At 38.3% G+C, this 72,089-nt stretch overlaps 2 protein-coding genes across 2 annotated transcripts; both read right to left on the reverse strand.

The window, feature by feature from the left end:
- Positions 1 to 10,249: 10,249 nt before the first annotated feature.
- LOC142181721 (uncharacterized) lies at positions 10,250 to 10,621 on the reverse strand. Its single transcript, XM_075255185.1, has one exon. The coding sequence runs from the start codon at positions 10,619 to 10,621 to the stop codon at positions 10,250 to 10,252; it is 372 nt and encodes a 123-aa protein (XP_075111286.1).
- A 19,516-nt stretch (positions 10,622 to 30,137) lies between these two features.
- LOC107779970 (chaperone protein dnaJ 6-like) lies at positions 30,138 to 34,531 on the reverse strand. Its single transcript, XM_016600473.2, has 8 exons — positions 34,239 to 34,531; positions 32,495 to 32,593; positions 32,296 to 32,397; positions 31,343 to 31,402; positions 31,151 to 31,257; positions 30,984 to 31,066; positions 30,552 to 30,642; positions 30,138 to 30,478 (listed from the first exon to the last, which is right to left on the reverse strand). Exons 1-8 carry the CDS (start codon positions 34,344 to 34,346, stop codon positions 30,277 to 30,279), a joined length of 852 nt encoding a protein of 283 aa, XP_016455959.1. The 5' UTR covers positions 34,347 to 34,531; the 3' UTR covers positions 30,138 to 30,276.
- Positions 34,532 to 72,089: the final 37,558 nt, after the last annotated feature.

Consider the following 72,089-nt stretch of genomic DNA (forward strand, 5'->3'; position numbering starts at 1 on the left):
CAACTTTGAACCAACCAATTGGTGATCTACACCTTCCCCTACACATAGCTTCGTACGGTGCCATCTTGATACTAGAATGGTAGGTTATTATTAGCAAGGCCAATAAGAGGTATGTGATCATCCCAATTACTTTTAACATCAAGGAAATATCCTCAATTGTTTGAACAATGCGCTCTGCCTGGCCATTTTTTTGAGGATGAAAAACGTGTGCCTAATCATTTCTGAAAGAACTTCTAAAAGTTCATTTTAAACTGAGCACCACAGTACCAAATGACAGACCACGGAGTCCCATGTAATTAGATGATTTCCTGAATGTATAACTTGGTATAATCTTCTATTGAATCTGTAGTCTTTACTGGCAAGAAATGTGCTGACTTGGTAAGTCGATTTACAATCATCCAATCAAATCATGCTTTTAAAATGAGAAAGATAATCCCGTTTATAAATTTCATATTTACCATCTCCACACAAAATATGTATATTCTATGATAAAACACTAGGCTTTCTGCTGCTCGACTTTCACTTGCTGACAATTAAGATAATTGGCCGCAAGTCTGCGACGTTCTTTTTCATGTAGTTCATCCAATCAATCTCCTTGGTCATGATGCATATTTGGGGGACCTGGATGGAAATAATACCAGGAATTATAGGCTTCTAACATGATCTTCCCTTTTTAAGTCCATCTATGTATGGAACACACAATCTTGTTACCTCAAAGTACCATCATCTCCCCTTTATTCGAAAGCCATCATCTTATACTTGTGAATCTCCTCTTTCAGCTACAACAAGTAGGGATCATCAAACTATTTCTCCTTCACTTCGCCTACTAAGGGGGAACAAGTCATATTTTAGACAACAACTCTGTCATCTTTTAGAGTCCGAAGTCGAACTCCTATCTTGGCTGGTGAACTTCTTTTACCAGAGTTCTCTTATCTATCTCAATCATGAGTTATACTTCCCACACTTTATCTTCTTAAGAACTTCCTGAAAACACTTATAGAATTGTTGTGAGCTAAGTCTTTAACCAGTACTCCGAAGACTAGAGTCTCGTGCAATGACACTACCCTCGTGATACATAGCTGGGCATGATTCTATAGCTTTCTGTGATCATTTTATCATCAATAACTAAACTCGGTGATCATTCTACCCACTTTGTTTTTCTTACACTTGCTAGATATAATCCGTGTGATAATTATACAATTTTCCCTCATTCCCGAACTGATTTTCTTTTTCATATCCTATGCTACTATTCGAGTTTCATATCTCCAACTGGACTTACTGAAAATTTTCACATCACCCCTTTGACCACAGGTCTTATACTTGTGGATACTTCTCTTTTTGCTGGGATCCAAATAACTTTCCTTATTCTTTGCACTCTAGTCAATGACGACTCATCTTCCAACTTACTTCTGAGAAATCTTTCTTACTAGGAAAAACTAAATTATTCACTTAACGGAAAGCTAATGTATTCACAGTTATCATATACAATCTTAATAATTTAACTCTGCTCACACTGTCAATCCTGGAGAAACCACATTACGATAATTCCTAAAGGCTATTCTTCTATAGTTTGTGCTCTCACTGCTAGCTAATATTTTTTTCCCACTGCTACTGTACTTCGAGTTTAGCTTAAACTCTTTGGATTCTAATACACGTTCGGTGTTTCAAACTGTCATCCACTCACTAGAGTTAACCTGGCTAAATGGATCAAATCTTACCTCTACTATCTCTGCTAAAATTGCTAATTCATTGTATCAACTCAAAACTTACTTACTATCCTTTCACTAACCACCCACTAGCATCATAGTTTCTTCTATTGCTTTGAATAACTAAAGTGAAGCATAAGATTACTCCTAACTTCCCCCATCATCTGATCATATTCTTTTGCCGCACACTATCATTCTTTTTTTTTGAACTATGTACATATACCACACTTAGGGAAAGTTTATATATCTTAAACGAAATTGGAATATCTAACCCCCAAACTTTCTATATACTTCAAAATCACTTCAGGCTATAAACATTCGGCCTAAACACATATTCACATCATTTGAAGGGGAACTGTCATACCTTTTATCTCATAATAATAGCCACTTCTTATAGTAACTTACTAATGTGGTACTTCTAGTTCTGATTTGTATAAATCTAAACAACTTAAAATCGTTCCCTAAAATTCACTATTGGCTGCTCTTGGTCCTCATTGCATACATCATATCTTCTAGTCATTTGCATGAGTTGTACGAAATCACATCTTTGGTAATAACAAATGTTTCTGACTCCTAGGTATTTTAACCTTAGGCTCTTTTCTTTCCAAAACTATAGTGACCAATGTTAGGGTCTGACATCTGAACTATCATCATCCAACTTGTGGCTCCATTTCCAAGAATTAGAAATGAGATTGTTTAATAAGGTAAAACACATATGAATACACTACCATACATAAACTTGTCCTTCAGAGTATACCATCATCAGATAAATCACTTCATGTACCATCCGATGAGTCTTGGGTCTTAATCCATACCTAAAATATGTGAAGGTTTCTCTATAATTACTGTTACTTACATTTTCTTTGAGAACCCATATGCATCACTGCATACTCACAAGTCACCTAGAATTTTGATACACTGAAAATTAGATATTTGGTAAACATACAACTGAATACTGGCATACTGAATAACCATAAACTTGCTAACTGAAAGACTGTATAACTGGTAACCGAGGTAAACTGATAACCATAAGATATGAGAACTGCTTTTGTACTTTCTGATAACGTTATGCTCTAATCTGTAATACTATCCATTGCATCCCATTTTTAACATCCTCTAAAGTCTTATATTTACCAACCTGTACTCCATAATTATACCCCAATGGTCAATTATCCTCTCTAGGACCTTACGTTTCTCCTGCGCGTTGCTTGGGAATCCAATACGTTTGGAATTCACTAGGAAGAGAAAGTTACCTATTGCTCTAAGATTCATGGCACGATCTAGAGTAGAAAGAAATGAGACAATCTTGGATGTCTTAGTAGTTAACCGTTTATATGAGTGACCGACACACATATATAAAGGAAACTCCACTGGACACGGCTTCATAGACTCCCTAGGACTCTTGAACCTAGTGCTCTGATACCAAGCTTTGTCACGCCCCGAACCTGGGCCTGGACGTAACACGGCACTCGATGCCTGACTACATGTGACCGAGCAAACAACTGGCTGGCTGAATCAACATGTGGTATCATAACATACTGAATGCGTAAAATAAACTAACACATGCTGATATATTGAAAGTCTGGATGATATAAATCAGAGTGCGGAAATACTAATACAATTCTGAAACATATTTGTAGCCAACATAGCTTAATAGGAAAAGCCCGTGACTTTGTCTAACTGTTACTCTAGTCTTTGAAGCCTCTATTTGAGTACTGAAAACACTGACTGTATGTGAATACTGAAGACTGTAGTAATGATAATGCCCCGAAAGAACTGGGGATCACCAAATAGCTGGTACGAGAATTCTAGCGCTCTGAATCATCAACCTGTAAATCATTACCTGCATCGTGAGATGCAGGCCCCGGGCAAAAGGGACGTTAGTACATTTGAATTGTACTGGTATGTAAAGCAACTGAAAGAAAGAATTATATATGCTGAAACCGAAACTAAGCTGATAACTGAGAATTTATAATTGATAACTGAAATGATAACTATTCAAACTAAAACTGAAATGATAACTGATAACTGAACTAATAACTGGTAACTGATATGATAGCTGATAACTTAACGGTAACTAATAATTGAACTGAAAGGAAGTAAGGATATGAATACTCCCTCTTCTGAATAATGAACAACCTATTTATCTGAATATTATATTGTGGCCTCAGTCCCCATATATATATATATATGTGTGTGTGTGTGTGTGTGTGTGTGTGTGTGTGCACAAACTGCGGCCTCGGGCCCAAGTATACGTATACATAACTGCGACCTCAGGTCCAAAATGCATAAAGCATAAACTGTGGCCTCAGGCCCAAAGATGCATAAAGCATAAACTGCGGCCTTAGGCCCAAAGATGCATAAAGCATTAGTTGCGGCCTCAGGCCCAAATACAGGTGTTCGACATTCAGGGATTTAAAATTAGGGATTGAGAATCATACTGCAATACATAATAGTGAAATACTGAATCACGCTGGGTTACATGATACTGGAATATTGGATCACACTAAGTTACATTATACTGGAATACTGAATCATACTGAGTTACATAATATTGGAATACTGAATAGGACTAGAATGAGACATGTATTCTTGAACTGGTTGTGAACACTGAAACTTCAACTGTTTATGACATGCTGAGTAAGCCATACTGAGACTTAGGGACATCAAGCCCAAGTCTATATTGAATACGAACTGAGCTCACAACGTTTAGAATGAAATTCATGAACGAGTTATGAAGCTAGAGAATAGAAGTCCTACAACTATTCAAGGAACTAGGCTTAACTATTTTTCTGAGGCAATTGATACGTCGTAAAAGAAACGTAGTGTAGGAAAAATCATTAAAATTTCCAAACATAGAGAGTTAGCCTCACATACCTTAATTTCCTGCTCTTGAGAATAATACAATATTCGCCAACCCTTTCAACTTTAATCTATATCAATACAAGTCAAAAGGATTCCAAATTAGCAACAATAGTCATGTTTTGGTCACTTAGGTATTTTATCAAACACTCGATGGCATAAAGCTTCATAGCCCTTATTAATGGTGTTTCTACACCCAATAACCATTCTCTTGCTCTTAGATAAATTATAAAGTCTCAAATGGTTATAAAAAGCATTATTCTTTATCACCTATAAGGTAATCAACACTCATAACCAATAATAACCTATCAACAACCCAAACCTATCACCGTTCATGCTTTTCTATCAAACCCATCAACTCATATCTCATGAAATAGAGTTTATAATCATTAATTCAATGATAGAATCAACTAGAGGGTGAAGATATTACCTTTTTGACGTTCAATCTTCTTGAATTCGAGTTCTAGGGTTTCTTCTCTCAACAATGGTGTCCCAAATCGAATATCTAATGATATGGAGGGTTTACCCATGTTAATAAGATGTGGGAAATTAAAATTAACTTATAACCACCATAAAAACTTACCTTAGATGGTGGAGGGACCCTTGAGGAGTTAGGTTTTTGAGAGTTTTTCTTTGTAGAGAAAGTTTTTATGTTTTGGGGCTGTGAGGGACGAAATAGGGCAAAAAAATGACTTCCCAAGTCGTCCACCGCGTCCGGTTGGCGCGGCTGCAGTCCCGACCGCGGTAAATCGCTGGAACACTGCCTCGCCACCGCGGTCGCTGTAAAACGCAGCAGGACCGTGGTGGTTGCATACTATTCTGTAAAACAGGCATAACGTTTTGCACAGATCTCCGTTTGGGCTCCATAATATATCGTTGGAAAGATATTTCAATGTCCTACAACTTTCATGCTTTAAGTGTTTCCATATTCCTTACAAAGTTTTACTAAAACCTACTAGAAGACAGACCTTCTGCAAACTTAGTCGATTTTGCCAAATCTTATGCACCTCACTTTCCATCTTGATTTTGAAACAACTATTTTCACCCATAATCATCCCGATGGGACTTCACATGTTCAAAATATATCCTTACTACTCCTTTAACTCATTCATACCTAAGTCAAATTTTTACGGGGTGTTACAAAAATCATCCATGAAATTTTTAAGAAATTTGTCAGTCATGTTAGCAAAAGTTGCCGACATGCAACGCTGAAATGTAGCAGGGGCGTTGCACAGACCAAATGGCATTCTCCTATAGGCATATGTTCCATGAGGGCATGTGAAGGTTGTCTTATCTTAATCTTCTGGTGCAATTGGTATCTGATTATATCCTGAATAGACATCAAGAAAACAGTAAAAACCATATCCTGCAATTTTTTCCAACATTTGATCAATAAATGGCAAAGGTAAATGATCTTTTCTAGTGACATCATTGAGACGTCTGTAATAAATACAGACTCTCCATCCTGTAACAGTCCTGGTAGGTATGAGCTCATTAGTTTCATTTTTTATAACTGTCATACCTCATTTCTTTGGTACTACCTGAACGGGACTTACCCACGGGCTGTTAGAAATGGGGTATATAATACCTGCTACCAACAGCCTTACGATCTCTTTTTAATTACTTCCTGCATTGCTGGATTCAATCTTCTTTGCGGCTAGACTATTGGCTTGTAGCTATCCTCCATGAGGATTCTGCATGTACAAATAGCCGGACTAATCTCTTTAATATCTTCTACACCCCAAGGCTCCTTTGTGTGCTTTCAATACTTTAATCAAACTATTTTCTTGTTCTGCAGTAAGAGAAGATCAAATAATTACTGGAAATAATTCTTGCTCAAGATAAACATATTTCAAATGAGAAGGGAGAGTTTTGAGTTCAATTTTTTATTGAACTTTTTCGGATTTCATCTCTTCTTCTGAATCTTTGTCCAATATTTCAGCTTCCTTTCTGATGGTGAGATCATCGTCCTGTGTGGTGCCTGATTTGATAAAGCATCTTTTCATTGAATCTGGAATTAATTGATCATCTTTGAATTCATCTGTAAGATAACTAATCATATCAATTGAAAAATATGAAGATGATGTTTCATCTCCTGAATATCTTAGTATCTTTTGCATATCAAATATGACTCTTTCTTCATCAACTCTTAAAATTAATTGTCCTTGATGAACATCTATAATTGTTCTTCCTGTAACAAGAAATGGTCTACCTAAAATTATTGGTTCATTAGGACATTCTTTCATTTCAAGTACTATAAAATCTACAGGGAAAAAAACTTATCTACTCTTACGAGTACATTTTCAATTATTCCCTTAGGTTTCTTAGTACTTTGATCTGCAAACTGAAGAGAAACACTTGTGTCTTTCATTTCATCAAGATCTAACTTTTTAAAGATAGAAAATGGCATTAAATTTATAGAAGCTCCAGAATCACAAAGTTCTTTTTCAAAATATACTCCTCCCAAAGTGCATGGAATTGTAAAACTGTCTGGATCACCAAGTTTTTGTGGTAGCTTATTTTGAAGTATAACACTGCATTTTTCCATAAGAATTACCACAGAAACTTCTTCTAATTTTCTTTTACTTGACAAAATTTCCTTTAAAAATTTGGCATATGAAGGCATTTGTAACAAAGTATCAGTAAAAGGAATATTGATGTGAATTTGTTTTAAAATCTCCAAAAATTTTGCAAATTGGTTGTCAGGCTTTTCTCTTTTCATTTTTTTGTGGAAAGGGAATATTCACAGGGAGAGGAGTCAATTTTTCAAAAAAAAGTTCTTCTTTTTTCTTGACTTCATTCTTTTGAGATGGTTCAGAGTGTATATCAACATTCTTATCGTTGTTTACCTATTGTTCTGACTGGTCTGCATAGGGTTCATCAAGCTCCTTACCTGGTCGTAAGGTGATGGCCTTAAGGTACTCTTTTGGGTTTTTCTCTATATTGCTTAGTAAGGGACCTTGAATCTTTTCTGAAACAATAGCTGTCAATTGGCTCAACTGTATTTCTAGATTTTTGAGGGATGAATTTTGGCTCTCCATATTTTCATCAGTAACCTTAATATACGTATACAGAAGATCATCAAGACTTGAATGAGCTTGTTGAGTCCTTTGCTGATAGGGCCCTGCTTGTTGATAAGGTGTAAAGTTTGATTGACAATGGTTTGAATTCTGGTATCCGGGTGGACCCTGTATTTGTTGCTTCTGGAAGCTTTGAGAGTTCTCTGCACCATTTGGATTGTTCCATTGAAATCCTGGATGTTTCTGTGTCATTGGACTTCCAAAAGGATACTGCTTGTAACTGATGACATTTACATGTTCATCATTGTGATTGGTTGCTTGACATTCATGGTTTTGATGATTTCCTCCACACATGTCACAAGCCTCAGATTGGCTTGGTTGTTGTGTATTCACCTGAAAAGTTTTAAACTTTTGTGCCAAAGAAATAATTTGTTGTGTTAGTGTATTTAAAGCATCAACCTGATTTACTGTAATGGCCTTCTTGATAATTATACGCTCAGATGGCTATTGGATGGCATTCTCAGAAATTTCATTCGACAATTGCAACGCTTTCTCTGTTGTTTTTCCCATTACTGAACCTCCTGCAGCTGCATCTATCACATTTCTAGAAGAGGGTTTTAGCCCGTGATAAAAAATATACAATTGCATATGTTCAGGAATATCGTGGTGCGAACATTTTCTTAACATTGCTTTTAACCTTTACCAACTGTGTCAGTCTGCAAGAAATTAGATATGTCTTGTCTTAACTTTGTGGTTTTAGCAGGGAAAAAATATTTGTTTAAAAATTTCTGAGTCATTTGATCCTATGTGGTAATGGAACCTTGTGGCAAACTTCGCAACCAAGTCTTGGCATCTCCTTTTAAAGAGAAAGGAAATAGCCTTAACTTGATAGCTTCAGGAGGTACTCCATTATACTTAGTTGTTTTAACAAGTTCCAAAAAGTTAATTAAATGACTGTGTGGATCTTCACTTGCGTCTCCAGTGAAGATGCAAGACTGTTGAATTGTTTAAATCAGGCCAGTTTTGATTTCAAAGTTGTTGGCTGCCACTGAAGGTTTTCTGACACTACATTCACAGTTGAAGCGGTCAGGTCTAGCATAATCCCTTAGGATTCTGTTTGCTGGCCTTGGTGCCACTTCATCAAATTGATCCTCTATCAAATTGATATATGACTCGTGACGATTAAACAGAAATAATTTTCTTGCCTGAATTGTGCTAAAAGATAGCAAAAACCTCTTGCGATTACTTATTACTAAAAGTCAATAATCTTGCCAACTACAACTCCTCCGTGAGAATTAGAATGGAAGTAAGCAAGATTACAGACTTGGAATGATAGCTTAAAAAGAATTACTCTCATTCTATTATTTTACCCAATAGTTATCATATATTAATTTTGCTTCGTAAGAATTACAAAATTGACATACAAGTAACTTTGGAGAATAAATAGATAGAAGTGATAATAATTAATTAAAACTAATATTCCAGCACAATATCGAAATATAATTAGAACGTTTCAGGCCAAGCATGTAGTAAAATTAAGATTAATATTATAACGATATCGAGCTTCATCAACTATCCCAACAAAAGAGATTACTCCATTATGGAGTTTTTAAATCTCACAAAGAACGATATTCTTAAAATACTATCAACACTCTTAGAAAATTCAAAAACTACAAGAGGAAAGTGAAAGACATAAAGAAAGAAGTAAAGACCAAAGCTAGAGAAAAGTTGCTAATTAGGCAGGTATGATCCCTCCTCTCCTTTCAACATAAACATCCTAAATCAAATCTCATAAGGTGCCACGATGCCTCGTGGTTCTTTTGCCATGATGCAACGTGCTTCTATTGCCATGATGCGTCGTAATTTTATTGTCATGATGCCTCGTGCTTCTCTTTTTATTCCTTTATTTTCTTTATCATGATATTTTTATTTCCTGCAAAATACTATTAGAAAATACAGATAATTGACATATTATATATATATATATATATATATATATATATTATTTAAAATAATTTATTTTTAAGTATATAATATATGAATATTTTATAGTCATCAAACTTTCATTCTCGCATCCAACCACTTAATGACCTCCTTCTTTACCATTTCCTTCATGTTGGGTTTCACCCTTCTTTGGTGCTCCCTGGAAGGTTTGTGCCCCTCTTCTAGCAGAATTTTATGCATACAGTATGTCGAGCTTATCCCCTTAATGTCTGTCATGGTCCACCCGATGACAGTTTTGCACTCCGTAAGTACCTGTAAAAGTTGTTGTGCCTGCACATCTAACAAACTAGATGAGATAATAACAAGTAATGTGGAGTTAGCTCCTAGGAACGCATACCTGAGATGGGTGGGCACTGGATTCAACTCCAGCTTTGGTGGTTCTTCTATGGATGGCTTGGCTGGAGGAGCTTCTCTATTTTCTAAGTGCAGGGGCTCGAATTCAAGTGTTCTCTCCCAAAGCCCTCTACCCTCTAGAGTCAGCACCCATTCTGCCAATTCTTCTGCAGCAAGAAAATCTTCAATAGTCAATGTCTCATCATCCTCTTCCACGATTTCATCCACGGCATCAATAAGAGAACAATTGGCGAATTCACTTGGTCGCCTCATATATTTCTGCACGTTGAATGTTATCTCCTCATCGTTCAACCTCATATTGAGCTACCCAGTTTCATAATCAATGAGGGCTCGCCCTATGGCAAAGAACGGCCTTCCCAAAATTATGGGATTTTCTTCATCCACTCTACAATCCAGAATCACAAAATCTGTAGGGAACACAAATTTCCCTACCTGTATCAACACGTCATCCAAAATACCTGAGGGTCTTTTCACAGTTTTATCAGTCAGCTGCAACAACATAGACGTGGGTCTAGCTCTTCCAATCCCCAACCTCTTATAGATCGCCAGGGGTATAAGATTTATGTTATCCCCCAAATCACAGAGTGCCTTGGCAAAGGCAAAGTTACCAATGGTGCAGGGAATTGTGAAACTCCCTCGGTCAGACAACTTCTCAGCAACTGGTCTAGTCACCATAGTACTGCAAGTCTGAGTTAGAGTCACTGTGGCCAAATCTTGGAAGTCAAATTTTCGGGACATCAAGTCCTTCATCATTTTTGCATAACCAGGCATCTCCTTCAAAGCATCAATCAATGGAATATTTACCTGAATTTCTTTCAACATCTCCAAGAATTTCTTGTATTATTCCTCTTTCTGGTATTTGGCCAGCCTCTGTGGGAATGGTGTTGGAGGTCTCTTCTTCCAAGTGATTTGGATTTTCTCTTTGTCAGACACCACCTCAACTATCGGTTCCTGGGTTGTCTCATCTTCTTTTCAGCCTCCATCTATATGTTGGTTTCTTCCTCGGCAGGCTGTACTGTCACCTCTGTCAGTTTTGTTGAATCATCTAGCTCAATGAGCACTGGTACAAGTGTCTCAGCTTGTCTGCTTTCTCGAGCCCTTTTTTGCTCCAAGTCTAGATCTCTATCATTACGTAGACTCACTGCCATCAGCTGCTTCAGGCTTTGATCTTTTGGATTTACCTCAGTGTCTGTAGGTAATGTCCCATAAGGACGATTATTCAAAGACATTGAGATCTCGCCCATTTGCACTTCAATATTCTTTATGGCTGACTCATATGTATCTACTCTTTCACTCATTTTCACATTTGACCCAATAACCTGCTGCATCATTGCCTCAAGTCTAGCAAACCTATCTTCATGTCTCCCACCATGTTGCTGCTGAGGAGGATAACAACCCTACTGCTGATTTTGGTTGTTGTATCTTTGTGGCCTTTGGTAGGGCACCACATTATTGTGAGGTCGCATGGCTCCCATATTTCCATTGTTGTGTTGTGGCTGGACTGGCCTGTATGGCTGATTCTGTTGGTCCCAATTCTGACCACCCTGTCTCTGACCCCCATAATTAGATACATAATTCATGTCTTCATGGTAATGATGATGATCACTTTCTGCATTCCATTGGCTACCAATTGGCTGACTAATGCAAGATGTGCATAAGGCCCCATTGGTTGTATCTACAATGTGCACCTGTTGCTTCTACCCCGACTCTTCCACCTTTTTGGTGAGTATACTCATTTGTGTCATTAAGGTGGCCATATTTTCAGCAAAATTGTTGGCTGGATCTAAGGGCACTGAGTGAACTACTAGAGTGATGGGTGCATTCCTGGTTGTCCACCCCGAATTCTGTGACCTCTTGTCAAGCAGGATCTAGCTTTCTCTCCATGATTTACTCAAGAATGCTCCACCAGCTAAAGCATCAACATTAGCCTTCATGCTATCTGTCAGACCCATGTAAAACCATTGCCCCAACATCTGCTCTGGAATACCGTGGTGCGGACATATAACCAACATCCCTTTGAATTGTTCACATGTTTCTTGCAATGTTTCCATTGGTTTCTGTCTGAAGCTCAAAATCTCATCGATTTGCTGAGCAGTCTTGTTGGGTGGATGAAACTTATTCACAAATTGCTTGACTAACTCCTCTCAAGTCGTGATAGAATTAATAGGGAGTGAACTTAGCCAATTCTGGGCAGCTCCTATCACTGAGAATGGAAACAACAACAACTTTATTGCTTCCTGAGTTAAGTTGGGCTGCCTTTGAGTTTTGCAGATTGACAGGAATTTCTTCAAGTGCTGTTGAAGATCTTCAATGTATGAGCCCGAAAATAGTCCCTTGTTTTGCAATAAGTGCAATATGTTATTTGTGATTTGAAAAGATTCAGCCTGTATCTGCAGGACTAATATCGTTGTGGCCAAATTTTCTGCTGTAGGTTGTGCCTAGTCATATAGAGGAGCCTCTGGAACTAGAGGTGCCACTACCTGCAAAGTTGGGTCTACCACGTCATCCCCGTTATTGTCTCTGTTGTTTACCTGGTCTGCCATGTCTGGTTCAGGTTGTTCAGTTGATTGTTGTTGTTTATTTTTCCGGTTGGCCCGATTCAATGTAACGACCCGGTCGGTCGTTTTAAGAATTAACGCCCCGATCCCCTATTAACTGCTTTTCCAGTGTTTGTTTCTGCTATTGTGAGTTGTCGGGAGGGTTTATTTGGAGTTTTAGAGAGTTTTGGGACACTTAGTCCCTAAATGAGAGCTTAAGTTTAGAAATTTGACCGTAGTTGGAACAGTGTGAAGACAACCTCAGAATGGAATTCTGATGGTTCCATTAGCTCCGTAGGGTGATTTAGGGTTTAGGAGTGTGTTCGGATTGTGTTTTGGAGGTTCGTAGCTAATTTAGGCTTGAAATGCCGAAAGTTGAATTTTTGAAGTTTCCGGTTCGATAGTGAGATTTTGATCCGAGGTTCAGAATGGAATTCTGGAAGTTGGAATAGCTCCGTAGTGTTGAATGTGACGTGTGTGCAAAATTTTAGGTCATTCGGACGAGGTTTGATAGACTTTTTGATCGAAAGCTTATTTTGAGAGTTTTTGAAGTTCTTAGGCTTGAATCCGATGCTAATTGGGTGATCCGATGTTGTTGGCGGTGTGGTAGAGATTTGTATAAATTTGGACAGTGTTATATAACTTGTCTGTGTTTTTGGTTAAGGTCCCGGGGGCCTCGGGATGATTTCGGGTGGTTAACGAGAAGTTGGAAAGTTAGAGTTTGCAGCTGAAGTTATTGGTCTGCTGTTATAACCACATCTGCGGTTGAGAGGCCGCAGATGCGGAATTAAGCCACAGAAGCGGCCAGCTGAGGAAAAGTAGGGAACCGTAGAAGCGGGTGATGTACCGCACCTGCGTGACCGCAGATGCGGATTCTGGGTTACAGGTGCGGCGAAGGGGTTTTAAGTGGAAATCGCAGGAGCGATCCCCTTGACCACAGAAGTGGTAACGCAGATGCAGAAGATGGACCGAAGATACGGATTTGCTAGGCAGAAAATCAAAGTTTCGAGGGTTTAGTTTCCAAAAGTTATAAATTAATTTGGGAGCTCGGGATTGGCGATTTTGAGAGGGATTTTCACCTGGGTGTTTTGGGTAAACAATTCTTACTCGGTTTTGATTATTTTTCACGAATCTATACTTAAATTCATCCTTTAAAATCGAATTTGGTGTGGAAATATTGGAGAAAAGTTGGAAAAGTTCTTAGACCAAATAATTGAGTTTGGATCACGATTTTGATATTGGATTGGGATAATTTTGATATAAATGAACTCGTGAGAGTATGACAATTCTGAAAATGTAAATTTTACCTGATTCCGAGACGTGGACCCGAGGGCCATTTTGGTCATTTTACCTAATTTCGCGTATTAGCTTAGAATTTCTTTGTAGAATCAGTTAGTTGAAGTGTTATTTACCTTATGCAATTGAATTGAATAGATTTGGGCCATTTGGAGTCGAGTACTCATGGCAAAGACATGGTTTCGGGTTAACTTTGAGCTGGTTCGAGGTAAGTGGCTTGCCTAACCTTGTGCGGGGGACATTCCCCTTATGATTTGGTATTATTGATAATTAAAATGCCTTGTACGGGAGGTGACGAGTGCATACTTGTGCTAATTGTTGAAAATTCGGTTTTTCATTTAGTAATTACTAGTATATTTTTTTCCTGTTTATACTACCTGAAATTTAAGCCTGTTGTTAGCTTAGGAAAGCATGTCTAATTGACTTAATTGCCTTAATTGCTCAAACTGCCTTATTTGGATTACGTGCAGCATGCTAGGTTAAAAATACCTGTTTTACCTTGGTACGGAACTTGAATTCAATTGTGTACTCTTCTTGTTGTTACTATGTGTTACTTTGGGACTACGGGACGGTATCCCGGAGATCCCAATGTATGTTTACTTTGGGATTATGGAACGGTATTCCGGGAGATCCCCCTGCACATTTACATTGGACCTACAGGACTGCACCCGTTAGATTCCCCATGCACTGAGTATTTACATTTGGGACTACGGATCGGTGTTCCGGGAGATCCCCTCACATTATGATTTGGACTACGGGACGGTATCCCGGGATATCCACTAGATATTTACATTTGGGACTATAGGACGGTATCCTGGGAGATCCCCGGTTGTTATCTTTGTGCTGAGCTGTGTTTTCTTTCTGTGGTTACTTTGCCTCTGTAGTAGTTGTTGTTGTCTGTCATACCCTGTGTTACTTTTACTGTTGTACTTATTTACACTGTTTAATTCTACACTGCTAAACCTTATTTTTTATTTAATCTTAGTAGGGCCCTGACCTTCCTTGTCACTACCCTATCGAGGTTAGGCTTGACACTTACTGAGTACCATTGTGGTGTATTCATGCCCTTTTTGTGCATGTTTTCATGTGCAGATTCAGGTACTTCCACTCAGACGTATCACGCTTGAGATGAGGCACTTGTAGAGACTCCGAGGTATATCTGCCGTGTCCGCAGACCAAAGAGTCCTTTTCTACTCTCCCTTTTGTATTAGCCCTTCTGTATTTTCGTTTCTTTGTAGATATTCTGGAGTTAGATGCTTGTAGACATTAAAGGTTTGTGATCATGAGATTCCAGATTTTGGGAAATGTTATTAGTTTTGAGAGTTGTTATTGTGTATGTCGAGCGACATTTTAAACACTGTTTTATTTCACTATTTCGGTTTTAAATTATTTCTTCCGCAATTGTTGTTTATATTCTGCATTATTAGGCTTACCTAGTCGTAGAGACTAGGTGCCATCACGATGTTCACGGAGGGCGAATCGGGGCTGTGACATGTTGGTATTAGAGCTCTAGGTTCATAAGAGCCATGAATCACAAGCCAGTTTATTAGAGTCTCGCTGATCTGTACGGAGTCGTCTGTACTTATCTATGAGAGGCTATGTTATTGTTAGGAAAATTCCACTTCATTTGATTTCCTTGTCATGAGAGATTTTGATGAATCAATTCTAAACTTCTGTCTTCTATTCTCTCACAAATGGTGAGGACACGTGATACTCGAGATCATCAGGCACCCGCGCTCCCTACTACAGCCGTCAGAGGTGGGGTCGGGGTAGTGGCTGAGGACGTGCAAGTGGTACAGCCAGAGCACCCGAGTGAGCTGCCACCGAGGTACCACGAGCAGTTCCAGCCGGAGTCCGGCACCTGATACGCCTACTGATACTACTACTCCAACTCTTCAAGAGACTCTTGTGCAGTTCATAAGCATGTATACCACTTTGGCTTAGGCAGGGTTGCTTCCCCTTACTGCAGCCACATCTCAGGCCGGGGGAGGAGCACAGACTCCTGTCGCCCATACTCCTAAGCAGCGAGTGCATGTTGATCAGGTCCCAGAGATTATTCCTGTACAGCCTGTAGTCCTAAGTCAGCCTGAGGGCAGGGCAGCGGCTTCAGAGGATGAGCAGCGGAGACTTGAGAGGTTCAAGAAGTATGATCCTCCTGTATTCAGTGGGTTAGCATTAGATGATGCCTTGGGGTTTTTGGAGGAGTGTCACTGTATCCTCCGCACTATGGGTATATCAGGATCGAGTGGGGTTTCTTTCACTACCTTCCAGCTTCGAGGAGCCACCTATGAGTGGTGGTGCACCTATGAGTTAGACAGTCCGGACGAGGCTGCTTCACTGACTTGGACCCAGTTTTTAGATATGTTCCTGAGAGAGTTTGTTCCTCAAAGCCTCAGGGATACATGGCGTGCAGGGTTTGAGCATTTGCACCAGGGTACTATGACTGTCTCGAAGTATGTTGTCTGTTACACTAGCTTGGTCAGACATGCCCCAGCCTTGGTTTCTACTGTTCGCGAGAGGGTTCGCTAGTTTACTGAGGGTCTTATTCCCAATATCAGGTGTATCATGGCTCGTGAGTTGGAGATAGATATTTCTTATCAGCAGGTGGTGAGCATTGCTAGGAGGATTGAGGGTATACATGCTAGGGAAAGAAAGGAGAGAGAGGACAAGAGGTCTTGAGAGTCGGGCCATTATTCTGGTGCCCGTGCCACAGCTGTAGGTCATCATGGTAGGGGTTATATGAGTCGCCCCGTTCATTCAGCTCTTCCAGCAACCAGTGGTACTCTAGCTCCTCCTAGGCCTCAGGAACCTTATTATGCACCTCTAGTATCTAGTGCGCCTCCTGCGCGGGGTACTTTTAGTGGTTAGTCCAGCAGACTTGGCCAGAGCCAGTCACAGCCACCACATCCTCCCAGAGCCTGTTTTGAGTGTGGCGATACACGCCATATGGTAAGGGACTGCCCCAGACTTAAGATGGGTGCACCTCCACAGACTTTTCAGCCACAGCATGCCCCGTAGAGTTCTCAGGCTATGATTACAGCTCCAATTGCTACCCCACCTACTCAGCCAGCTAGAGGTGGAGGTTAGGGAGGTAGAGGTTGCCCTAGAGGGGGAGGCCAGGCCAGGCCAGATACTATGCCCTTCGTGCCCGTATCGAGGTTGTTGCCTCCGATTCTGTCATCACAGGTATTATACTGGTTTGTCACAGAGATACATCGATTCTATTCGATCCAAGCTCCACTTACTCTTATGTGTCTTCTTATTTTGCTCTGCATTTAGGTGTACCTCGGGATTCTTTGAGTTCCCTTGTTTATGTTTCTACTCTTCTGGGAGATTTCTTGTTGTGGACCGCATTTATCGGTCGTGTTTGGTTGCCCTTAGTGTTTTTGAGACCAGAGTTGATTTGTTGTTGCTCAACATGGTAGATTTTGATATTATCTTGGGCATGGACTGGTTATTTCCCCATTATGCTATTCTTGATTGTCACACCAAAACTGTGACACTGGCTATACCAGGTGTACTGCGTGTTGAGTAGAGGGGTGCTTTAGATCACACTTCCAGTAGAGTTATTTCTTTCCTTAAGGCTCAGCGTATGGTTGAGAAGGGGTATGACGCGTATCTAGCTTATGTGAGAGATGTCAGTATTGATACCCCTACAGTTGATTTGGTCCCAGTAGTACGGGATTTTCCTAATGTGTTTCCAACTGACCTTCCGGGCATGCCACCCCATAGAGATATTAATTTTGGCATTGATCTGTTGCCGGGCACTCATCCTATTTCTATTCCTCTGTATCGTATGGCTCATCTTGAGTTGAAGGATCAGCTGCAGGAATTGCTTGATAAGGGTTTTATTAGGCCTGGTGTATCATCTTGGGTGATTTTGTCTTGTTTGTGAAGAAAAGAGATGGTTCTATGCGTATGTGTATTGATTATCGCCAGTTGAATAAAGTTACAGTGAAGAACCGTTATCCTTTACCTCGTATTGATGATCTATTTGAACAACTTTAGGGTGCACGAGTGTTTTCTAAGATTGACTTGCGCTCAGGTTACCATCAATTGATGATTCAGGAGCCACATATCCCGAAGACTGCTTTCAGGACTCGGTATGGTAATTGCGAGTTCCTTGTTATGTCATTTGGGTTGACCAATGCCCCAGCAACTTTTATGCATTTGATGCACAGTGTGTTCCAGCCATATCTTGACTCGTTCGTTATTGTCTTTATTGATGATATTCTGGTGTATTCCCGGAGTCGGGATGGTCATGAGCAGCACCTGAGGGCAGTGCTTCAGACCTTGAAAGAAAAGAAGTTATATGCTAAGTTCTCAAAATGTGAGTTTTGGTTGGATTCTGTGGCATTCTTAGGCCACGTGGTGTCGAGTGAGGGTATTCAGGTGGATCCGAAGAAAGTAGAGGCAGTGTAGAGTTGTCCCAGACCATCCTCAGCTACAGAGATCCGCAATTTTCTTGGCTTGGCGGGTTATTACCGCTATTTTGTTAAGGGGTTTCATCAATTGTAGCCCCTATGACCAGGTTGACCCAAAAGGTGCTCCATTCCATTGGACGGAAGATTGTGAGGCGAGCTTTTAGAAGCTCAAGACAGCTTTGACTACAGCCCCAGTTTTGATATTGCCTATAGGTTCAGGGTCTTATACTATCTATTTTGATGCCTCGAGGATTGATCTTGGAGCGATTTTGATATAGGACGGTAGGGTGATTGCCTAAGCATACAGACAGTTGAAGGTACATGAGAAGAATTATCCTGTCCATGACCTTGAGTTAGCTGCCATTATTCACGCCTTGAAGATCTGACATCATTATTTGTGCGGTGTGCCTTGTGAGATTTATACTGATCATCGGAGCTTGCAGTACTTGTTCAAGAAAAAGGATCTAAATTTGCACCAGAGGAGGTGATTAGAGTTGCTGAAAGACTATGATATCACTATTTTGTATCACCTGGGCAAGGCCAATGTGGTGGTCGATGCCTTGAGTCGTCGGGCAGAGAGTTTGGGGAGTTTGGCTTATTTACCAGCATCGGAGAGGCCTATGGTGATGGATGTTCAAGCCTTAGCCAGCTAGTTGTGAGATTGGATCTTTTGGAGCCCAGTCGGGTTCTAGCTTGTGTGGTTTCTTTATCTTCCTTATTTGATCGTATCAGGGAGCATTAGTATGATGACCCTTATTTGCTTGTCATCAAGGACAAGGTTCAGCATGGTGATGCCAGAGATGTGACTATTGGTGATGATGAGGTATTTGAGGATGCAGGGTCGGATTTGTGTACATAATGTTGGTGGGCTTCGGGAGTTGATTTTAGAGGAGGTCCATAGCTCGCGGTATTCCATTCATCCTGGTGTTGCAAAGATGTATCAGAATTTGATATAGCACTATTGGTGGAGGCGGATGAAGAAAGACATAGTTGGGTTTGTAGCTTGGTGCCTCAATTGTCAGCAGGTGAAGTATGAGCACCAGAGAACGGGTGGGTTACTTCAACAGATAGAGATTCCGAAGTGGAAGTGGGATCGTATCACCATGAACTTTGTAGTTGGGCTCCCACGGACTTTGAGGAAGTTTGATGCCATTTGGGTGATTGTGGATCGGCTAACCAAGTCCGTGCACTTAATTCCTGTGTGTACTACTTATTCTTCGGAGCGGTTGGCGGAGATTTATATCCGGGAGATTGTTCGTCTACATGGTATCCCAGTTTCCATCATTTCAGATAGGGGTACTCAGTTCACATCATGATTCTAGAGGGCCATTCAGCATGAGTTAGGTACTCAAGTGGAGTTGAGTACACCATTTCACCCTCAGACAGACGGACAGTCTGAGCGCACTATTTAGATTCTTGAGGATATGCTCCGTGCATGTGTGATTGAGTTTGGAGGGTCTTGGGATCAGTTCTTGCCACTGGCGGAGTTTGCTTACAACAACAGCTATCAGTCCAGCATTCAGATGGAACTGTATAAGGCTTTATATGGTAGGCGGTGTAGATCCCCGGTGGGTTGGTTTGAGTCGGGTGAGGCTAGATTATTGGGTACAGACTTGGTTCAGGATGTTTTGGAGAAGGTTAAGGTAATTCAGGATAGACTCCATACAGCCCAGTCCATACATAAGAGTTACGCGGACCGGAAGGTTCGTGATGTTTCCTATATGGTTGGAGAGCGGGTTCTTCTTTGGGTTTTTCCTATGAAGGGTGTTATGAGATTTGAGAAGAAGGGGAAGTTGAGTCCGAGGTTTATTGGCCCTTTTGAGATATTGAGGCGTGTTGGGGAGGTTGCTTATTAGCTTGCCTTACCTCCTAGCTTGGCAGGAGTTCATCCGGTATTTCATGTTTCGATGCTCCAGAGGTATCACGGTGATCCGTCGCACGTGTTGGATTTTAGTTCAGTCCGGTTGGATAAGGATCTATCTTACATCGAGGAGCCAGTGGCAATATTGGACAGGCAGGTAAGCTGAGATCAAAAAACATTGCATCAGTGAAGGTTCAGTGGTGGGGTCAGCCGGTCAAGGAGTCGACCTACGAGACCGAACATGATATGTTCAGTTGTTACCCTCATCTTTTCACTACTTCATGTATGTCTCTATACTCGTTCGAGGATGAACGAATGTTTAAGTGTGGGAGGATGTAACGACCCGGTCGGTCGTTTTAAGAATTAACGCCCCGATCCCTATTAACTGCTTTTCCCGTGTTTGTTTCTGCAATTGTGAGTTGCCAGGAGGGTTTATTTGGAGTTTCGGAGAGTTTTGGGACACTTAGTCCCTGAATGAGAGCTTAAGTTTGGAAATTTAACTGTAGTCGAAACAGTGTGAAGACGACCTCGGAATGGAATTCTGATGGTTCAGTTAGCTCCGTGGGGTGATTTCGGGTTTAGGAGTGTGTTCGGATTGTGTTTTGGAGGTTCGTAGCTAATGTAGGCTTGAAATGTCGAAAGTTGAATTTTTGAAGTTTTCGGTTTGATAGTGAGATTTTGATCTGAGGGTCGGAATGGAATTCCGGAAGTTGGAGTAGCTCTGTAGTGTTGAATGTGACGTGTGTGTAAAATTTCAGGTTATTCGGACGAGGTTTGACAGACTTTTTGATCGAAAGCTTATTTTGAGAGTTTTTGAAGTTCTTATGCTTGAATCTGATGTTAATTGGGTGATCCGATGTTGTTTGAGGTGTGGTGGAGATTTGTATAAGTTTGGACAGTGGTATATGAATTGTCTGTGTTTTTGGTTAAGGTCCCGGGGGCCTCGGGATGATTTCGAGTGGTTAACGGGAAGTTGGAAAGTTAGAGTTTGCAGCTGAAGTTCTTGGGCTACTATCATAACTGCATCTGCGGTTGAAAGGCCGCAGATGCGGAATTAAGCCGCAGAAGCGGCCAGCTGAGGAAAAGTAGGGAACCGCAGAGGTGGGTGATGTACCGCACCTGCGTGACCGCAGATGCGGATTCTGGGTCGCAGGTGCGGCAAAGGGGTTTTAAGTGGAAATCGCAGGAGCGGTCCCCTTGACCGCAGATGCGGAAGATGGACCGCAGATACGGATTTGCTGGGCAGAAAATCAGAGTTTCTAGAGTTTAGTTTCAAAAAGTTAGAAATTGATTTGGGAGCTCGTGATTGGCGATTTTGAGAGGGATTTTCACCTGGGTGTTTTGGGTAAACAATTCTTACTCGGTTTTGATTGTTTTCCACGAATCTATACATAAATTCATCCTTTAAATTCGAATTTGGGGTAGAAAAATTGGAGAAAATTAGAAAAGTTCTTAGACCAAATAATTGAGTTTGGCTCACGATTTTGATGTTGGATTGGGATAATTTTGATATAAATGAACTCATGAGAGTATGAGGATTCTGAAAATGTAAATTTCACCCGATTCCGAGGCATGGGCTCGAGGGGCGTTTTGGTCATTTTACCTAATTTTGCGTATTAGCTTAGAATTTCTTTGTAGAATCAGTTACTTGAAGTGTTATTTACCTTATGCAATTGAATTGAATAATTTGGGCCATTTGGAGTCGAGTACTCATGGCAAAAACGTGGTTTCGAGTTGACTTTGAGTCGGTTCGAGGTAAGTGACTTGCCTAACCTTGTATGGGGGACATTCCCCTCTGGATTTGGTATTATTTATAATTGAAATGCCTTGTACGCGAGGTGATGAGTGTGTACTTGTCCTAATTGTTGAAAATCCGATTTTTTATTAAGTAATTACTAGTATGTTTTTTTCTGTTTATACTACCTGAAATTTAAGCCTGTTGTTAGCTTAGGAAAGCATGTCTAATTGACTTAATTGCCTCACTTGCTCAAACAGCCTTATTTGGATTACGTGCAGCATGCTAGGTTAGAAGTACCTGTTTTACATTGGTACGGAACTTGAATTGAACTGTGTACTCTTCTTGTTGTTGATGTATGTTACTTTGAGACTATAGGACGGTATCCCGGGAGATCCTCTTATATGTTTACTTTGGGACTACGGAACGGTATTTCGGGAGATCCTCCTACACATTTACATTGGAACTACGGGACTACACCCGGTAGATTCCCCCTGCACTGAGTATTTACATTTGGGACTACGGATCGGTATTCCAGGAGATCCCCTCGCATTATGGGTTGGACTACGGGACGGTATCCCGGGAAATCCACTATATATTTACATTTGGGACTACAAGACGGTATCCTGGGAGATTCCCGATTGTTATCTTTGTGCTGAGTTGTATTTTCTTTCTTGGTTACTTTGCCTTTGTAGTAGTTGTTGTTGTCTGTCATACCCTGTGTTACTTTTACTGTTGTACTTATTTACACTGTTTAATTCTACACTGCTAAACCTTATTTTTTATTTAATCTTAGTAGGGCCCTGGCCTTCCTTGTCACTACCCGATCGAGGTTAGGCTTGGCACTTACTGAGTACCGTTGTGGTGTACTCATACTCTTTTTGCGCATGTTTTTCATGTGCAAATCCAGGTACTTCCACTCAAACGTATCACGCTTGAGACGAGGCGCTTGTAGAGACTCCGAGGTATATCTACCGCATCCGCAGGCCGAAGAGTTCCTTTCTACTCTCCCTTTTGAATTAGCCCTTCTGTACTTTCGTTTCTTTGTTAGATATTCTGGAGTTAGATTCTTGTAGAAATTCAAAGGCTTGTGATCCTCAGATTCCGGGTTTTGGAAAATGTTATTAGTTTCGAGAGTTGTTATTGTATATGTCGAGCGACATTTTAAACACTGTTTTATTTCACTATTTCGATTTTAAATTATTTCTTCCACAATTATTGTTTATATTCCGCATTATTAAGCTTACCTAGTCGTAAAGACTAGGTGTCATCACGATGGTTCACGGAGGATAAACCAGGGTCGTGACATTCAAGGCCTTGAAAACTTTCTCGGGATCTGATAATGTTTCAAACACTTCACTAGTTCTCGATGAGTTTCTAGGCATGCACCTGTACAACCAATTTAGCAAACGTCAAAATTTCAATGTATGGATTGACAATGAAGAAAATTGACTACACTAAGAATTTTTGTATTTCTTTCAGCTATAATTGATAACACCGTTAATTCCCCGACAACGGCACCAAAATTTGATCATGCCCAACTATTCCTTATAAAAAGGACAAGCGGTAGTTGCAAATATAATTCGGATATTTAGCCCAGAGTCGAATCCCACAGGGAATTAACCTACCAATTACTTTTGTCAGACTCACTGAATTCCCCGTAATCAACTTCCCAGATATTTTAAATAACACTTGGTGATATTTTTACTAACTATAACTGAATAAATTTAAGTAAACTAAAAGCTAACTATATATGACTGAGTTGTAAACAAATAAGAGAAGGATCTAAGGTTGTGATTTCCCCTATTGATGGAATTCCTTCCTGCTATGTTTCGTATAGATTTGCCTAATCGTCTCTATCGATCATGAGCACTCTTACTACTGTAAATCTCTCCCGAGTAATTACGACAATTTACTAGACGCACTCTCCCGAGTTACGCTAGTTGGCTTCTATTACAGCTCACTTAGATCGTACTCAAGGTTTCGTTATCCCTAATCCCACCTTTAAACCCTCGGTTATTGATTCCTCATATACTTTGGGAGCGGCGTTGTTCAACAACTACCTAAATATGCACTCTCTCCCGAGTAATACATATTAAATAGGCACAGCAAATTGAGGATCCTATCAATTAACTACAACAAGAACGTAGTTGAACAAACAGAGATTAAACTGGGCAAACTATAATAAGACCACACGAAGTTCATCCATCAATAGGTTTTATCAAAACCTTAGACTAAATAATTAGTTACTCATAATCGTGTTCATAATAACAATAGCAAAATTCATCATGAATAATAAAAACAAAAGGAATAAAGGTAGAACTCGTTGCCGAATTATCCTCCTTATCTCTTGCTTCTTCTTGCCTTGAACAAAACTATAAAAACCTTGATAATCTCTTTTTGGGCGAGCTGGACCTCTTATAGGTTAAGTGGAATTACCCCGAAACCTCCAAGTTTACCCCAGAACTTTCTGCGCTCCGGAGTGACTAGCGCGGTCGCGCTCGAACCGCGCATATGGCTAAGTGCGCTGTCCTATTTTTCTGCTCTAGCGCGGTCGCGCTTGGCCCGCGCTAGAGTGGATCAGCATTTTCTCTCTTCTTTTCTTTCTTCTTTCACACGTACTCAGCTCCGAGGGGCTTTCCTTGCTTTAGTTTAGCTCCAAACACTGTCCTAAGTCCTCATAAACACCACTTGCTCCTACAAAACATGAAATTCATAATTAGAGCTAATTTATCGTCATTTAACCTTTCTAGAACGGTGAAGCATAGTCAAATTGGGACATAAATAATCGCCAAACTACATGAATCTAGCCTATTATCAGTAAGAACTAAGCACTATGGCTTAGCAACTTCTTAATCTGGAGGTTTTCAAGAAAACTTAAAAATCGCACAAACGGAAAAGTAACTCAGTTTTTGTTAATTTAGAAAGATGGATAAAATCTAATATGATTTCAAAAAAGAAGATTCGAACTGAAATTGAACCAAACCAACAATATACGTCATATTTATTTATACGTATATTCGATAATCTTTTGTCTTTTCTTTGGCTCTTCTGATGAAAAAAGGTCGCAGTTGGGGTTTAAATAAACGTCTGTCTGGGATTACCAAAAAATAAAATAAAAAAATCAATAATAGAAGTACTTACTAAACTGCAAAGAGAAAAAAGAAAAAAACTGAAAAATCGAGAAATCTGATGAAACTAATAAAAACCCAAAACAATAAAAACTGTATATTTTATTTTATTTGATTTATATATTCAGCGAAACGACTTATTAATTGATTTGTTACTTTCAAGTTTCATAAGTAAAATTGAGTCACGCCGATTACGAGCACCTATAATTCTATCTTCACCAATTCATAATCAAATCATTTTAATTTCTTTGATTATTCAATCAAAATATCAAATTATGTTACATAAATTTAGTAAGTTTCTACAAAAGTTTGCAAAATTCTTTTAGGAAAAAATACGTAATGAAAGAATATATAGAACTTACATGCGCGAAGAGTTATTGATTTAAAAAAAAAAATTACGGACAAGGACAAGAGACCAAAGGAATCTTGAAAGAAAGATAGAACTTAAAATAAGTTACATAAGCTTATTAGAGATCGTTGAAATATATATATATATATTTTTTTAAAAGATGCTTATTAGATATCAAGAAAAAAAGAAGATCAAATCGAAAGTTGGGACAAACAAAAAAGAATTATTAAATTAATCTCTTTTGTTTTTGGAATATTCATCCGAAATGATTATAAGCCTTTTTTGGTTATCCAAAATATTAGTAGGACCTAAATCCCCATAGAGATGGAATCTTGAAACAGCTGCTTTTGTTTTATTTCCCAAGCATTCAAGTTTCATTTTGAAGTGGAAAACTAATATGTAAAACAAATTGAAGTGAGTTACATTTTTTTTCTTTTCCTTGATAATAAATCATTGAAGTTTGTTTTTTCTTTCATATATTTATGAACGGTACATTATGCTTCTGTTTACCTGGAGAATAGAAGTGAATAAACATCAAAATCTTTTTTTCTTCTTTTATTAACATTGATAAATATATATTGATATGATATAGAGACCAATTATGCCACTAGATTAACGGAAAAGAAAACTGATAATCAAGAATTTATTTCAATGGGGTAATCAAATTTACTCAATGAATGACATGTTCACTTTTCTGTTGGAATAATGACCAATTATTCCAAAAGATACATATATATATTCGATATTTTTCTTTTGACAAGAAAGAGACCAAATTAGTTTTTGAAAGATTGATGGGACTTAAAGAAGTCACTAGTATAATCTTTTTAGAGATCACAAAAATGATACTAGAGCAAAATGGAAGAAAGAAAGAAAGAAACAACGGCAAGAGAAAACAAAACAAGAGAAGCCTTTGGTGTTGTCGATGCGGATTTATAATTTGAAGTTTAGAGATTTTTAAAAGAGATCAAGTAAATATTACAATAATAATTAAGTTCACAATCAAATATATATAAAATTTGAGCAAAAATTATTGTGTTCACGTTAACTCGTAACCAACCTTCTTCCTCCGCCTCTGCCTCCTTCTAACATCAGTTCACCAAGGGAAAAAAGAAACTTTCAACGGATATGTATCTCTTCTAGAAGTTTACTTCAATGGGGTTAGGGGTGTACGTGAACCGGATTGGTTTGGTTTTTATCAAAATCAATCCAAACCAACTATATCTGTTTGGATTGGTTCGATTTTGGCGGGTCTTTCAGGTTTTTTATTACTTAAACATTATTTCAATTTCACTTTATTAAATTTTTGATAAGTAAATATATGTTTAGTAAAAATTTAAAAAATTGACAAATATATTATCTATTAATATTCTTACGGGAGAATTTTCTTAGTAACACATGATACTTATTTTTTTAGTCGTCTGACAATAATTTTTTGTTGATGTATACTTTCAAGGTTAACCGAATTTGAATAAAACATAACAATCAATATGATATCTAAATAATAATAACCACTTCAAATTCGAAAAAGATATAAGAATTTAATAGATCTTGACATATGAATATGGAAGAACAAAGAGATTGGCCCATTTCAGTAATACTTGATAAGAAAGTGATCATACAACTCATTATTTAAGGTTAATAAATATGGAGCTACTTCATATTTTATTAAATATTATATCACACTAGAGAATCCCAAATATTTCTAGACATTTTTAAAGAAAAATTCTATATAAAATCTTAAAAGTATATATAAAAATTATAAATTTATATATCGGTTTAGTTCGAATTTTTTAACTCAATACCAAAGCAAATCAAATCAAACCTAATCGGGTTTTTTAATCGGTTTGGTTTGACTTTTCGGTTCGATTTGTACACCCCTAAATGAGGTAGTTACTCAATGAATGGCATCTCCATTTTATGCTGGAATAGTAACAATTTATTCAGGAAAAAGATATTACATTTATTGGCCAAACAGAGACCCGATGAATATTAAGACATTGAAGGATATTAAAGAAGTCACTTGAATTTTGTAGAAATCAGAAAAATGAGACCAAATACTAACGAAATTTAAAAAGATTTAAAAAAAAAACTAAAATACAACAAAACAAAAGAAGCTATGTAGGCTGTCAACAAACATATTTGACCAAACTCGTACAATTATAAAGAGATGATTAAGCAACTTCTGAATTCTCCCCTGCACAAAATCAATTGCCAGTCATTCTACATTAATTTCTCCAATAAATAGTTACAGCTAGATTTGGAAACTCCACATCCCTTCAAAAATATCATATTTCATATGGTTACTTTGTCATGATAGGCTTCCGATGGCCGCTTATCTCACAAGATTAGATATTCTTAATTCTTCTACATATTCTCAATGTCATATGGCCCCTGAAACATTACATCATATTTTTCTAGAATGTCCACCTGGTAGACACCTCTGGACTACGCTTAATATATTCACTATCAATGTCAATTCTCCTCAATGCCATAATTCTACCCTAAACTGGTTTTACCTCTTCATACATCAACAGTTGCTAATCACCCAACATAATATTTCAAATACCACTCTTATACCTTTTGCGTTATGGGAACTATGGCTTATTCGCAATAAAAATACATTAGATCATAAAAATGTTTAAAGATTTCTTCCATCTTTACAAAGGCTGCAGAATTTTATCATCCTACTAATCATAGATCCAAGAGTTATTCTTCAATACCGTTATATGTAAAATGGCACCCTCCAAATATACATTCTTATAAGCTTAACATTGATGGATCTTGTTCACTCAACCAAACCAAGAATGGTATTGGAGGTCTTTTTCGTAATCAACAAGGACATTGGATCATAGGCTTTATAGGAACATCAATACCTAGGACACATATTCAAACTGAACTTTTAGCTTTGCTCATGGGACTGACAATTGCTGTCCAAAAGCAGCTCAAACCTCTCATCATTGAAACAGATGCACAGGCCATTTTAGGTATGTTTAACTCCACTACAATGCAATACACTAATATTATTAACGATTGCAGGTTATTACTACTCCAGCTGGATAGTCCACCTCTCCAAATTATCTACAGGGAGCAAAATTGTGTGGCAGATAGTCTAGCTTCTTTTGAAGCCATGCATGCAAAGACAACCTATCTACTGTTTGAAAGTCCACCACCTTTTGTTTCATCATTATACCAACAAGATCAAAATGGGTTGTTAAGAAGACGGATGATTAAAACTAGGTCTAGTATATGTAATAGTAGTCTTGTAACTAGTATTGTACCTAGTACTTCTAGTAGTTTTTTGGGTAGTTCTACTTTTGCTTCTAGTATTGGTTCCTCTACGGGAGCCTTAGCTACCTCTAGTATTGTAAATCTGATGCCTCTAATGCATCTCCTTAAGTGCCCTCCTGTAAGAGCTTGATTATATATATATTGCTAGTCAACCAAAAAAAATTGCCAGTCATTTATTTATTTATTTATTATCGACAATTATATATATATATATATGCAAAATACATCTGGTAGGCCCCCCGTGGTCTAGGAGTAGAAGAACAAGAAAATCTTATTTGGATTACATGCAATACCAGACATCAAATTTAAAACAATGTTACACCTTCCAAATTTGCACTACCAGATATCAAAAAAATATCGACCTCGAGTTTCTTTTTATTGTGTAACTATTTGGTAGTCGAAATTCATTGGTCGGGTTAATCTTAATATACGCTGATAAGTCTACTAAGGAGGATTAATGCCCCGTTTGTCCATTAATTTTTTTTCTTTTCTTAAAAAAAAAATAAAAATGCGTTTATACATGAATTTTTGCAAGTTTTTTAGCGGGCGTTTGGACATAAGAATTGTAAAATTTAAAAAAAAAAAAAAAGTGAAATTTTTTTCAAGTTAAAATGGTATTTAAAAATTAGAGTTGTGTTTGGACATGAATAAATTTTGGATTGTACTTGAATTTTTGTGAGTGATCTGAGTGAAAATTTTAAAAAAAAATATTTTGGAGTTTTTCAAATTTTCAAAAAAAATCCATAATTTATCTTCAAGTGAAAATTTGAAATTTTATGGCCAAACACTGATTTCGAAAAAGAAGTAAAAAAAAAATTTGAAAAAATATGAAAAAATTCTTATGTCCAAACGGGCTCCTAAAATTTTTCAAAAATGAATTTTTCAAAAATCATTTTTTCGAAATTCTCAGAATTGTTTTCCCCACTCACAAAGCAGCAATATTTTTTCAAGTGAAATGCATGTCCAAACATAATTTCTAATTACAAATACCATTTTTCAACTTAACTCCAAATACTATTTTTTTCAAAAATTACATTTTTTTTATGTCCAAACGCCTAATAAATGTTCCTTATTGAAAGATTTTCATTTTCAAGATTCAAATTTGAAGATAGATCTATTCCAATTATCCCACCACGCCCCTCAAATGTTACGTTAATTTATAATTAAGCTTGTTTCCAATTCAAGAGAAATATATGTTACGGTCTCCGCACAAGAGTTTACAAAGAGACAAATAGTCCTTAAATGAGTTGCCTACTAACCCTATGACAAGCCATACCTGAGATATAATAGGTTTTGGGTGGGGAAGATAATTTTTTGGTAGTACGAATTTTGAGGGTGGGAGAAGGTTAATAATGTCTGATACATTTATTTCAAAATTTAGTATATGCAGGTAAATTTTAAACTTCTCATTTATTTCTTGACTAAATGAAGAAACTATCAAGACATCAACCAACTCCAGCAGTTTCATAAACATGCCCATTGGTCATTAAATCCTTAAACCACTCGACAGGGTAAAACTTCAGGTCCGTAATACCTGACAGAAGATGAAATTGAAGACACTATGCTGGCGTTACGCAAATAAAGCTTCCACATATACTGTCAAATGTACAAAAACAGCAAGGCATAGAAATGATTTCTGATTAACTACTAGCTAGTAGCATTAAGCTATTGACAATTTTTGCAGCAAAAAGGTGTAGAAGACAAACATATTACATTTTCTTCCGCTTGGAGTTCTTTCGACTCTCTATTTTTGTACGAGCAGCTTCAAATTCCTCTTCGCTGGGTTCCGCAGCAGATGGATCCCCACCATATTTGCTAATCAGAGACGAGAACATAGAACTCATCTTACCTCTCCGCTCATTTTGCCGCTGAGAAATAATAGCATACAAGTCCTCTGATTTTTTCTTTGACCTACAACATTTCAAGCATCCACCAATTAGAATATTGCTAATTAGCAATGAATAAGGCTAAGAAAATGACTTACTTCTGCCTCCTTCTCAATGGACTTGTAGGTGGTTTTGTTTTAGACACTTCCTTCGACCATTTTTCATATGCTTTGGTTGATTTTAGCTCCCCTATAAATGTAAAATTGAAGTTGTAAGTCCATTGTCAGCAAAGAATTTTTGGGTGGGGCTTGAGGAATTTGTTCCAACATCATGTAACAACGCTAAAAGATGTAATTATGTAACCGGGAAGCAACAACAAGGTAGCAAAGCAGTTTGCAAAAGAAAAAATGATCAGAACATAGAAAACGTCCATTCCATGGTAGGAAATGTCAGATTGTAACACGAAACAGATCCCTGAAATCCAAATCTATATCCACTAAGTCGGGGATCAAAAATGGTTTTAATGTATTGATAGTGTCATGAACACATAATTTCTCAAAGAAGCTCATCTAACCGAAGCTAAACCGTACCTGCAGCAATTGCCTCGTCAAGAATATCTTTGAAACGGTGTGAATCTAACTTGGGGTCAGAGCAAATCATAGAACAAAAGAGCCTGCACGTTAATGAATTAGACGGCAGCATAGAGATTATGAAGTTAATGGAAATAAGAAGAGTGTACTTGATTCTCAGCTAATACCTATTCATTTTACCCTTATACTTGTTAAACAAATCAATCAAGTCCTTCTTCTCCGACTCAGATCCTCTATAATTTGCTTCAAACTCTTCAATGTCGGCCTCAGTGATCTGCAACAAACATTTATGCAAGAACCATGTTAGAGAACCTCTAACACTCAATTAAAATAGAGTTACATATCCATGTCACTATTACCTTTGGGTGCATAGCTCGAAAAAACTCCTTCAAGTTCTCCACAACATCTCCAGCCAGGTCCTGTCAATTACCAGTTAGCTATGTGCAAACATATTAAAGAGATATCCGCCTGATTTACCCTAAGGGAGTATTCAGCCTCAACCATAGGGTGACATTACAATTTTAGAGACTATGTAAAGTTTTCAAATCTCTCTATGTAGATGAATGACCATAAGATATTAAGATTCAGATAAAATTAGACTTATTTTACATAGAGACACCATACATGCACGCACAAAGAGACATTATGTTTTCCTAACACAAAATGCAAACAAATACCACCATAAAATTAGTGACTCCACCTATGTGAGCTCCGTATAAGTCCTAATTAAGGAGGTTTCGGGTAGGTTGACGACCAGAGTAGAAAAAGTTCAATTATTATGATAAAATGAAACCACAAACAGCTGCAGAATTGATAAAATTCCAATTCCATGTTTTATTCACATGAAGCAAGGGGATATTGTTGAATTACTTCTCTTACGTAAAGGAGGTTTGGGGTAGGTTGACGACCAGAGTAGAAATAATTCAATTATGATGATAAAATGAAATCACATAATTCATAAAAGTCCAATTCCATGTTCTATTCACATGAGGCAAGGGAAAATGTTGAACTACTTCCCTTACAGAGAATCATTTTTCGTCATGTTAATTGGTATTTAAACATATTTACTATCTAGTTTCCTCCTAACTATGAAGGGATTTAAAAATGCTCAGTTGGAGAAGGTGCATGTGCAATAAAACTGCAGTGGGAGCTGTTGTTATTAAATTTAAAACAAACTTCCTTCTGCTTTACATCATAACATGCTAAAAAAAAAAGTAATAGCAACAGTACCAAACAATGCCAACTATAGTCAAAGTTCCAAAACTGTGGTAACAATCTCCAAAAACCAGAGGTCTAATTCAGTGTAACTCACAGCATCATCAACACAGCCAGTCTGATCATAGAGTGCTCGTTTCTCCTCATCACCAAGAACTGATATCACCTTTTGCAGCTGTTGAAATTTCTCCTTAGCTTCCTACAGAAAGAAAATTAAATATTGTCTTTCATGTTGGCTAACGATATAGCAGTAGTGAAGAAAACCAAAACTCAAAATTTGTAAAACTGTTACTTACCTCATCTCCTGGATTCTTATCTGGATGAAGCTGCAGTGCCAACTTGTAATATGCCTTCTTTATCTCCTGCTGAGTTGCTGTTCTTTCAACCCCAAGAATCTATAAAGCAGATGACTTGTTAGTTATCTCAGCTATGCCAAAAATAAAGTAAAGCAAAACTAATACTGACACAGAAAGAAATCATGTGCTTAGTTCATAGAAAGATCTTTGAACCGCAATTTTTATAACAGGTATAAATGCCACATGATAATTATGATACTTATTGTATCATTCTAAATCACTTCAGTACATCACAATATTCAATGAACACGCTCTTTGTACAGGCAGAGTGAGACCAATTTGGCAAACAAATTACGGCAACCATGTCAATATCAATAAAGAGATTCCGCAGAACAATATTCCTGCTCCAGTTTACTATTATCTTTCTTCCTCTATAAAGTAATTGAGTCTTCCTAAAAGTAATCAAGTAAGGGCTTGTTCAGTATGCCGGATTAGGTCTGAATTAGGAGATATGAATGCATTATGGTAGGGACAAATCTTAAAGAGTCGAATTGAGTCATTAGTATACAACGTCAACCAGTTTCACTTTCTCCAACTATCTCCCATGTGATAAAAGGGCCAGTGATGTAGCCAGGATTTACACTAGGGATTCAAAACTGTCAAAGATGGAATTTAAACCTATGACCTAATGCAATTTTTGAGCCCCTTTCCTACTTTACAAGAAATTTCCCCCAAGACAAGGGGGTTCAACAGCTCATATATAACTCAGAAGACGAATTTTTACCCTATTCACACAGTATAAGTTTTCAGCATGGGGAATTTAGTTGGACCCCCTTTCTCCAAGCTAGCTTTGCTACTGATAAGGGCTCTTGTGTGTGGTTGGCCATTACAAATGAATCATTCAACAGGTTAATTTAAACAATGTCCACTTTCAGTTGAGAAAGTTACAGGCTTGTAAGCTCTCAAATAGCGCACCTCAGCTTGTAACTCCAATACCTACCCACTTCATTAGGTTATGGGGTTCAGGATGCAGTTATAAGCCGACAACAATCAAAAGCAAATCCAGAATTTAAACTCTACAAGTAACCTATAAGGTTTTTAGCTTGCACACATCATACCGACCATTTATTGCAATTTTAATGAAATAGTACGCATAAATTTATACTCTATATTGAAAGTTCTAGGTTCAAATGAACTGGGTACCTTAAAGCTAATTCATAGTTCCCTAGTACAAGACTTAGTTGAGCAGCATGGACATTTATCATTTTTCATAAAGAGCATGGACATTTATCAGATCATCACAACTCCTCTTTTCATACCACTAGGAATGCTTGACGTGGAAGTCCAACATAAATTGTTTTTTTTGCTAATCAACATAAATTGTTAAATGAGTTCCATGTAGCCAATGAGTATGAATAATTACATGATTATTTGTTAGCTACATTCAAGTAATTAGTATGTTCCAGAGTGGAATTTTTAACCCAAAGTCTGATCTAATCCGAAATTTTGCATAAAATAAACAAAGGAACTCAACACTCAATGGACTGGCCAAACCTAGGGCACAATTGGCACAAACCCTTATATCAGTATATTAGCGAGAAACACCTCAAAATTCAAAAACACCAAACACAATTATCTCCAATTCCTTAAAGTCAACAGTTAATTACAGAAATATACCCAAAAAATAAGACATACACAAGTCCTCAATTTCTTAAAAAAAAATTAGGGCAAAAATGATCGGTACCTCATATAGGCTCTTGTGATGGGAAGAAGAAGCAGTGGTATGCTCTTGATTGTCCTTCAATTCTTCTTCTTCTTCAGTAACCCTAGCCGTCTTCTTTCTCTTCCCCATAATTCAAACGCTAAGTCTATCGACAAACCAAAATATAGTACAGAAAGAGAAATAGTAAAAGTTAATTAGTGGAAATTTTTTTCGGGATGAGGGGTTTATAAAGACGAGGAATTCCCGCCATATGGTTCCTCAATTTTTTCCAGTTCCCGCCAGTCCAATCACCTTATTAGGGGCGTTTGGCTTAAGGAATACCCACAATAATCCGCACTTAAAATGTGGGATTGCTTTATCTTGCGTCTAGTTAAAAAAAGTTTTATTCCATTTTAAATAATTTTGAAATAATTATATTATAATTACAATATTATTTTATATTATCGTACAACATTCCAAATTAGCTAATTTCGTGATAAATAATTAAATAATAGAATTATTCTTTCTCAAAATTATTCTCAGAAAATTCTTTGAGAAATGTAAGGTTAAAATTAAAAATAAAATTTGTTCAACTTTATGTAGTGTGAAAAACACTTTTCTTCTTTCTCACGGAAGGCTCAGGGACTGAGCTTCAGCTATCGTATCCTCTCTCCAACTATTTGAACGTATGACATGGGGTTTACTCAACGGATACACCCATATCGAAGCTGTGTCACGCGATATTTTTTTGTCTATTAAATATATATATTAATATTGTAAGGCTCTATTTTATAAAGCAGAATTAGGATTCGTCTGGGGCTTGTCCTGGGGCGGAGCACTCGTAAAACGCCTCTGGGCTTATGAGTGAGGCTTAGTTCCGTGAGACTTATGCCTCGGCCGTCGTGACTTACGCCTCGGACACCCAATGCCCAGCATACTGGGCTCGCCTAATAGAACTTTATGTAATTATGTGTAACTTAGTTTGTAAATACTCGAAATTTTTAATAAATCATTGACTATTCAAAATTACTTTTTTCTTAATCATAAATCATTAAGTTGAGAGCATTTTATGTCATAATTAAAATAAAAATTATTTATACGTCGTCCACTAAGACTACTATGATAGTAAATTTGAAATAAATATTTCATTTAAAAGTATTTATTTGTTAACTTTTGTTATGTTTTTATTATATAATAGTCCATAATTTTTTTATAATTATTTTCCTAAATATTATTTTTTCATGTTTACGAGATACAATATTTATTAATTTAATAGCTCAATATTAGCTAGTAACTATTTGCAAATAATTAATTATCATGGTATAGTATGGTGAATTATGTGTCACTTTGTTAACTTGTTGAAACTTAAAAATAAATGATGCTAGAGAATCGTATTTAAATTATGAATTATATTTTTATATAAATTCTTTTTCAAATAGAAAACATATTAAATAAAAAGAGTATTTTATAAAAAAATCAAATTATACTATCGAAATTCTTTCAAGATTCATTACTCCTTAAGAGATACACATAAGATTTCACCTCGAATATATTACTTTTGATGTTTGAGTTGTAACGACGTTGCAGCTAATTTGCATATTATGATATATGTCATACTTTTCGTATTATTCAAGTTGAATTGTAATTTTTAAATATTTTAAATAGATTATTTGTTATAATTTTATGATTTTAATGTAATTTTAATAATTATTTTTTATTTTATAATTTTGGAAGTGTGTGTGGGGAGAGCAGGTTTGAAGTGGTTGATTGGGCTGTTTAATGTTATTTTTAAGGCGAAAAGGTTGTCAGATGAGTGGAGGTAGAGTACGGTGGTTCCATTGTATAAGAACAAAGGTGATATCCAGAGTTGTAACAATTATAGGGGTATCAAATTACTGAGTCATACCATATAAGTGTGGGAGAGGGTGGTTGAAGCGAGGGTGAGGATGATAGTGTCTGTATCCGACAACCAGTTCGGGTTCATGTTGGATCATTCTGCTACAAAAGTTATACACCTTGTTAGGAGGTTGGTGAAACTGTATAGAGAGAGGAAGAAGGATCTGCACATGGTGTTCATTGACCTAGAGAAAGCGTATGACAAGGTTCCTAGAGAAGTTTTCCGGAGATGCTTGGAGGCAAAAGGTGTGTCGGTTCCCTACATTATGGCGATTAAGGACATGTATGATGGGATAAGACTCGGGTTAAGATAGTAGGAGTCGACTCTGAGCATTTTCCGGTTGTAATGGGGTTACATCAAGGTTTTGCGCTCAGTCCGTTCTTATTCACCTTGGTGATGGACACGTTAACACACCATATTCAGGGAGGGTGCCATGGTGAATGCTATTCGCGGATGACATAGTTCTGATTGATGAGTTGCGAGCCGGTATTACCGAGAGACTAGAGGTTTGGAGACAGGCTCTTGAGTCTAAGGGTTTCAAGCTGAGCAACATGAACACAGAATATCTGGAGTGTAAGTTCAGCACTGAGCCGGGGGAAGTGGGCATGGATGTGAGACTTGAATCATAGCTTATTTGCTCCAACTCATTAAAACCAGTGTTTTAAAAGGCATTTCTGAGACTCGCCCGGGGATCGCCCCTGGGCTGGGCACTTACAAAACGCCCTGAGTCTCATGTATGGGGTGCCACCGATACTCAAAGATAAGTTCTATAAAGTGGTGGTTAGACCGGCTATGATGTGTGGGGTTGAGTGTTGGCCTGTTAAGAACTCATATATTCAGAAGATGAAAGTAGCAGAAATGAGGATGTTTGAGGTGGATGTGCGGGCACACTAAGATGGATAAGATTAGGAATGATGATATTCAGGAGAAAGTGCATGTGGCTCCCATTGATGACAAGATGCGGGAAGCAAGGCTAAGAAGGTTTGGGCATGTTCATAGGAGAAGCCCAGATGCTCCAGTAAGGAGGCGTGAGCGGCTGGTTGTGGAGGGAACGAGAAGAGGTAGAGGGCGGCCTAAGAAGTACTAGGGAGAGGTAATCAAGCAGGATATGGCGAGGCTTCAGATTTCCGAGGACATGACACTTGATAGGAAGATGTGGAGGTCGGGTATTAGGATTGTAGGTTAGGAAGTAGTTGAGTATTGCCTTACTTCGTGCCATTGTGAGACTAGTCCAGTAGGGTTTTTGTCTAAGATAACTAGTGGTAATATTGTGTCTTACTATTTTGCTTTTCAGTGCAGGACCTATTTAATAGCTATTGCTTTTGCTTTGCATATTTCTTCTGGATTTCATATTATTTCTATTTTACCTATGATTTCCATGGTGATACTAATATTGTCTTCTTTGTCTTTTTATTTTCTTGAGCCGAGGGTCTTTCGGAAATAACCTCTCTACTCCTTTGGGGTAGGGGTGAGGTTTGCGTATACACTACCCTCCTCAGACCCCATTAGTGGGATTTTACTGGGTGATTGTTGTTGTTGTATCTTAAAATTCATGAAATTAGTAAAATTTAAAGATCTGTGGGACTTACGCTCCATGTCTTAGGGCTTACGCCTCGCCTTATCTGTAATGACCCGGTCGGTCGTTTTGAGAATTAACGTCCTGTTTGGAGGCATAAGGTCTTGAGAAGATTCGTATTATGTGTTATGACTTATGTGTGTGGTCGAGTTCAGTTACTTGATGATTCGGAGTCAAATTAGAAGAAGGATTCTAGTTCTGGAAGCTTAAGCGGTAAGAGTTGACCAGAATTTGACTTTTGTGTAAACGGCTTTGGAATGGGTTTTGGATGATTTCAATAACTTCGTATGGTGATTTTAGACTTAGGCATGCATCTGGATTTGGATTTGGAAGTCCGTAGGGTAATTTGAAGCATTTTGGCGAAAGTTGAAAAAGTTGAAGTTTGGAAGGTGGAGAGGTTTGACCAATAATTGACTTTGGTGATATATCGGGGTCGGAATGTGAATCCGAAGTTGGAACAGCTCCGCTATGTTATTAGGGACTGTCTTACAAGATTTGACATCATTCTGGGTTGATTTAATAGGTTTCAACTCGAGTTTGGGAAGTTGGAAGATTTAAAAGTTCATAAGTTCGATTAAAGGTGTGATTCGTAGTTCTGACATTTTTTGATGTGATTTGAGATCTCGAGTGGGTCCGTATTAGGGTATGGAAGTTGTTGGTATGCTTGGACGGGGTCCCGAGGGTCTCGGACGTGTTTCAGACGAGTTTCAGTTGTTTTTCATGGTTGTGAACAAGTCTGGTTCTGGTGTTTTCGCACCTGCGACACCTTGGAGCGCAGGTACGGCTCCGCTTTTGCGTGAGCCTGGTCGCTTCTACGGTCATAGTGGCCTGGGAGCTCGCTTGCTTTTGCGGAGGTCGGCACGCAGGTGCGAAGGCCGCTTTTGCGGTCCAGCAATCGCACATGCGAAGCAGTTCGCTTCTGCGCTCACTTTGGCACGTCTGCGAGGTCGCTGGTGACGCTATATTTCTACAGATACAGATCCAGGCCTGACTAGTTAAGTTTGCAGATGCAAACGTTTTCTCGCAAATGCGAGAGTGCGGATGCACTTCTTTGTCCCCAAATGCGAAAGTTCTGGGCAGAATCTTATATATCGAGGGTTTGGCCATTTTCACCATATTTTGAGTTTTAGACCTCGATTTTGGAAGATTTTTCATAGGTTTTTCAGGTCAATCACTGGGGTAAGTGTTCTTCACCTAGATTTTATTATATTCCATGATTCTATCTTTAATTTCATCTTATAATTTGTAGTTTGAGTTGAGGAGAAATGGGAATTTTGAAGAAAACTTTCAAATGTAAAATGGTGATTTGAGGGATGAAATGATATCAGAATTTGATAATTTTATTGAACAATATCAGAATGGGTGTTCAGATTTTATGAAATTTTTCGGGTATCGAGGTGCGGACTCGAGGTCGACTTTTGGGTTGATTTTTAGTTTTTGATAAAGATGAAAGTTTTATTATACGGAATAGTTTCTTATGAGTTTTGTTTATGCTTTGAAGTTATTTTGGCTGGATTTGAGCCGTCCAGAGGTTATTTCACTCGAGAGGTTCATTTTAGAGTGACAGTCTGTCTTCTTCGAGGTAAGTATCTTGCCTAACTTCGTGTGGGGGAACTACCTCTTCGGATTTGAGTCTTCTATGCTAATTGTATCATGTAAAGTTCGTGCACGCGAGGTGACGAGTATGTGCTCAGGTTTATTTGTGGAAAGTTGATCTTTTAGGGCTCTTAGGTCCTCATGTTAACCGAATATGAAGTTATTTTTGTTATAATCAGGTTTCCTATTTACTAGTTTCACCTCTACATACTTTAATTGAAATTAACGACTTCATGACCCACTCTCATTGCCTATTTGACTCTTATATGACTTAACTGAAGTTATTATCTCTTCTATTACCATGCTATCCCTCCCTAATCGCATCTCCTTAATTTAAAATATAATTATTTTTTCTGTAATTGTCCATCCTTAATTGAGGTTATGATTATCTTTTCACTCCTTACCCTTAATTGAATTTGTTGTATTTCTTCCGTAATGCTCAACTTAAAAGAAGTTTAGATATCATGTATCTTAGTTGACTTATCCTTATTTGAAATTATTGACTTGTGTTATCTCCCTTGTTGTTGAACTGTATTTTGTGGGATCGTTCTTAAATATTATCTCTCCCTTGTTGAGCTATTCTTATTATGACTAATGTTCTTTATTGTGGTTATTCTTTCTGAACTAGTTGTAACGTTTCTTTGTGATCAAAAGTTCTTGAATTGATTTACTCGCCGAACTCTTGTGTTATCGTCATTGTGGTTATTGTACTCAGTATTGTGATGCACGAGATTTATGTCGTGCAATTGTTATTGTGATGCACGAGGTTTCTGCCATGCGGTTGGGGTTGTGTTGTACGAGATTTCTTTCGTGCTATTGTATTGTTGATTATGTACATGCAGTGTGACAAGACGGGCTATATCTGTGTGTTTGCACATGTGGCGAGACAAGGTGGAAATATTACTATGCACGTGTGACGAGACAAGGCGGGCATTTACTTTATTATTACACGCGTGGCGAGACAAGGTGGGCTATGTCGGGGGTTATTTGTGATGACTTGTGATGGATTTGGGCATTGTTGTTGTTGATATTTGTGTAGTGGCGTACTTACCCTGTACGAGTTATACCGTATATATTTCGTGGTGATGGTTGCTTATGCGTCATTCATTGTTTCTATTTTATTAGTTGGCCTGAACCAGGATAGCATACTGGCACAAACATACACGTAGTTAATCACTTCTAACGGTTTAAGAAGATGGATCATTATGTTATTGATCGTTTCTACATATGCCTGTCTACTTACCTTCTATGTGAGAATGGCTATATTGGCATGTGAGTCGTCGGTGCAGTTATAAATTTGTAATGAGGGAACATGATGCCAAGTGTTTAAAGTCCCGAAATTGGGACCCATGAATTGTGAATATTCTGAGGTTCAGTACCTCGTGGTCATGGAGATTATTTTCTAAAACCTGGTGTGAAAGCGGTCATCTTTATTGTATTGCTACTTGCCTTTCCTTTATCTATGATCACCGAATTTAAACTGTGTTTTGCTCACTCTACTGTATTATTATTATGGTGTTATGATGTTAGTTGTTGCTTTTCTTTTCTTACTACAATTACCATATATTGTCATTATGCGTAGTCTTTATATAGATATCGTACTCTGTTATTTCTACACTTACACTTGTCTAGGTTATCTAGTCCAATAGGTGTCTTGACTATCCCTCGTCACTACTCCAATGAGGTTAGTCTTGATACTAACTGGGTACCGCTGTGATGTACTCATACTACGCTTCTGCATAATTTTTGTGCAGATCCAGGTATTTCGAAGTCAGTCGATCGTTAGCTAGCTATGCGGACTTTTGCTGAGGAGCCTCAAGGTAAACATGTTGCTGCGTTCGCAGGCTTCGGAGTCACCTTATGATGTTGTTTTTATACTCTTTATCATTATTTCGAAACAGTTGTATTTAGAGGTTCTAGCAAACTCCGCAGAGCTTATGACTTGTACTACCGGTTTTAGGATTTGTAAGTCTTGTATAGAGATTTCCTAATTTGTAATTGTCGATCTTTATTCATTTTGTTATTATTTTCAGTAATTGTTAGGTTTACCTAGTCCCTAAGACTAGGTGCCATCATGACTTCCTACGGAGGGAGATTTGGATCGTGATATTATCAGAGGTAAAACGTCTCGCCTCACGCCCCCGACTTTTAAAACACTGTTGTAAGGAAAGGAATGGGGAGGAAAAATGACACCACTTAACATGAATTGTTTCTTGGTTCATTGGTTACGTACTTGATTTGGCTCTAAGTGGTCTAAGGTTCAAACCTCAACTAGCACCTTTTTTTTTTTTTTTTGCAAATATTTAAGAGAGCCTTTGTGGTTAAAAATTGCGATGAAGTAGAATTGAAGTCACGATCATTTCTATTTAAGACTCAATAAAATCAATGGACTACGACTATTTCTTATCTAAAAATATGATAATTAAAGTTATTATTTTCATTCTTCTATAAATTTCGACACTACTTAGAAAAATTCATGCGTACACCCATGTACTAATTAACTGAACCAAGAGTAATTAAACACATGCTTTATTTTATATTCTGTATATTCTATTTTTTAGTTTTATAAATTAAACCAATTATCACAACAGAACATATATACACTAATAATCATGTTATTATTTTATATCAATATTATTACTCCCCATATATAATTCCATATTACTTGTTAAACACTACTAGAGTCATGGATGGTTCATCGCTTGCCGCGCAGATAGATTGGAGAAAGCCAATCTGTTGTGAAGTGATGGAAACATTCGAAACTAATCTCATTTCGTTTACCACAAGCACGCAAGTGAGGTAAATCTCAATATTCCCTTCTTAACTTCTTATTGATTAAGAATAATAAACACTTGTCTTCTTACATTTGATGAACAAAAATGAGATCACCATTGACATCGAAAACACCTCTGAATTATCATGTGAAGGTTTCCTAGATGTTACAGGTAATTGAATCTTTCGAAAATGCAATTTAAAATTAAATGGATGTAATAAGATAAGTTTCCTTTTGACAAATAGTCACTCAATATATTTTTGCTGATACCGCAAGTAATCCCGAGTCACCAATAGGAGTTTCTCGAACTTGCAGAGTTCCTAATGCTTACGCTAAATTAAATAATTTAATTTAAGTAGTTACACTTTGTTATTTTAGGGTTGAACCAAACACAAAAAGGGAGTGAATTATGTCGTAACTAAAAGCACTCTTCTTCAATTTGTCCATGTTTGCAGAAGTGTAAGGGACTCGCCTTTAATTGATCACAACCCTAAAGATAGCTAGGCATAATTTATTGTTTAGACCAGCAAACGGACAAACTCAACAAAGCAACTAGGTGTAAGGCCCCGGAAAATTTTGCTAAGTAATTTAGGATCGCAAGGTGCCACGTAGGCTATTATAATATTTTATGTGCTATTAACATGGTGGGCACCAATTAGATTTAGTAAATAAGTGTACAAGTCTTATTGTAAGTAATTTGGGGTCCAAGGAAGGGCCTAAGTCTAAGTCAAATTGGAAAATTTCATAATAGGCTAAGATTCCAAATGAGTTTGCACCTAGTTCATACTTTGAACGAGCATATCTAAATATGTATAAGGATTTATATGATAAACAACCTATTAAATGAAAGATTTTCGAATCTAGTTTCTAACGCTTCAAACCGTTCGTCATTTGGACACTCCTACAAGAAGTTAGGACCAAATTACCAAATGCTGCCAAAAGTTGTACTACCGCGCCGCCCCATGAGGCGCCCGGTGCGCCGCGCCTATAGAGAATTCCAGAATGATTCGAAATTTCATTTCCAGACACATTTTGCACAACCGCCCCATACCCCGCGGTGTCCCACACATCGCGGATGTACAAAAACGGGTTTTTAAGACCCGAACTCCATTTCATTTAACTCGTTTGGGGTTTGTTTTTTTAGGATATTCTGGTACTTTTAGAGAGAGGGAAGAGCATTCTAGAGAGAGGAAGAAGCTCAAGTGCCTTGTTCATCAAAAATCTTGTCCAATCCTTGAAATCCAACAAGAAATCCCTTAAGATCTTCATCTAAGAGGTAAGGATCTATACACTAGACTTTAATTTCGAGTTTGGGGTATAAGATGGGTTATTGTGATATGATTCTTGGAGGTAATAGTATTATGTATGTATGCATGTACAAATTAGGTTTGTGGAAAGATTGCTGAACACAAATAAGTAAAGATTGGGTTGAGGAATGAGGGAAATCTTGTAAAAAAGCTTTGAAATCAAGATACTCAACTACTATTTGATAAAATGCTCAAATGAGCTGAAACCATGAATACCTTCCTAATTTGTGCTCAATTTTGTTATGTCTCAAAGTAGATTGGGGTTGCTAGAATTTCCGGAATGTCGTAATAACTTAAGGAAAGCTTAAACAAGGTATGTATGGCTAAAACTCCGTCTCTTAGAACTTGAGCCTCCATGGTGCCCGTGTAAATGTTGAAAGTTCGAAACGTGATTGATGCAGTACTTGTTATGTTAAGTGAATTATTGGTATAAAAATGTATGTGATAGGTACTTATTCATGTGTTTAATGTGTTATTCTTTGTAAATGGAGGATGTGTGGAGAACATGATTTATGTGCTAAATGCCTAAATGTCATGCCAAGGTTACTTTGGGACTAATATGCCAAACTTGACGAATTCCTCTCTATGCTTATGATTTAAATTGCCTTTGTATGCGCCTATGATCTTAAGTGGCAAAGTAAATATTGAAAATGGGAACAATGTGAAATGTGAATTATGGAATATGGAAATTGTGGCCCCAAGTGTCGGTAAACTAATACATGTGTAACCAAAGATTGGAGTGATAGGAATAATGGAAAATGGTAACGTCTCGGGGAGGCGGCTTAGCCGATCGGGCCGTGATCGGACGCCATGATATATACACATGGTGGTAATGTATTGGTAATTGAAACTTAAAAGTGTGAATGGAATAATGGTAACGTCTCCGGGAGACGGCTTAGCCGATCGGGCCGTGATCGGACTCCGCTCAAAGAAGCAGTGACAAAGTGGATAATGATGCAACAATGTGGGATGCTCCAATCTAAAATTTCAGAAATTATGTGAAAATCCTTATATTATTGACAGGTGCTTATTTGAAACTTTGTTGTCTTTATGATTTCCTCTTTATTCTTGTATGAAAGTTCTTTCTAACTAGATAGTGTTTAGTTATATATATACTAGTGCTATTCGATGGCACTAACGTCCCTTTTGCTGGGGGCGCTACGTCTTTAAATGGATGTAGGTGTTTCTATAGCAGGCAATGTTAGTTGCAGCTGGTGCCGCATCATCCTTTCAGCTGACTTGGTGAGCCCCACTTCGTTTCGGGGTCCTATTTCATCTGTTCATCATGTCTTTATATTTGAGGTATAGGCGAAGCCTTGTTACCGGTATTTCCATATTACATTACTCTTCAGTTGTGTTTAGAGGCTCCGTAGACAGGTTGTGAGTAGTGTCGGGTATTGGAATTAAAGTAGAAATATTGATGTTTGGCAAAGATTTATAAAACTTGTAATATTTTGATACTTATGATTTAAACTGCTAATGGAAATGAAATGAAAGTTGTTAATAAAATACTTACTAAGTATGATTAATGGAGTCCATCTCCTGTTTATTCATGAATTAGTTTGGGTAGAATGAAACCTAACAGGCTTGCTCAGTCGGGTTCACTCGTTGAGCGTCGGTCGCCCTCCTTGGATTTTGGGGTGTGACACTAGGTTTACTAATCAGCAGCATAAGCACATACTTAACTTCCTCCTTTTGACATCATCAAAAAAATATAGCGTTAGTAGGTCATTAACTAACGCATGTAAAACTCATGGCCACTGGGGTTACACCACATAAATCACTAGGTCAATAACTCAAATATTTAATCCAATTAATTATCAAATGTGATTGCACAAATAGTAGCCAAAATAAAGAAATTTTATTGACTTGGCAAAGTACCACATTAAGCTCAAAGGGGCCCAAACAAAAAGACTAAGGCTAGACTAGAAAATCTAAGAGGACTGAGGACTAGGTGTCACACCTCCTTTTTACATACCCGCGAGGGTACAAGGGAGTTTTTTCCAATTAAAGGACAATCGAAACGGGATTCGTTTATTTATTTCAGAGTCGCCACTTGGGAGATTTAGGGTGTCCCAAGTCACCAATTTTAATCCCGAATCGAGGAAAAGAATGACTTCATATTACAGTCTGCGCACCAGAAATCCGGATAAGGAATTCTGTTAACCCGGGAGAAGGTGTTAGGCATTCCCGAGTTCTGTGGTTCTAGCACGGTCGCTCAACTGTTATATTCGGCTTGATTATCTGATTTTATACAAATATGAACTTATGTGCAAAATTTTATCTTTTTACCGCTTTCTTACTTATTGTTATTATTTTACGAGAATTGCAACATCGTGGAAACATATCTCGAACCACGTTACATCAATGCACCCGTAGTTGTTTGGCATATCTCGACTCAGTTGAGATTTGGATTTGGGTCACATAAATGTGCACCTGAGTTAAGGAAAATAAATTATTAAAGGCGCGCCTAAAGCAACTAGCGTCTTGTTATTTTGGGGAAGGCCGTAAAATTCGCTAAACGGCCTGTCCTCGAATTCTAAGTATTTTAATATATACATTTAGAGGGCCCCGCAGCTTGTGCATTTTTTGTTTGTCGAGGCTCGTCTCATTCATTATTAAAAAGAATTTGCAATGTCATGGAAATACATCTCAGACCACGTCACAATCAATGTACCCGTGATTAGAGACACATTTCGATTTCGTTGAGATTTGGATTTGGGTCACATAAATGTGCACCCGAGTTTAAGGAGATAACATTATTAAATACGCGCCTAAAGCGACTAGCGCAAGGTTATTTTGAGAAAAGGCCGTGAAGTTCGCTAAGCGGCCGATCCCGAGTTCTAAGTAATTAACACATACATTTGTGAGGGCCCCGCAATCTATATATTTTACTAGGCGAGGCTCATCTCATTTATTTTAAATGGACAAATCCTAAAGCGACTACATCTTTTCTATTAAAATTAGTCTCTAAAATAAATAAAGAAAATCCTAATTAATTACGAGCTTTTTTTTATTTAAGAAAGCATGGCATACTAATTGCTATATTAATACAAATATTGATGAACAAGAATTTTACTAAAAAAATTCGAAATTATAAATAAAATAAAAATTTGACAACTAATATTCAAAAGAATCAAATATAGTTAGATTGAAGCTCGCATTGTTATATATAAAAAAAACTATTGGAATTAATTATTCACAACCATTTGAAACTGGATTTAACCATAATTACTAAAGCTTAATAGAAAGTTTATTAGACTTAAACGTTCTTCTAATTTTGTTTGAACTCAAATCATGCCTTAATACCTAATTCACGAAATTTAGTTCAAATTCATGCCTTAGCTAAATTTAAGTACTTGTTCACAATTAACCTACTGTTGATAATCTTAGAACCTTCATAGCTAGTGAATTAACCCGTTTTGCCAAGCCGATTCATTAAAGACTAACTTATGTTATTTTCTCTTATTCCAATTATTATTCAATAATACATAAAATAGCCTAAATACAATCAATAAAAGGAACAGAGAAAAAGCGAAATTAAAACTTCAAAATTCGATTCTTCATATGTATTCATGCTTCCACATTTTTAGCTTGCAATAACTAGTATTACATTCGTGTACCTGGTATTGGAAAACAAGAGAAGATGAAGTTGAGAAGCAGCAACAGTAGTAACAATGTAGCACAACAACGACAGTCCAACAACACAGGAATAGACCAGTAACAGTAGGAATAGTAGAAAACCCAGGAGACTATAAACGACTCCAAGTATAGAGAAGAAGTAAAAGGCAGGAAGGTTCTGACTATTTCGGATCTTAAGCAAGGCAATGAAACAGTAACTATTCTTTTTCAACTTCAAAACTCTCCAAAATGAATTCTGCCCCTGTATATTCAGTGTATCCAGAATGTATATCGGGTGTATACTTCTCACTCCGCCCCCTCTTTTGTTTCTTCTCTCTATCTAGTTTTTCCTCTTTTTTTCCACCCCTTCTTCCTAAATTTTCTCTTCTATTTATAGCAAAATTTTCGAAATTTTCAGATTTGTTTTTTTATTATTTTATTATTTTTTTAATTAAAAGAAATCCCACTTACAAATTGCTTTTATTTTTTTAGAAAAAGAAATCCCACCTTTATTTACTTTTATTTTTAAAATTCCAACTTTAATTACTTTATCTTATTAAAATCCCACTTTTTATTTTTTTAAAAGAGAATCTCACTTTATTTAACTTTTCTTTAAAAAACAAACCACTATCTTTTCTTTTTCTTTTAAAAATGCTACTTTCAATTACTTTAAATTTTTTAAATTTTCAGATACCTTTATATTTATTTTTTAATTCCAACCTTATTTTACTTTTAAATTTTTTAAAACTTTTTACTTTTTTAAAATTTTCTACATTCTTTTACTTTTTTTTATTTTTTTATTTTTTATTTTTTTAAAATCATTTCCGAAATTACTATATATATATATATTTTAAAATAAAAATAATAAATAAAATAAAATATTTTCGGATTTTTTTTATATATAAAAAAAACAAAAAATAAAACTATTAATAGTGATAATTCACTTTTTATTTTTTATTTTTTCGGTTTTGTTTTGTGTTGGACAAAAATGAAGAAGGGGTGTTGGGTTAATGGAGCGGACCGGATCGACCCGATTTGAAACGGACCGGGTCATGGGGAAAGTTGGACAATTATTTGGGCCTGTGGTTTGAATTTGAAGAAGTGGCCCAATCCGATTTTTCTTTGTATTTTTGTTCTCTTTTCTTCTTTTATTTTTCTAAAACTAAATTATAAAAGTACTTAAATTATTATTAAGAACTAAATTAAGTTATAAAAGCGCAAATTAACTTCCAATAACAATTAACGCACAATTAAGTAATAATTAAGCATAAAATTGTTCATTTGGACATTAAATGCTAAAAATGCAAAAGATGCCTATTTTTGTATTTTTTATTAATTTAACAAATAAACATGCATAGACAAACATACAAATAGTTACACAAAATATCACAAAAATTGCACACCAAGAAAAATTATTTTATTTTTGAATTTTTTGGGAGTAATTCTCATATAGGGCAAAAATCACGTGCTTACAGCTGCCCTCTTTGCCCGAAGACACGAATGGTTTTCGTGCAAAGATAAAGCGAGCGATTTTTGCCCATCTGAGTACTCCGTGTGAAGCATTTTTTTTTATTTTTTTATTTTGAAAAAGATTTGACCGAACCTTTGCTTCAAAGGTTTCCTACATATCCTGGGCTAAACAGGAATCAGGTCAATGTAGTTCGGGAAGTTTTGGTAGCTGGGACTACCGTGGGACTGCAATGTTACTGTTGTTGCATGCTATTACCACTGCTTACCGATCTCTTTGTTACACCGTGCTTAAAAGAAAACAAGAAGCTAGGCTAGACTGCAACTTGTTCTTGTTGCCTTCCTTTCTTGTCGGCTTGTGTTTCCTCCGGTGCTTTTCTTCCGTGAATTTGGGGATGACACTGGCCCTTTGCTTTTCTGAATACCAGTTTTCATCATTTTGTTCGGTCCGCTGGGGACATGACTTCCTTCATTAAGCTTTTTGGCGGTTCCTCTGGGGATACGACTCTCTTCATCAGATCTGTTATGCTGGGCATAATTTAATGTTCACAGGCCGCTTCTTTCAAGACGCGTCTTTTCTTCCTTTTGACTCATGCGCTTGAACTTGTGTTGGGACCTCTTGTTGCAACTTTCTGCTTTCCGGTGCTGGGGATTTTTATTGTTTCCTGCTGGGGATTCCTGTTGTAACCTTCTACCTTCCGGTGGGTTACTGATTTCAAGATTTGCAGTATAAGACTCAAAAATATTCCTCTTGTTATACAGGTGGGTGCCTGAATGCAAAAATATGAAATGTATGCCCGCATTATACTGGTGGGCGACCTAGAACAGAAATGAAAAGACAGAAATGTATTCCCGCATTATACTGGTGGGCGACCTAGAATAGAAATGAAGAGACAGAAAATGTATTCCCGCATTATACTGGTGGGCGACCTAGAACTGAAAGTATTCCCGCATTTTACTGGTGGGTGACCTAGAGCTGAAAAGTATTCCCGCATTTTACTGGTGGGTGACCTAGAACTGAAAAGTATTCCCGCATTTTACTGGTGGGCGACCTAGAACTGAAAAGTATTCCCGCATTTTACTGGTGGGCGACCTAGAACTGAAAAATATTCCCGCATTTTACTGGTGGGCGACCTAGAACTGAAAGTATTCCCGCATTTTACTGGTGGGCGACCTAGAACTGAAAGTATTCCCGCATTTTACTGGTGGGCGACCTAGAGCTGAAAAGTATTCCCGCATTTTACTGGTGGGCGACCTAGAACTGAAAGTATTCCCGCATTTTACTGGTGGGCGACCTAGAACTGAAAAGTATTCCCGCATTTTACTGGTGGGCGACCTAGAACTGAAAGTATTCCCGCATTTTACTGGTGGGCGACCTAGAGCTGAAAAGTATTCCCGCATTTTACTGGTGGGCGACCTAGAGCTGAAAAGTATTCCCGCATTTTACTGGTGGGCGACCTAGAACTGAAAAGTATTCCCGCATTTTACTGGTGGGCGACCTAGAACTGAAAGTATTCCCGCATTTTACTGGTGGGCGACCTAGAACTGAAAAGTATTCCCGCATTTTACTGGTGGGCGACCTAGAGCTGAAAAGTATTCCCGCATTTTACTGGTGGGCGACCTAGAGCTGAAAAGTATTCCCGCATTTTACTGGTGGGCGACCTAGAGCTGAAAAGTATTCCCGCATTTTACTGGTGGGCGACCTAGAGCTGAAAAGTATTCCCGCATTTTACTGGTGGGCGACCTAGAGCTGAAAAGTATTCCTGCATTTTACTGGTGGGCGACCTAGAACTGAAAGTATTCCCGCATTTTACTGGTGGGCAACCTAGAACTGAAAAGTATTAAAATTGTTTCCTCGTTCTTCCGAGAAAATTTTTGACAATCGACAGAAAATATTCTGCTCCGGTTTTGATGATTTCCCTGGCATCGCGTCCTGCTGCCATCATCAATCCTTCGCTTTCCTGCAGTAGACAAAAGGATTTAGTTAGTTTTAATCATGGTGGGAGGAGGTGCCTTTCCGGTGGATGATTTTTCCTCTCTTTCCCTTTTCTTGCTCTGTGCCCCCATAACTGGTTGGTGGACAAAGTTGCTTGCTGGGGGTTTCCGGCCTGCTGGGGATTGGTTTTCAATTTATCCCCTTTTCTGCTTTCTCTTTACAGTACATGCCGTGGGAGTCTGCTTTTACTCCCGGAAACACTCCCTTTAGGAGTTTACTTCCTCCAAAACTGCAGGGCACAACATTGCATTGCCTGGGGCTAGCCTTTAGGACTGTTGGGGTTACCCTGCATCGGATGAATCCCTCTTCGGTCTCTGGTAGTAAGCTTTAAAAATCCTTTTCAAGACAAATTTTTAGAAAGAGAAATAAAAAGATAGAAAAGGAGAAAATCTTTCTGAACCAATACTTGACGGGAAAAGAAATTCAGAAGAATTTATCTGGATGACATGACTGGTCCCCGTGATCATGACGTGCACCATAGATTCCCGACCCAGTCTATTTGTATTAATAAACTTTCCCGATGGTCTTACTTGCTGGGGATAAATGAGTGTCCATTTCTTTGCGAATGTGGACCCTTTTGTTGATCTGTCTTGTCGCCTCATAGTGCCCTTCGAGGGGTTTTCACTAATGAGACTCTCTCTTTTCTCTCAACTCCCGGCGCCTTATGGTGCCTGTGAAGGTTTTCACCGATAAGACTCTCTCATTTTATATCTCTCATCTTATGTCGCCTTTCGGTGCCTATGAAGGTTTTCACCGATAAGACTCTCTCATTTTATTTCTTCATCGAGGAATCGGGGTGTTGTCGATGTGACTCTCTCTTCTGGAGATCCCTTTGGACTATCAATTCATTTCCAATTTCATGATCCTCTTCTTTGCTGGGGATCGGCGTATTATTCTCGGCTTTATTTGCATGACTTGGCACCTCTTGGATATTGATCGGGAGGTCTTTTGGACGTCGATGTTGGTTTTGGTGTGGGGCTAAAGCAAGGCTATCAAAATGAAATAATTTGATGGATGATCTGCTACAATTTTTGGAATCTAACCTTTGTTGGAATTTTTAAAACATAACCTCTGCCCCAGTTTTCTTGCTTGGGGGATTTTATTTTTACTCTAGGTTGAGCTACGTGCGTTATGCACACTGTGCCTATTATGCATACTTATGGACATTATGCACACTATGACCGAGCCGTGAGGCGCCTACGTATCCTCTTCGAGGAATCAGGTCAAACGTAGTTCCCACGGTTTTGTATTTCTTATGATTTTTATCTTCTTTTTCTTTTCTTTCTCCTTCTTTTTTTTCATTTTCCTTTAATGATTTTTTCTCTTTTTTTTTCTTTTTCTTTCATATCTTTTCCATTAGTGATTCCAAAAGAGGGGTATGAAAGAATAACTTAAGGCTCAAAAGGGGAAACAAGGGTTAAAAGTGTTTGGATAGAAGAAAGAACTGCCTCTGTCATTTCATTATCCAATAAGCACCAAGTACAAACAAACGAACCGATAATTTCCATAATTAAAGAAATTAGCATAATATCTCTTGACTGCATCAGAATTGATAGCCATGTCGACACATCTTCCCTCGATATCTGTCAAACACACAGCACCGTTGGACAACACTTTGGTCACAATATAAGGCCCTTGCCAATTTGGGGCGAACTTGCCTTTTGCCTCGACCTGATGCGGGAGGATCTTCTTTAACACCTGCTGCCCTACTTCAAACTTCCTGGGGCGTACCTTCTTATTGTATGTTCTCGCCATTCTCTTCTGATACAGCTGACCATGGCACACTGCTGCCAATCTTTTCTCATCTATCAAGCTCAACTGTTCCAATCGAGCTCTGACCCATTCATCATCATCAATCTCGGCTTCAGCGACAATCCAGAGGGACGGAATTTCGACCTCCGCCGGTATTACGGCCTCAGTTCCGTACACCAACAAATAAGGAGTTGCACCTATGGAGGTCCGGACGGTAGTGCGATAACCCAACAGAGCAAAGGGTAATCTCTCGTGCCATTGTCTAGATCCTTCCACCATCTTTCACAGTATCTTCTTGATGTTTTTATTGGCTGCTTCGACCGCTCCATTCGCCTTGGGACGATATGGGGTGGAATTGCGGTGTGTAATCTTGAATTGTTGGCATACCTCTCTCATCAGGCTGCTGTTAAGATTCACACCGTTATCCGTGATGATTACTTTTGGGATCCCAAATCTGCAGATGATATGGGAGTGCACAAAATCCACCACCGCCTTTTTAGTTACCGACTTGAAGGTTTTAGCCTCAACCCATTTGGTGAAGTAGTCAATGGTTACTAAAATGAACCTATGACCGTTGGACGCTGCTGGCTCGATAGGTCCAATGACATCCATGCCCCATGCCACAAACGGCCAGGGTGCTGACATCGTATGTAACTCTGTTGGCGGAGAATGAATCAGATCTCCATGTATCTGACACTGATGGCATTTCCTTACGAAAGTGATACAGTCGTGTTCCATGGTGAGCCAATGATACCCTGCCCTGAGGATCTTCCTTGCCAATACATATCCGCTCATATGTGGCCCGCAAACTCCAGCATGTACCTCTGCCATAACCGTCGTGGCTTGACCGACATCTATACATCTCAACAATCCCAAATCCGGGGTTCTTTTGTACAAAACTCCTCCGCTGAGGAAGAAACCATTCAACAAACGCCGAAGGGCTCTTTTTTGGTCTCCAGTGGCCTGTTCCGAATATATCCCCATTCTGAGGTATTCCTTGATATCATGAAACCAGGAATACCTGGCGTATAAGCGTTGCAATAAGCGTGCTGATCACGGACCTAGATGTGCAAAGGATCAACATACATTTTGTCAGGGTGATGCAACATTGATGCTAAGGTGGCAAATGCATCCGCTACCTCGTTATGAATTCTCAGGATATGTTTGAATTTCACCGATCGAAATCGCTTGCTCAAATCGTGCAAGCATTGTCGATAGGGTATGAGTTTCAGATCCCATGTTTCCCATTCACCCTGAATCTGATGTACCAAGAGGTCCGAGTCTCCCAAGACCAAAACGTCTTGGACATCCATGTCTGCAGCCAATCGCAAACCCAAAATGCAAGCTTCATACTCAGCCATATTGTTGGTGCAATAGAAGCGTAGTTGAGCTGTAACAGGGTAATGGCGTCCTGTTTCAAAAATGAGTACTGCTCCTATTCCAACCCCTTTCGCGTTTGTAGCTCCATCGAAGAAAAGCTTCCAACCTGGTTCCTCGGGTAACTCCAGCTCATTTGTATGCATTATCTCTTCGTCGGGAAAATATGTTCTTAAAGGCTCGTATTTTTCATCAACTGGATTCTCTGCCAAATGGTCGGCCAGCGCCTGGGCTTTCATGGCTGTCCTGGTCACATAGACAATATCAAACTCTGTGAGCAGAATTTGCCATTTGGCCAACCTTCCTGTGGGCATAGGTTTCTGAAAGATATACTTCAATGGGTCCAAACGGGATATGAGATAAGCAGTATATGATGACAGGTAGTGTTTCAACTTCTGAGCTACCCAAGTTAGGACGCAACATGTTTTCTCGAGTTGAGTGTACTTGACTTCATATACTGTGAATTTCTTGCTAAGATAGTAGATGGCCTGCTCCTTCCTTCCTGTGTCATCATGTTGCCCTAGTACACAACCAAATGAATTTTCCAGGACCGTCAGATAAAGAATCAAGGGCTTCCCTGGCTTAGGCGGGACCAATACGGGTGGATTAGACAGATACCCTTTGATTTGGTCGAAAGCCTCTTGACACTCTGCCGTCCAACTTACCGCAGCATCCTTTCTCAGCAGCCGAAATATGGGCTCACAAGTTGCTGTGAGTTGAGCGATGAACCTGCTGATGTAATTGAGTCTACCCAGCAAACTCATTCCCTCTGTTTTGTTCTTTGGCAGTGGCAAATCTCGGATGGATTCGATTTTGGATGGATCTAACTCAATCCCCCGTCGACTGACAATGAATCCTAACAGCTTTCCTGACGGAACCCCGAATGCGCATTTGGCCGGGTTAAGCTTGATATCATACCTTCGGAGTCTTTGGAAGAATCTCCTTAGGTCTGCTATATGGTCTTCCTGACGCCAAGACTTTATGATCACATCATCTACGTACACCTCAATTTCTTTGTGTATCATGTCGTGAAATACAACAGTCATTGCTCGCATGTACGTTGCCCCGGCATTCTTCAGTCCGAACGACATTACCCGATAGCAGTAAGTTCCCCATGGCGTGATAAATGCTGTCTTTTCCGCATCTTCCTCGTCCATTAGGATCTGATGATATCCCGCATAGCAATCCACAAAGGATCCGATCTCGCGCCCAGCGCAATTATCGATCAGGATATGAATGTTGGGCAACGGAAAATTGTCCTTGGGACTTGCTTTGTTGAGGTTGCGGTAGTCGACGCACACCCTGATTTTTCCATCCTTCTTTGGAACTGGTACCACATTGGCCAACCACTCGGGATATCGAGTGACCCGAATGACCTTCGCCTGCAACTGTTTAATCACCTCTTCTTTGATCTTTACACTCATTTCTGTTTTAAATTTCCTTAGCTTTTGCTTGACCGGAGGGTATGCCGGGTCAGTGGGCAATTTGTGAACCACTAGATTGGTGCTTAATCCCGGCATATCGTCGTATGACCATGCAAAAACATCTTTGAATTCCACGAGGGTTCTGATCAATTCTTCCCTGACATTCGGCTCAATATGGATGCTGATTTTGGTTTCTCGGACATTATCAGCGTCTCCTAGATTCACAGCCTCAGTGTCATTTAGGTTAGGTTTGGGTTTTTCTTCAAATTGGCACAGTTCTCGGTTTATCTCTTCGAAGGCTTTATCTTCGTCATATTCAGATTCATCGTCACAAACGACCTCTTGCATCATTGAGTCAGATTCAGATTGATTTATTAGACTAGGTCAAAGATCCGCTGTGCATGCCATGTCATTAGAACCAGTAAAAAGAGAACTGTTCATAAAGAAAAAGAACAAAACAAAATTAAAATGGGACAAAAGAAGAGAACTTTATTAAACTTGCGGGATAAAAGGGTTCACACTTTTACAAAACAAAAGTAAAATTTGGATTACACCCTGGAATAATCCGAACAAAACAAAACAAACAAAACATAAATCAAAGCCTACTACCAAGACTCCCCTCGGATAGGAAGAGGAGTAACTGTCCAATTGTTGGTTTTGGCCTCAGGCCCCACAAACTGTATCTCTGCTCTGCTGGAACCTTCTCCAGCTTCTACCATACTGACATCAGCGAATAGCCGCTCGAAACTCTGATTCAGGTCCCCATCCATACCAATCAATGGTCCTAGAATCTTTGGGACCGGTGGCCTTTTGGCGCTTGCTCTGACAAAAGATCTTGAGAGACGTGGCACGGGTTTGGGAAGATACCAGACTTTCTTCTTCATTTTCCGCGCTTGCTTTACATCTGCTGCGGTTGGTTTGAACCCCAATCCGAAAGTTTCTAGATTTTTAGACAGGGAGACAGGTTGGACAATCCCCGGAAGCTCGACTCCCAGGCCCTTTCCCGGTACAAATCCATTACCCAGCATTTCCGAGACCATCATGACTGTCGCGGCGGCTACCCTAGGGTGCGGGATGATTTCTCCTTCAGAAATTTTGTTTGCCGACACTGTATCGAAAATCTGGTAGACCCAAGGACCTTTGTCATCATAGGTCTCTATGAAGGGCACAATGGCGCCACCCATGGTGCATGCCGTGTCCTCGCCGTGTAGTACGACCTCCTGCCTATCCCACTCGAACTTCACCATCTGATGTAGGGTGGAGGGCACTGCTTTGGCTGCATGAATCCATGGTCGTCCTAACAGAAGGTTATAAGATACTGTGGCATCTAATACCTGGAACTCCATGGTGAACAGGACAGGACCGATGGTCAATTCAAGTACAACATCCCCTACAGTAGTTGTTCCATTTCCGTCAAATCCTCGGACACAAATGCTATTCTTGTGGATTCTTCCGTGGTCGATCTTTAACTGGTTCAGGGTGGATAATGGACAAATATTGGCACTTGACCCATTATCCACTAATACCCGAGTAACTACCGCGTTTTCACATTTGACAGTCAGATAGAGAGCTTTATTATGCTCCGTACCTTCCACTGGCAGATCATCATCTGAGAACGTTACCCTGTTCACTTCGAAAATCTTGTTGGCAATGGTTTCCAGGTGGTTTACAGAAATCTCGTTGGGTACATGAGCTTCGTTCAGTATTTTCATCAGGGCCCGGCGATGTTCCTCAGAATGGATCAGTAATGATAGCAGCGAGATCTGTGCTGGTGTTTTCCTCAGCTGCTCGACCACGGAGTAGTCCTGCACTTTCATCTTCCTCAAGAACTCCTCAGCCTCTTCTTCGGACACAGGTTTCTTGGTTGTAGCGGGGTTGGTTCTTCTTAGCTCCACCGGAGCAAAACACCGACCTGATCGAGTCAGTCCTTGCGCTTCACAACTAACTTCCTCCACTTGTTTTCCTTTGTACATCACCACTGCCCTCTCGTATTTCCAAGGCACAGCCTTACTATCAACCATCGGCAACTGAACTGCGGGCTTTATTGTGACCAGTTCCCTGTATACCCCTTTTAACACAACTGCAGGTGTGGGCGGAGTCCCTGATATTACCAACTTGTTTGGCTCGGGTTTGCTTGTTATGGCGGACGGTCTCTTCCCCAATATCACTACCGGCTTGACGCCTTCTCCCTGGGACTGTACCCCTGTTCCTCCACTGGTCGGTCCTTCTTTCGGAGCGGCCTGGATCATCATCACTATTTGTGAGGGTTTTCTCAATTCTCCTCCCTCATACACCAACTCAATCATGTGAGTCTCGTGGTGCGCTGGCAATGGGTTCTGGTTGATGTTAGGAGCTTCCGGTGTCTGGACCTCGATCTTATTGGTATCAATAAGATCCTGTATGGCATGCCTCAATTTCCAACACTTTTCGGTATCATGCCCCAGCATCCCTGAGCAGTACTCACAACTTATTGATCGGTCCAAATTCTAGGGTGGGGGATTTGGTTCTCGAGTCTGGACAGGACTAACCAAACCCAACTGCCTCAATTTGTGGAACAAAACGGTGTAGGTTTCTCCCAACTCTGTGAAAGTTCTGTGCTTCCGCAGCCTGTCATTCCTAGCATCTGGATTTCCCCGAAAGCCTGCCCCTGGAGGGTTTCTATATGCCCTTGGTGGAGGATAGGTGTTTTGGGGTGGTGCATATGTGTTCTGGGGAGCCGGCGCGCGCCATTGCGGGCGAACCAGAGGCTGAGTGTATGTCTGGGCTTGGTGTATGGATAAATGTGGTTCTCAGTGTGGATAGTAGTGCTGTGGTAGGCTGTATGGGTAGTTTGGCCCGTAGGGCCTAGGTTGATTGTAGTGGGGTTTGCCAGACCTGGCCCAACTGCTTGCCTCAATCGTGGCAATTTCTTCTTTCTTTCTTCTTCCCAACGCACCTCCCGTGCCGCTCTGAATAGCCTGGGTCGTAGCCTTGAGTGCCGAGTAATTCAGGATTTTGTCAGACCTCAGACCCTCTTCTATCATGACCCCTATCTTCACTACCTCGTTGAAGGATTTTCCGACTATTGTCACCAAGTGACCAAAGTAGGTTGGATCCAGTGTTTGCAAGAAGTAGTCCACCATTTCTCCCTCTCTCATGGGAGGATCCACTCTAGCTGCTTGCTCTCTCTAGCGGAACCCGTACTCGCGAAAACTTTCCCCGGGCTTCTTCCCGGTCCTCAATAATGTGAGACGGTCAGGGACTATCTCGAGATTGTATTGGAAATGACCTGCGAAAGCCTACGCCAGGTCATCCCAAGTGTACCATCTGCTGGAATCCTGCCTGGTATACCATTCTAGCACAGATCCGCTCAGACTTTGGCCGAAATAAGCTATCAGCAGCTCATCTTTGCCGCCTGCCCCTCTCATTTTGCTACAGAATCCTCGCAAATGCGCCATGGGATCACCGTGCCCTTCATATAAATCAAACTTAGGCATCTTGAACCCAGCCGGGAGTTGGACGTCCGGGAAAAGGCATAGATCTTTGTAAGCCACGCTGACTTGGTTGCCCAATCCGTGTAGGTTCCTGAAAGACTGCTCCAGGCTTTTGAACTTCCTTAATACCTCATCCTGTTCAGGGGCTTTAACCGGCTTTTCAATCTCTACCGGTACCTCCAAGTGCGGGTTGTAGGCCTGTGGTTCGGGGGCATGGAATGTAGGCTCAGGGGGATAGTATTGCGTATCGGGAGCCTGAAACAATGGCTCGCTGGTTGATCTTTGCAGGGTGGCTGATGTGGGTCCCATAAAAGTGGGAACATTTGGTGTTGGGAGAGGTTGATGGGGTGGTGGAGCTTGGGAATCATGTGGGCTTCTTTCCTGATGATAACGGGGATTCGGGAGGCTTGTTGAAGGGCCGGAGTGAGGGTATTCCGGCATGTGCCCCAGTGGCTCAGGGCTCTTTTGTGCTTTGGCTAGAGCTAGCTGCATTGCATTCATCTCTAGTCCCATCCTTTCAATCTTTTCCATTGCTTCTTTTAACAACTGGCTCATCGGCCTTTCTTCCTCGTTACTATTCTCTGAAGTAGTCATGCTTGTTGCTACTGGTCCTTTGGATCTGGTTTGGTAAGAGTGTGTTGCCAGAATTCTTTAACAACTAACTTGTCTGGAAACAGACAACAACAAACTTTGTTAGCGTTAGATTTTAACAAATTTGATCACAATACATAGAGGATGCAATGTTCCTAGGCAGTTAACCGTTTCTACATGCTTTGCTTCAAACAACATGCGTCATCCCGGCTTACTCATTTGTCCCTTTTTTAAAGTACTTTGGGAAACCCTGTATTTTATTTTATTTTTCCTTTTTTTCTTTCTTAAAAGCGATCGAATCTTATGGGGATTGCCTACGTATCACGTCCCCGCGCAAATCAGACCAGGCGTAGTTCTGCCATAAGGTAAAGACACACAAAATTCTTTTTGGAATCATTAAGTTTATCATCAAAATTTGCTATTACAAATTACTTCCAATAAAGAATAGCAACAGTACAGACTCCACAGTTTTTAACTTGATTTGGCTAAAAGAAAAGAAAACAACACATGGGAAAGCACAAAGCCTGAACAGGACTCGACCGAAGATTAATTTCTCAACTTAGGGGCCCACGAGGCATCATTCGGCTTTTTCGCGGCTCTAGGTGTGAGGTCTCTCTGCAAGCTTTTCAATTCATTCATGATCCGATGGACGCAGCCCATGATGGAAACAAGGAGGGTTTTCCGAGGCATTTGCTCACATGCTAGGCATCTCATGTAGATGTAGTGCCCAATCTCGTCGATCCTTCCTCGAATGTTGCCCCTTTCAACGAACAATTGCCTTATTTGTCGATTTTTTAATCCTAGTGTTTGCGCATTGTTGGCAAGCTGATCCTGGAACATCTCCATTTGTCTTTCCATGCAGGCCATTGCATCGTAACAACGTCTTCTGTCAGCCTGGGCATCTCGTGCTTGTTTGCTGATCCGATCATGCAGAGTGGAGTTCGTTTTCCTTAATATCCCGATGCTCATTTCATAATCCCTTATGACTTGTTGCAGGTGCTGCCTCCGGGCCATGGTACTTTTTGCCCACTTGGTTCGTAATCTTGCTGTGCTAGCCTTGGCTCTTTCCAAGTCTTCCTGGCTTTCCGCAACCTGATTTTTTAACCCTGCTATCAATCTTTTATCCGCCCGGCTTCTCAGTTGGTTGTCGGCCTCCCTTTTCATCTTCCGGATCTGAGCTTTGAGGATCTCGCCTTCTCTGATTAATCTGTTCTTTTCTCCCTTGTGGGTAGCGGACTGTAATTGGCTTTCAAACTTCATATCCTGAACTTGTTGCTTCAGTTTGCCTGTCTCGGCAAGATATTCCCGCTCTTTGGCCAACCAGTCCCACTGCTCTTGTGAGGATCTGGAAAACTCTTGCAGGTGCGGTCTTTTAGCCGGCCTTGCGGATGACGTTTCCCCTTTGTACCAAGTCTGATATCCGGGCGAAACTTCCCCTTTTGTCCGATTCAATACACAAGTATTTGCCTCTAAGTATTGGCATTGGCCCCACATTTGGCGAACCCTTGCTTCAGGAAACTGGCCATCGGGACTGATCTCAATCACCTGGGTGCTTAAATCCTCGTCTTTTGGCACTATTTGACATCTTCCAAGTTGCCTTAAAACCCGATGCGGCGCATAAGGTTGAATGCTCTTAAGTCCCATTAAGAGAAAATGGGGCCTGGCTGCTGGCATGTATATAACTTCGTCGATCGGTAACCAACCCAGCGTCCACTGTATTTGACTGGCGTTGAGGGCACGGAAATATGAGGTCCATGCCGAAACTCCTTTAGGTAGGTAGGCCTCATTAACTCTGGTATATAACTCCTCTATGCAGGTCCTGTCAGCGGATCCATGGCTCAGAAACTGAGCTCGGTGACATAGGTGTTCAGTCATCCACATTTGCAACAACAAGTTGCAACCTTCGAAAAAGTTTCATCCGGCCTTGCAGGACGTGAGAGCCCGGAATATATCGGATACAATCATGGGTGCCAGCGTGCTATCTTTCTGTGTGAGCAAAGTACTGACGACCCCCGCTATCTTTATGTCGATATTCCCGTCTTTTCTTGGGAACACTAAGAGCCCTAAGAAAGTTATCATAAAAGCAACCCGTCTATGTTCATCCCACTTTCGACGGTTACTTTTGCTGCACAACTGGTTTTCTGGTTTGTCGAATCCTCCTATGTGACCATATCTTTGGTATATGAAACTCACAGTGCAAAAACCTTTTGCCAAGTCAGGGTTACGAATTGTTCTGACTATCTTTAATGAGTCCAGAAACCGGTGTACTGCCACAGCTCTTGGAGCAACCAGGTATTTATGCCTCAATGGAGCCTCAGCACTGCCGATATACCCTGCTATTTCTTCTAAAGTTGGGGTAAGTTCAAAGTCCGAGAAGTGGAAGACATTGTGCGCAAGATCCCAGTGAGGGACTAGTGCCCTTATGATATCTCCCCGTGGCCTGATATCCAACAAACTCGTGAGGCCTTTCAGATATTTCTTGATTTCGTCATGCCCTTCTTTGCCTAAATCATTCCACCAAAGCCGCAATTGGAGGGGAATTTTATTCATGATTGCAAAGGGTTCATTTGGAGTCGTGCTCATTCTGCACATTTATTAATAAGATTTTAACAAACAAAACTTATTTTGATCAAAACAAAAAAACATATGCTAACTTTCCTCAAGAGGATTTCTGAACACGACCTCTCAGCACTTCAGGGACGAAGATTTTTAAGGTTGTGTGAAAAAACAAGAGGTGGCCGTTTGTACAAAGGCAACCTTCCGGGTTCCTTTTGGGAACATTTGGCTGTTTTTGATATAAATGGCGTCACCCGACCCTATGAAAGAAAAATACACTTTTGGCGTTTTTGCTACTTTATTAATTTTCAAAAAAAAATGGGAGGTTGGACCCGGCGGGGGTTGCCTACGTATCTCACATCCGGTGAGAATCAAACCCGCGTAGTTCGGGCAATCAAGAATAAGTAGATGAACTAACTTCCTTTTTTGAATTTGTGAAAGAACTACTTTAAAAGGAGAAAGGAAATATTTTTGATTGATTTTCTTTTTTAAAAGAAAGACTTCTAAGATATATATATTTTTTTTAATTTCCATTTGTTTTTTTTTCTTATTCTAAAGGAAGAAGAAAATATTTTTCGGAATTTTACCTTTAATAAAAGAAATGCTTCTAAAAAATATTTTTTTTTGAATTTTGAATTTTCTTTTCAATTTTGAAAGAAGAAAAATATTTTCGGATTTTTTTCTATCTTATTATACATTTTTTTAAAAAAAAAATAGTTAAAAGACTTTCTAAAGAAGTTAATAATGGAAAATATTTTTGGATTTTTTTTTTGTTTTTGAAAATTAGGGGTCTAAAAACCTTTCTAGACTTTTTGGCAAGACAAATATTTTTGCAACAAATAAAGACATATATATATTTTTTGGAAATAAAAACTTTTGGATATATATATATATATATATACATGTATATATTTGTGACAAATAATGAGACAAATAATGAAAGACTCTTTTTATTATTATTATTATTATTATTATTATTATTATTATTATTTTTTGAATTTTCATAAAAAACCCATTTTAAAAAAGTAAGACTCTTTTTAATTTTTATTTTTATGACAAGACAAACTATATATTTCTATATATTTTTTTTTGAAAAACAAAACAGAACAACGATTTTTTTTTCTATTTTTCCTTTGCTTTTAATAAAACAAACTAATAAGACGTTTTTTTTTCTTTCCAAAATTTCGGCAGAGTTTTGACAGTATTTGGGTATTGGGTTTTTTCAAAAATAAACAATCAATTCCCTAATCGCTATTTCCTTTTTTTCAATTTCACAATATTCATAATATTCAAACACCGGTCAGCATGCGGGCATGAGACAAATAAATGCACGGAAAACAAATAGGATGCATCAGGATGGCCTTTTCATATCAGGTTGCTAGTCCTAGATGGACCCAACCCCTGTGTTGAGTCCCCTAAGTCAAATGCAACGTGATGCAAATAAGCGTTCCTACTAGGGATCCGGCATGAAGTCACGTTATTCTATGTTCAAAACCTGGGTCGGTGTTCTAGACAGTGTACCCGAGCGGCCCACTCGAGTTGAGGAAGGAGCTCCTGTCCGGGAACCAAAAGGCCAACCGGCTTAGAAACTTTCCGAGCCTCTTTTATTTAGGGTATGACACTAATAGAATAGGGAGTCTTAACCAGTAAGCACATCCCCGGAGGTAAGAAGAGTAGGTTTCAACACAGTTTATATACAGTTCAGATAATATCAAAGCGGTAAAGGCAACATTTAGCACATTAGGCTCAAAACATGTAAAAATCAGATAAAACCAAATATAATAATTTATCTAAGCTCGAATTTCTAACCCTGAACCAGTGGTTCTCGGTCAAAGTAATCCCCAGCAGAGTCGTCAGAGCTGTCACACCTCCTTTTTACATACCCGCGAGGGTACAAGGGAGTTTTTTCCAATTAAAGGACAATCGAAACGAGATTCGTTTATTTATTTCAGAGTCGCCACTTGGGAGATTTAGGGTGTCCCAAGTCACCAATTTTAATCCCGAATCGAGGAAAAGAATGACTCCATATTACAGTCTGCGCACCAGAAATCCGGATAAGGAATTCTGTTAACCCGGGAGAAGGTGTTAGGCATTCCCGAGTTCCGTGGTTCTAGCACGGTCGCTCAACTGTTATATTCGGCTTGATTATCTGATTTTATACAAATATGAACTTATGTGCAAAATTTTATCTTTTTACCGCTTTCTTACTTATTGTTATTATTTTACGAGAATTGCAACGTCATGGAAACATATCTCGAACCACGTTACATCAATGCACCCGTAGTTGTTTGGCATATCTCGACTCGGTTGAGATTTGGATTTGGGTCACATAAATGTGCACCCGAGTTAAGGAAAATAAATTATTAAAGGCGCGCCTAAAGCAACTAGCGTCTTGTTATTTTGGGGAAGACCGTAAAATTCGCTAAACGGCCTGTCCTCGAATTCTAAGTATTTTAATATATACATTTAGAGGGCCCCGCAGCTTGTGCATTTTTTGTTTGTCGAGGCTCGTCTCATTCATTATTAAAAAGAATTTGCAATGTCATGGAAATACATCTCAGACCACGTCACAATCAATGTACCCGTGATTAGAGACACATTTCGATTTCGTTGAGATTTGGATTTGGGTCACATAAATGTGCACCCGAGTTTAAGGAGATAACATTATTAAATACGCGCCTAAAGCGACTAGCGCAGGGTTATTTTGAGAAAAGGCCGTGAAGTTCGCTAAGCGGCCGATCCCGAGTTCTAAGTAATTAACACATACATTTGTGAGGGCCCCGCAATCTATATATTTTACTAGGCGAGGCTCATCTCATTTATTTTAAATGGACAAATCCTAAAGCGACTACATCTTTTCTATTAAAATTAGTCTCTAAAATAAATAAAGAAAATCCTAATTAATTACGAGCTTTTTTTTTATTTAAGAAAGCATGGCATACTAATTGCTATATTAATACAAATATTGATGAACAAGAATTTTACTAAAAAAAATTCGAAATTATAAATAAAATAAAAATTTGACAACTAATATTCAAAAGAATCAAATATAGTTAGATTGAAGCTCGCATTGTTATATATATAAAAAAACTATTGGAATTAATTATTCACAACCATTTGAAACTGGATTTAACCATAATTACTAAAGCTTAATAGAAAGTTTATTAGACTTAAACGTTCTTCTAATTTTGTTTGAACTCAAATCATGCCTTAATACCTAATTCACGAAATTTAGTTCAAATTCATGCCTTAGCTAAATTTAAGTACTTGTTCACAATTAACCTACTGTTGATAATCTTAGAACCTTCATAGCTAGTGAATTAACCCGTTTTGCCAAGCCGATTCATTAAAGACTAACTTATGTTATTTTCTCTTATTCCAATTATTATTCAATAATACATAAAATAGCCTAAATACAATCAATAAAAGGAACAGAGAAAAAGCAAAATTAAAACTTCAAAATTCGATTCTTCATATGTATTCATGCTTCCACATTTTTAGCTTGCAATAACTAGTATTACATTCGTGTACCTGGTATTGGAAAACAAGAGAAGATGAAGCTGAGAAGCAGCAACAGTAGTAACAATGTAGCACAACAACGACAGTCCAGCAACACAGGAATAGACCAGTAACAGTAGGAATAGTAGAAAACCCAGGAGACTATAAACGACTCCAAGTATAGAGAAGAAGTAAAAGGCAGGAAGGTTCTGACTATTTCAGATCTTAAGCGAGGCAATGAAACAGTAACTATTCTTTTTCAACTTCAAAACTCTCCAAAATGAATTATGCCTCTGTATATTCAGTGTATCCAGAATGTATATCGGGTGTATACTTCTCACTCCGCCCCCTCTTTTTTTTCTTCTCTCTATCTAGTTTTTCCTCTTTTTTTCCACCCCTTCTTCCTAAATTTTCTCTTCTATTTATAGCAAAATTTTCGAAATTTTCAGATTTATTTTTTTATTATTTTTTTAATTAAAAGAAATCCCACTTACAAATTGCTTTTATTTTTTTAGAAAAAGAAATCCCACCTTTATTTACTTTTATTTTTAAAATTCCAACTTTAATTACTTTATCTTATTTAAAATCCCACTTTTTATTTTTTTAAAAGAGAATCTCACTTTATTTAACTTTTCTTTAAAAAACAAACCACTATCTTTTCTTTTTCTTTTAAAAATGCTACTTTCAATTACTTTAAATTTTTTAAATTTTCAGATACCTTTATATTTATTTTTTAATTCCAACCTTATTTTACTTTTAAATTTTTTAAAACTTTTTACTTTTTTAAAATTTTCTACATTCTTTTACTTTTTTTTATTTTTTTATTTTTTATTTTTTTAAAATCATTTCCGAAATTACTATATATATATATTTTTTTAAAATAAAAATAATAAATAAAATAAAATATTTTCGGATTTTTTTTTATATATATAAAAAACAAAAAATAAAACTATTAATAGTGATAATTCACTTTTTATTTTTTATTTTTTCGGTTTTGTTTTGTGTTGGACAAAAATGAAGAAGGGGTGTTGGGTTAATGGAGCGGACCGGATCGACCCGGTTTGAAACGGATCGGGTCATGGGGAAAGTTGGACAATTATTTGGGCCTGTGGTTTGAATTTGAAGAAGTGGCCCAATCCGATTTTTCTTTGTATTTTTGTTCTCTTTTCTTCTTTTATTTTTCTAAAACTAAATTATAAAAGTACTTAAATTATTATTAAGAACTAAATTAAGTTATAAAAGCGCAAATTAACTTTCAATAACAATTAACGCACAATTAAGTAATAATTAAGCATAAAATTGTTCATTTGGACATTAAATGCTAAAAATACAAAAGATGCCTATTTTTGTATTTTTTATTAATTTAACAAATAAACATGCATAGACAAACATACAAATAGTTACACAAAATATCACAAAAATTGCACACCAAGAAAAATTATTTTATTTTTGAATTTTTTGGGAGTAATTCTCATATAGGGCAAAAATCACGTGCTTACACTAGGTACTATGAGGAAAGAGGAATCTCTATGAATAAGAGCCAACGAGCCTGAGAAACCATACAGTAGAGGCCTCCTGCTCTTTCTTCATCTTCTCCTTCAGCCTCCTATTTTCCTCCTTCGAGAAGGCAATTTCCTCTTTCATCTTCTCCTTTTCCTCATTGACAGCAGCCAACTCCTCTAGAATGTTTGTGACCATGCTTTTGCTTTTAGTACCTAGTGGTCATGCAACATAGTCATATTCCTTCAGGGTCTCCTCATCAAACATATATTTATTAGTTCATTTCTTAACCTCTTAGAAAACTCCCAAAGTGCTCAAACGCCCTAGTCAACAAGAACCTATATGGCAGTGCATGAGGGCCTTTTTCTTAATCAATTGCCCTTGCTATGTGTTTGATCATCAGTGAAGGCAGATTAATTTTCCTATATTGATCGAACACTTCCTTCACTGTTAGGTCTAAGTAAGTAGCCTTATGCCTTCTTTCAGATCGAGACAACAAACTTATTCACAAATTCAAATAAGAGATTGTGAAACAGTTTCATCTCCCCTTTTCCTACTTTCTTGTAGTCATATTTTCCCTCTTCTATGTGTACTTGGAGTTCAAGAACAAAGCATCTTTTTTTTCTCCCATTCAATCCATTCACGCGACACATATGTGTCAAAACCTTCCACTAGAACCTTCAGTATCTCACCTAACAACTTGGCATCAAGAATCAGGTTCACTCCCCTCACTTCAGAACTAACTATGCCATCCTCCATCATCTTAAAGTTCTTATATAAATTAAGTATTGCTTTTTCATACATCACTAGGGGTGGGCACAAAAACAGATGTGTCCAACCCCGATTCTCAATTTTCTAGCAAATCTATCATGCCAAACACGTTAATAGTAATAAGGTTTGTTACCCGATCATTTAACATGATCAACCCTACAAACCGCTCCTCTCCTTATACAATGACACTTTTCCTTTGAGTCTTTTTCTGTATTTGGAACTGGTTCCTTTCATTTCAGACTTCCTTATTCTGAAAGACCTTTCCTTGGGAGTGGCTGAAGATGATTCAGCCTCTTTCTTTCCTTTTATTCGAATAGGGACTTCCCCCTCCCCGTTTCCTTCTTCTTCTTCTTCTTCTTCTTCTTCGTCGTCGTCGTCGTCGTCTTCATCATCCTCTTCTTCACTCACCAGATCAACCTTCTTCACATCAGATTCATCTACTAGTCTGAACTCTTGTCTATCTTTTTTGTCCCTACTTTCTTCCAAGGCCTTCTCAAGTGCAACCTTTTCCCTCTAGTTTTGGAGTTCTACTGCCAAGAGTGACATACCCTAGAGGTAACACAACCTTCTTGGCTAAAACTTCTACCCTTCTAGAGGTGATTTTTGCCTCATCTTGTCTATTTTCCTACATTCTGGCAATCAGATTTGTTAGTGCTTCATCATCACTACTGGCACTACTTTCTTTTTTCACTTATTCCTCTCCTATTTTTTTCCTTCTTCCTTAGTATCAGTCCAGTCAAAAGATTCAGATTTTTGTATATCAACGTTCAAAGAACCAGGTTCTTGAACCTGATCACCATCTTCCTCATCAACTTCCAATGCAACCTCTTCTTCACGCAAGTCTCCGTCACTAACAACAGAAGGATCTGGTTATTGTCCAAGTACCAAATGTGCTTATACTATAGTCCTAGTACTCTCCTCCCTTAATTCTTCCATGGAGTCTGTCATGGTATCTGCAGAGTCCCTACCTACATCATCAGTGCCTCGCTCATTCTCCTTCTCTTCTACCTCTTCACCCACTACTTCTACTTCACCCTGAGTCTAAATTTCCACTCCCTACTTTCCTTTTCTTTTTATCTTACTACCTCTCTTTCTCCCTGAATCACCGATTTCATAGCTACATCTACTTCTTCTTGTCTAGTCACATCCTCCTTCACTTGTTCAATGTCTCCTTCCTCCTCAATTTGTGGCTCCTCCACTACTAATATTTCGCTCTCGATATTTTTTTATTTCTCGTAAAAGTAATCAACTAAGCTAGTGAAAATTTTTGGGGTATTATGTGATAGAGATTGATCTTAGACAAACTCAATGAGGTGGGTGTGGATAGAAGTGTATTGATGGAAAATATGGTAGTTGGTCCAGTTATGTTAGAAGCGGCTTGACAAGGTGAGTTCCACATTACTAATAGTTTAAAAATTATGCAGAATTGAAGAGTTAAGGTTTCAATTTCGCTTTATTTTTCTAAGCAATTTGATCGAATGAGAGAGCATGGGCATGAGGGAGTGTTTTTATAGGGGTGTGATTTGATAGTTTTTCGACTTTAATTTGTCACCCAAATTGCTCCTAATCCAGTACAAAGGGAGAGAGAAGGTGTCTGCCAAAAATTTCAAAATTTAAAAAGGAGGTTAAGAGCTTTAATTGGGCAATAGAGACGTGTTCTAGAGAGTTTAGAAAACTGATCCTAATTTCACGCAGATTGTGTAGTCATGATTATATTAGGACTGACAATTTTCCTTTTTTGGAACTTTATCCCCATTCAATTTGAAGAACTAAAGGAGGTTATTGACATGAAATATGAATGATATGAGTGGAAACCTGATTTTTAGTAATGTGGTAGTTATAGAAAGGGGTACTTACCTGGGTGTCAACAACTAGGTTCTTTGACCGATTTCCTCAATGTGGCTTAAGAAACTTTTGCCGAGTGAGGATTTCATCATTAGATTAAACGCAATTTGTGCATAGAATCAATATCATGTGTGCATACCTGTTACAGTATAAGACTGAGTTAGACATTTTTCTCACTTAGATCCATAAATTTGCTTTATTAAAATATAGCCAATCATTTAGGGAAATCAAGAATGTTCTAGTTCATTATGATCAAACCAAGCTCCAAGTGGTTTCTTTCAAAGTGATCCCTGCTCAAAGCCTTGGTGAATATATTATTAATCTGCTCTTGTGACTTGTAGAATTCCATAGAGATGTGATCCTTCTTAACATTGTTTCTCAAGAAGTGATATCTCACATTAATGTGTTAGGTTCTCTTGTAATAAACCTGGTCCTTGACCATGTTCATTGCACTGATGTTATTATAAAATAGGGGAACCCCTTCAATCGTTACTCCATAGTCCTCCAGTTGATGCTTAATCCATAATAGGTGAGCACAACATGAAGCAACATCTACATACTCAACTTCTGTAGTTGATAGGGCTACATAATTTTGTTTATTTGAGGCCCATGAGATCAAGCATGACCCTAGAAAGTGAGTCATTTCTTATGTGTTCTTTGTATCCACCAAATATCCAGCATAATCAGCATCTGTGTATCCGATCAAATCAAATAAGTTCCAGTACGATACCAAAGAACCAGGTCTTGAGTACCCTCTGTTGATACTCAATTTTGACCCTTCATATTTAAAAATTTAATTCTGCAGGCTTCCTAGTAAAAAATGATAAAAATAGAGTTTTTTTGCACATTATTTAACTTTAATACAATTTATTAAAAAGTACATATTTTACAAAATATGGGAATTTTTATCATTTTATTGTAACTAGTTAAATACTACCATTTTGTGCATTTTTCTAAATTTTAAGCAATTTATGGTTAATTGTCCTATTTTTCAAATATTGAGATATTCTATTAATTCATTGTCTTTTCAAAAAATAAAATAATAATTACTACATCATTGATGTAGTCGTTGACATTTTAAATAAATACTATAAAATTTTCTAATAGAATAACTATTTTCTATTTTAGAGCACAATCTAGCAATAATACAGGAGCCAGTAGGAGTTGTTTCACAATATGAATCCAGTTCAGTCAAATTAATGTCCCGTCAATATCCGATGTGACAAGACATTTGATGTAACTAGACATTGATGTGACATGAGAATGACGTGATATGACAATGACGTGACATGATGACGAGCGCAAAATGCACACTTAAATATGCTCGATAGTCGAATATAATAAAATATAATATCGTATCCATAGTATTGGAGTTAAACAATATTATCGTAGTTTTTAGCTAGATTGCTATCCAAGAAGATCAACAATTGAGAGTTTTATGATTAAGACTAAACTTAACTAAGAGTCTAAACTATTGACTAATGACAATCAACGCAAGTAATAAGCAAAGAAGGTTATCAATTGGGAGAAGGTAGTGTTGATAGGATAGGTGCAAGACAAATGTATGGGATCTAACTCTAGATAATTCACTTCTAATGTTCAAGTGAGTCTCTCAAATTCACTTGGTTATTACTTCAATTATTTAGCAGAAACTCTTCTCTCGATTAAGTCTCGACATCACAAGATGAACCAATTTTAAGCACATGAAGATATGCAAGAATTCGTAGTGGATTGGTCTTTAGGAGAATCTCTCTCGATTATCCTCATAACTAGGTTTAATCAACAATTCAACTAGTTGTTTCCGATTACTAAGATAAATTAATGAATTCAACCAACAAAATATAATGCAAAGATATCAAAAGTTATACCTCTCTCGATTACATTAACAAGTGAATATAGATGCAACAATTAAAACATCCAAAACAATTCAATACATAAAAATAGAGTTAATATCCACAAAAAAGTATCAATACACCAAATCCATCAAATCCTAAAGAAAACTACTGCATATATATGGAGTAATTCATCACAAATATGTTTAAATCAAAGGAGAACATAAACAATCCAAACTCTTGTCTTGAGTGAGGATTGAATGATGAAAGCCTTGTGCCTTTGCTTCACCACCTCCTCCTTAGATTCCTTAGGTATAACATGTGTCAAAAATCCCAAAAATAATATTTTACATATATGTATACTAAGTAGGGTCGGTCCCAGATGAAAACACTTTTTCCTGTGCGAAATATGATTCTAGCTCTGTAAAAATTGCACAGGCGCACCGCATTGAGCGATGCGCTAAGCGGGACAGCAGTGGAACTTATCAAAGAGCGTGAAAAATTGACACCAGCAGAAATGGGCAGCCGCGGTGTGCCACGCGCCGCCCCATGCGCCGCAGCTGTGGAGTTTCTCAGAGTAAAACTTTTTCGCTCGCATTTTGATATTCAGGCTTGGTCCTTGACCCCCGAATGCGATCCTGGCTTAATCATTTGGGTTCTTACTCAGACTTCAAAGTTCCAAATCACTCTAATTCATTCAATAACATCTACATAGCTCGAAATCACTCCTACAAGAAATGAAACACACAATTAATGTAAAGCACTAGCGATTGAAGCTCAAACTCAATTAAAGTGCAGTAAATTAGAGTGCATTAAGCGACTAAAATACGGGATTATAGCCTACCATCACATGACAGTGATGTGACTTGACATCCTTTTGCCTTTGACCATATTTTTTCCTTCTTTTTTCACATTTTATTTTTTTAAATGCAATCCACACAAATTACTTACACCCGATACATAAGGCACATACAAAAAGTTCCTGTAGACAGTTGCAAGGTCGCAACAAAATACCCCTACAGTCGGTTGGAAGACAACAAC

This window comes from Nicotiana tabacum, chromosome 6 (assembly GCF_000715075.1).
Source record: "Nicotiana tabacum cultivar K326 chromosome 6, ASM71507v2, whole genome shotgun sequence".
NCBI classification, from domain to species: domain Eukaryota; kingdom Viridiplantae; phylum Streptophyta; class Magnoliopsida; order Solanales; family Solanaceae; genus Nicotiana; species Nicotiana tabacum.

Excerpts from the sequence above, each read along its gene's own strand:
- LOC107779970 (XM_016600473.2), bottom strand. The coding sequence starts at position 34,346 with ATGGGGAAGAGAAAGAAGACGGCTAGGGTTACTGAAGAAGAAGAAGAA. Across the intron at positions 31,403-32,295 it reads CTGGCTGTGTTGATGATGCT|GACCTGGCTGGAGATGTTGT; the intron begins GTGAGTTACACT and ends GGTAATTGACAG. Across the intron at positions 30,643-30,983 it reads TGACGAGGCAATTGCTGCAG|GGGAGCTAAAATCAACCAAA; the intron begins GTACGGTTTAGC and ends TTACATTTATAG.
- LOC142181721 (XM_075255185.1), bottom strand. The coding sequence starts at position 10,621 with ATGGTGACTAGACCAGTTGCTGAGAAGTTGTCTGACCGAGGGAGTTTC.